Source organism: Uloborus diversus, chromosome 10 (genome assembly GCF_026930045.1).
Source record: "Uloborus diversus isolate 005 chromosome 10, Udiv.v.3.1, whole genome shotgun sequence".
NCBI classification, from domain to species: Eukaryota; Metazoa; Arthropoda; class Arachnida; order Araneae; family Uloboridae; genus Uloborus; species Uloborus diversus.
The window spans coordinates 58,307,691-58,379,779 of NC_072740.1; the positions used below are offsets into that span (position 1 = coordinate 58,307,691).

Consider the following 72,089-nt stretch of genomic DNA (forward strand, 5'->3'; position numbering starts at 1 on the left):
AATTTATCCTTGAAGCCTCCTGAAAAATTCAGAAATCTTCCTATTTAAAGCCAGTCGCGTCTGTGGAACTTTAGAATAAACTTTGGTAAGTAAAATGTAATACCTTAGAACCTTCCTGATTTGTAAAGGAAGTTCTATAATCAGGATTGGAAACATGGCCAAAGCTGACGCAGAATTGCAAGAAAGTATCAAGAATTTCTTTCCTGGAAATTTTTGCAAAACTACGCAGCCACGGAACTTTCCACTCTCTTTAGGAGCTTAATTTAGACTGGTCAGGCAGTAACCAAACTGAAGCTGATACACTTTATAAATACGTTCAGTTAATATTTAAACTGGGAGCTAAAAATATTTTTCACAGCAGTGAGAAGTCCACATTCGTGCAACTTGTAGCAATTCAGGAAACCTCTTTGACAAGGACACTTGATTTTTTCCAGGAAGTAGATAAAAACCATTGAAATCACGAAACGTTTCACGGAAATAATCACTAATGTTTCGGAATTTTTTTACAGTATAATAACAGTTTCAACGTAACTATTTGAGACATTAAAACTTGAAAAAATCTCACTAGTTATATGTTTAGTTTTGTTTACATATAAACGAGTGTGTTTCATAATACGATGTTTAGATAGTTGGTAGATATCTGGCTTCTTCCTAAAAACATTAAGTTTGCTTTCAAGCAGTATTTTATACATCTTTTAAAATCCGTGCTAATGCGTATATATGTAACTTTTCTTTAAACCTAAACGTAACAACGTGAAAATTGTCACCTCCTCCCTGAAAGTTTTCGAACAATCGTGCTGTAACATAGTTTTGCAGTAAAAATATCTTATCCTTTAAAAATAAGTGCTAAAATTTATCCATAATTTGCAATATTTTCTAGTCTTTAGTACACTGGGTGTCCGATAAGTCTTTGACACATTTTAGAAACTCATGGGAAAGCAACACATTTTCGCATGATAATGCGGTTTGGGACATAATGCTTCACAGATTCAAGATTTTTTTTTATGAAATCGATAAAAAAAAGAGATAAGTGTAATTATATGTGTAATTATCGCTGTATCGTTGCAGCAAGAGCAACAAACGTCATGTGAGGTGCTTAATCATTTTATTAAACATAACTTTCACTACCACAGTTCAATACGCGCATTGTATAATGCTCGAACCACGTATAAACGGTGCTCATGTTCACCTCATGTCCTCAAACGTCACACCCATTGAGCTCTGGTAATGAAAGGTATAGCTTTCTGTTTAATAAAATGATTAAACACCTCACGTGACGTTTGGTTTTCTTACTGTAACGATACAGCAATCACTTATAATAATATTTTTTCTTTTTTGTTTTCACGATATCATAAATTCTTGAACGTCAGAAGTATTATGCCGCGAAATTATTATGACAGTATTATGACATAAACCTCATATTCATACTATAATTTGTTTTTCTATGAATTCTTAGTCATTCTAGATCCTTATTGTAAAACACTGGAATTCACTGACGATGTTTTCTTGAATAGTTTTGATTTATTCATGATAAAGTAAACTGAAACTTCTTATTTATTACTTTCGTAGATGAAAACGATGTGTATGACAGGCGTTATAAGTTAAGCTATGCATTTGCAGAATAAATAAAAAAACAACAACCTATAATTATCAAAAGACAATCACTGTTACTTAAAAAGAAATTCCATTCTTGGTGATTTGGCTAGAAAATTGCTATCTGAGCGAAAAAGCACAACAATCTTTTTTTAGTTAAATCAAATAATTCCAGTAACGAAAAACGTGTTTTTTTCCTTTTTTTTATTTCATTAAAAAAAGTTGCTTTCCTATGTAATAATACTTCATATCTGCATTTATTTTAGTTTGAAAATCTAAAATGCAACGGGGAAATAAAAGTTAAAAAGTGTAGAGATTTTAATATTAAATGTCAGTTCATTCAATCTCCCGAATTTACCGTCGATTTCAAAGTCCGAATTGGAGGGAAATCTAGCAAAATACGAGTTTTGAGTAATGATCGAATGGGAGAGTAGATTCTGAAATCTCATGAACTCGCGTAGTGAAATTCCGTACCAAACGATCGCAAAATGATAGTCGCAAAAATTTTTAAGTATCAAAAGTTTACTACGAATTTTAGTAATCGAGAGAAATAAACTAAAGCGAGATATTCAAGAGAATCGCGTAAATGTCTTGAGAAAACCGGGAGTGTAAGGATGGATTTCGTTTCTGATTTCCAAAATTTTAAGATTATTAACTCTTTTTAATCATCCATTCCTTAAAAAGATTATTTTTTATATTTACATTGCAGGTGTTGTTTTTCTGACCAAAAAAATCAAGAAGGTACAAAATAAAAATTAAACACTTTTAATCACTTTTTAGTAAACATTACCAACTTTAAGAGCCCTTGCAAAACAAAAACCAAAGTTAAAGGACCGTATGATCCCTGTTAAAAATATTTGTCTCCTAATATTTTAACTAGTAAAATGCAGTTCAATCAATCAATCAGGATAATCTACGTTCTGTATATTCCAAAATTTATGGTATTCTAGAAGCATCATCTGAATACTTAAATAAATAAATGACAATGCGTAAAGGATTATTTAATTCTGAGTTACAATCAAATTACTCTAAATCCAGCCAATCATAAGATTCGTTTAGTTTTTGGCATGCACATATTAGAGAAAAATTTTCACATAAACTGAAAGCATACATTATCAGTGATTAGTATGACAAAATTCTCATCGATCATAAGTGTGTTCTTCCTTTTAAGTAATACACATAAGTTCAACGTATATTTTAATGCATTGAGACGACTTTATTACGTCTCTTAGTAAACTCATAAATATTCCAGATCATATGCACCGAGAAGGAGAAAAAATAATAGCTTTGAAGTTAAGCTAAGATTTCCCGTCAAGTTGACGGTACCCGGAGAATCTCGCAATCCACACCATAAAAACAAATTTAATTATACTAATTCATCATGGAAAAAGGGGAAGGGTCGCTCAAAAGTCAAAAGTAAGGAATAGAGGGACCACCTGCATTTTTTTTTTCTCTCTCTCTCCCTTTCGGTACTTCTGAGATGGGTGCACGCTTAGAAAATCCATTCTTGTACGGTGACGCAGTGTCCAAACCCCCTCTTCGTAATATCACTTCAAACAAGTAATTGGCTGCAGTGACAAGACTGGACCGCTGATTAGGAATCAAAGACTCCCAAATAACGGGTTTCCTCTGACCCTGAGGCTAAGTTGATGAAGTTGAAGGTCGACTGGTATTATGGAAAATACGAAAGTTGCACCGGGTAACTATTGACTCTCTATCTGCTTGAGGCCATTTTTAACGAGGCATTCGCAATTTGTTTATTTCTGCATATTTACCTTTATTGCTGGCCTAGACCAGGCATAGCTTTCAGAGATATCAAAATCTCCTAATTTAGGACGCTAGAGTTACTACGAAATTGTCAACTTCCCCAGAGAAAGTTTCCCGCTTCAAATTTCCATTAGTATTTCAAATTCCTGTGAATGTTCTGGGCCATTTTTGTTTTAACAATAAACATTTTTGCAAATAGAATGCTAAATTTGAAAATTTGAAATAAAACAATGATAAATAGTTCCGTTGACAAATTTTCTTAATAGTATTGCTAAAATCTAGAAATTTTCACGGATAATATTTACTCTAATACAGTGGTCGCTGCTTATATGAATCACGGTTGTTCTAAATAGTTTTCATTCCATAAAGCGGCTGATTCAATAAAGCTGGATTTTGTTCTGTTTTCAACAATTTGCGACAAGCGGTTGATTCAATTAACCGGTGTCTACTGTATCCGCATTTTTTAGGATTAAAATACTCGTGAAACGCGTTTTTATTAATGAAAATCAAAGTTATGAAAACTATGACAGCAAGAGCCTCCAAAAAATGTTCTCTTTAGCATAAGCGGCGGCATCTGCAACTCATAATAAAAATATCATATGCTTCTAACTGCCCAACTAAAAAAATCTCGGAAAATGTCTTGAAAACAAACCTTGAGAAACCATTTACTGATTTAGAACACCTCTTAAGCCTGTATCAGCAGAATAAAATACATAGATTATTTTTGAGTTTTCTGAAGAAAATATACAGAATTCGTTTTTCATGGATTCACTTGAAATAGTGGGGAAAAGAGTTTCAAATAGCTTGACATTTTCTCAAAACTGCATTTCCGCTGATTTCATGCGAAAATATATTTTTCTTCCTTTGAATATTGGATTTAATATATACACAACAAGTTAAGATTTGCAATGAAGACGTCGTAATGAAATATCATTTTCCCCCAAAACCACTTATTGAATATATTTCTTAAATTAGTTCTGATGACATATGCTTCAGAGTCTTTTTTATGCACGGTGTTCAATTGAAATATATGAAATTTGTGTCAAAAAATCATTTTTTTTTAAATTACAAGATATGACGTTTTATACAGTACTCGATCCTAGCAATTATGTTTTGTTAAACTTTCTTGACACAGTAACATTACAATGTTTTTTAAAAATCACTCTTCTACGACCAAAATAGTTCGAGGTTTTTAAAAATTTCCAGTAAACACTTTTACCTGATGTATTTCCATCTAAAAGCTCACTATTTGCATTGAAAACGAGGTTCGCTGAAACCTCGAAACACGTGGGTGCAATAATTTTGTGCTTCAAAACGTTGTTGATTACCATATACTGTACGTATTGTTGTATAAGTACAATGTGTATCGTTTTGTGTAAAGATTGATGATTTATATATTGGGTTTTTTGACAAAACATTTATGATATTCTAATGCATCTTAAATTGTAATTTAACAAAGATCAAAAGTTCTTAATGTATGAACTGTGGACAAGGATAATGCCTTTAGCTTTCTAAAACTGAATAATGAGCATATCACTTAAATCACCAAATGAAGGAAAATTCGACTGTCATAAGAGTGGATCAATTCGAATATGATTTTTTTCCTCCTTTAATTAGACTTTTCAAATTTATAATATCAGAAGTAAGGCCAATGGTAAAAAAATAAGTTATTAACCTTTCTAATCTGCTTAACGAAATGCCGTCGATAGGATTGAAAACGCAGCCTGTAAATTTGCCTTTAATAAAGGGCGAAGATGCGACATCTGGAGCGTCATCCACCTAATGAATGTAGACCACTTCCTTTTCATAGGCAGTTCGGAGTTTGCGACACTTGAAAGCAATTTAATGTTTGGAAAGGGACGCAGGTCTGAAGTTCAAATCCAATTACTGAATGTCAGTAGCCGGGAAGTTAGTCTTTAATGAACTGGGTTGAAGACTCTAGCAGTTGAAAATCAGTCCTTCTGTTAAAACTTCGGGCTCCACTCTTGCACGTAACTGTGGTTCCCATTCCTATCTTCGTTCGTTCTTTCTTGGAGGGAGTCGGCTTTTCAACTCTGAGCACTCCAGTCCAGTTCAAGTGTAGTTACCGAATCGGCGATGGGAGGTTTTAAGGTTCGGTCTGTTTTGTTTGCCATAGAGGAGGTCTGTTTGCATCAGTAATTCGAAGACTTCAACTCTCTCTTTTCAAAAATGGCAATTTCTCCTTAATGAATTCCATTAGGAGTTATTTTCCTAGTAGCGAAGATTTCAACCAAGGAGTTTTGCACACTATATTTCATCAAGCTCTTTGGAAAATTTTATCTCGCAGAGCCGGAACAAAATTTGCATATTCCGACGAAAGAAGCATATTACGTTTTAATACGAAGAATAATGTAAACTTAGTTTTTGTAAATAACTAGAAATTTCGGTATTCAATGCACTGCAAGCGTATGTATGTTATTAGTTTATTTATTATTATTTTTTATGTAGTATGTGCTTTGCTGTAAGAAATTTATTTTTGAGGTTTGAAGATGTGCATCCTTTAACATTCTGTTTACACGTTCTGTTTCACATTTAGTAAAGTGTCAGTGCAATAAATGAAATTGTTGTAAAAATGCGCAACGGAAAACTACTGCTTTGATGATGTTAGAAAGGTTTAGATTTCAAATTAAATCTTGCAAATTCAGTATGAGGAAAAAAAAAGAAAAAAAAAAAAACAATAGCACGTTGCTAAATGTTGTATTAATACCACGACATCAAAATCCGTCCTTCTCCTTTTTCCTACTAAATTTGAGAATAGTTGAACAAAATTCATGTAATTCAAATTGCACTGCGCCATAGATGTGTACAAAAAATAGATAAAGTAGTAAAATAATAATAAGTATTACTTAAAAGAAATCTTGCTGTTCTTTTTTAATCAACTTTTAAGCAAAATTTTCGCATGAATTTCCTATTTTGAGGACAAACCTTAATCCCAAACTATGATTTTACCTCTCAATTGAAAGGTATAGTTTCTTTCTTGCAAAGAAGAAATTTATTTGAACTTTTTAAGTCTATTAAAACGTTTGTAATTACATTCCAAGAATAGAACAAAGAAAGGCTTATCGGTGTTTTATTATTATGTTTTTTTTTCTTGCTTTTACTTTACAACTATTTATTGGAAAGTGGGGAGGGGGGGGGCAAAATGATTAAATAAATAAATATACGAAATATATTTTAAAAATGCACTCAAGAACTATACATAATTAGCATTGAGATATATTTACAATTAAAAAAAGAAAGAAAAAATAGTCTATCTAATAATAAGAAACGAATGAAATTTTAATAAAATAAATATACAAATATATATATATATATATATATATATGTATAGTAAATATATATATATATATATATATATATATATATATATATATATATATATATATATATATATATATATACAGTGGCGGATCTAGAACTTGGACAAGGGGGGGGGGCTAACTTAGGTCTGTTAAAAAAAAAAAAAAAAAGTCCAGTATAATATCGTTCAGCATCCTTTTCACGAGAATGTTACGACATTTGTTATTTAAAATAAGCATATGTTTATTTTTAACTTGTAAAACATGAAATACACTAAAAAATTGTCAAAAGAGTTTATTTTTTAAAATGATTATGAAACAATTTTTCAAAAACACAGTCGGCACATTAGTTGTAAGAAAATAAAATGATTTAATTTGTTACTCTAGTTTAAAACAAAAAAAAAAAAAACTTTAAACATTATTTGACATGTTCCCAGTTTTCCAAGCACATTCTCCTCTTCTTACTTTTGCAGAAGAGTTCAATTATTTTGTCGACAGATACATCTCTATCTCTTGCCACATTTGCTAGAGCAAGTCCATTTAACCGTACTTCTCCCATTGTGCTTCTTAAATAGGTTTTTATCCTTTTTAAGGTAGAAAAACTACGTTCAGCTGTTGAAGTCGTTACTGGGATTGTTACGAAAATTTGGAGAAGAACAGCAATAGATGGGAAAAACGAAGGGTCTAGCTCTTTCAGTGCCCCGATAGCTGTTGTAGGAGGACCGCATATCGGCAGCCATTTATTCCTCCACATCTTGATTTCTGCTAATAGCAAGCTCAAACTTCCTAGTTCATCTGTAAAATTCCTGTATTTTTCTGCAGCAGTTATAATATTTTTGTCAGTATACCTCGACAAGTTCGATGGAATTAGACCTTCGAGGGGAAGCACTCCAAGAAAATCTCTGCTAAATCTGCAATCAATCTCGGAAATGAAGTGATCTATCAGAGGAAGAAAGACTGTTCGTCTGAAATAAACTTCTGGATTTTCTGGAGGTGTACAGTCTCGAGCACTTTTACGCTTTCCTGATCTGGGTATTTCTAACTCCAGATCCAATTCTTCAGCAATTTCAAGGCAGTTTTTGTAAATAGTTTGAAATTCGAGTTCTGCGTTTTGTCTTACACTCCGAAAAGTGTCCAAAACTTGAGACACATTAGCTAATGCAGAAGACAAATCCTGCTTCGGGCTTTGCAACTGCTGACTTAGCCTCAGTGTCAAACTGAGACAGTACACTGATATTTCGACGCCAACAATAAATTCACTCCTTTTTATTGAAGCATTTAACATATATGCTTTTGTTGACGCTTCGGAAGAGGCAGTTGTATGTAAACTTTCCAGCACAGTCACAACAGGAACAAGTAGTTCCTTAAATGTTATTAGGCTGTCATGCCTTTCTACCCACCGTGTAGGGCAAAGTGCTTTCAATCTCTTTTTTTTTAGTTTCCGAAAAGTCTTGCTTTTCTACAACATCGATTAATGCATTTGTTCTGTGCGCAGAAGCCGAGAGAAACACAGAGACAGTCTCAACTGTTCCCATTACGTTTCTTATAACAGGAATTTGGCAGCTTTTTGTGATGCACAAATTCAGGGAATGGCTGAAACAATGAGTATAAATGGCGAGGGGTTGCTCCTCGGAAATTAGAGCTTGAACGCCCTTAAATGGCCCAGACATGTTGCTTGCTCCATCGTAGCCTTGTCCACAGAGGTATTTGTAAGACAAATTCAGTTTTGTCAGTTCTTCGTCTATTGCGGATTTAATCGATAAACCAGTTGTCGCTTTGAGTTCCACGAATCCAAGGAAATCTTCCCTGGTTGTGAAACTGTCTATGTCGACATATCGCACACAAAACGTAAGCTGCTCCTTCTTACTTTCATCTGTGGTTTCATCACATATTATTGAGAAGTATTTGGCTTTTTGTATACTACTCGTAATCTCCGAACGGATATAATCGCCAATGCATTCGATTATGTCGTTTTGGATTGTTTTGCTGATATGTGTACTGTTTTTTCTGCAAGTGGTAAGGTGCGTTTTCAAATCTTCATCACCAGCATCAATTCTAAAAGCCAATAGACTTTTGAAAACACCCTGGTTTCCTCTTAATGCATTTTCTTGCTCTTCCCTGCTGTTCAAATTGCCGTCATCCCTATGACCTCTCAAAGGCAGATTGTTATGGGCACAAAACAGTACGGTTTTTACTATAGGCTTCAAGCGTTTTAAATTTTGCTCTATTATAGAGGCTTTTCTAGCGTCTATCAGGAGGCCAACATGACTTACTGAACTTCCAGGAATAGGCTCCATGGATTGTTTAAAATGCAGGGCTTTTTCCACAGAAAATTGATGGTATTGGGTAGTTTGGTGATATTTTAGTTCTTCTGTAGCTTTCTTAAACTTAATCAACGGCTCCTTAACGAATGTTTTAAGCACCTGAAAATAAATAAACATCTTATTAAACTGCAATATAAAAAAAATTTGACGCTCAATTAATATCCCAATTTAGGTGTTAAGAACCGGGTGGAACATTAGAAGCAAAAGTCTTTCGAAATAATTCAAACTAATTTATGTTGATATTCGAGGTTTTATCTTTTAACAGTATGCATGAGTTGCTTATTCCTTTGTATTACTTGATTTCGAATTGAGGTAATTTCAATAATTCATTAAAATTACCATTCTTCCTATTTTTATGGACTTTGCTTAGACAATTAAAAAAATAAATTTGTTATGAATAAATACAGCTTATGAATTTACTTGTCTAATATGATAACTTTTAGTTTACAAGCCTTAAACATATGTAAAAAATATGATGTATTGATGCCATCGACGTTAAAACTGTTAACATAGATATTTTGTCATTGATGTTTCAAAAATAATTAAAAATTAATTTAAATGAACTGTTTTAATAATAATTTTTCTATCTACGAGGTTGTTTTGGTCTATTTCTTCCTTTGGCTTGTGAATGATGGAAGCTTGATCGATATTGACATCGTGAAATGTATTCAGTGGGTCATGAGATTTGCGTAAAACCTAAAGCTGAGTTCGCACTAAGGCGCGGGGTTGCGCGATTCCCGTTTTTTAAAAGATCGCGGTCTTTCTTATCTTGAATTTTTCTATTTTTCAAATGTACTTAATAACGACAGTCAGTATAAATGAAATAGCCGAAAAGAACTTTTGACCACCACTTAATGGAAGAATCTAAGAAATAAACCAAAAAAAAAACAGAAAAAAAATATCGAGAAGAGCGCTTAAACTATTATTTTGCCTATAAAGAATATTGACACTATTAAAAAAAAAATTCAATTCAATTCTGAAAAATGCCACTTATGAACTGATGGAATTTCTCACCTGATTTCCAATTCCAGCTCCAGTTGGTGCAAACAGAACGCACATTTTACAAAATCCACCAGACGAAAGCTCACTGTAAGCAAGCCAATTGTACTGCTCCAACCATTCTCGTCTAAATTTACGGTTCTGCTTTCCTTCAGCTCTTGTTGGAAAGCTATAACTCACCGGAGGCTTCCATGTTTCATTTAAATATTTCAGCTTTTTATCGTCATCTAAAATCTTTCCAACAGCTAATCCAATATCATATAATTGATAATTTGTTAAAGATGTTATATCAGTAGGATTCTAAAAAAAAAATACATTTATAAGTTAAGTAATTTAATATATTCCCTACAAATTATAATACATATTCCTATCTTAAAAATACATTCAAATAGAAATAATTTACCTGATACAAAAAATCTTGAATGTTCAAAACGGTTTAAATGCATTTAAAATGCAGTTGACACTCAATTTTACGAAACTCTATTTACGAACACTCACGATTTTAAGAATTATTCTCTAGAAAAAAAATTTAAAAATCTTAAATTTAAGCACTGTAATTTTTCATTATTTTTTATGGTTAAACCAATTTTCTGAAAACGAAACTATCTTTCTCATGCAAAAAGATAGTTATTTAATAATATATGAACAAATAAGATTCCTTTTCAAAGTTTTAGTAAATTTCAAAAAATTTGTCTAATTCATTAGCAAACATTCTAAATTCACACCTTTATTTTTTCAACTTATGAGAGTACCAATGTAGAAGAGAGAAAAAACTATAGTAGTATTGCAAAAAAAAAAAAAAACCCTCAGTATAAAATGCTGAAACTTAACATGTGAAAAATAAATAAATGAATTAAAAATTGAACAAAGGCACCTGATTTTTATCAGATTGCTTTGAAATCACCTCATCTTTTGCCCATGTTTTGGGGTAAAAAAAAAAAAAAAAAAAGATTTTTCAATGCAAAAAAAAAAGTGCAAGCTTATGGATGCAGAAATTCGTTAAACGTCTTAGACTCCATAATCTCACACTTTTTTTTACATTGAAAAAGGGGGTTCCTGCTAACATGACCCCCCCCCCCCCATGTACCAGCAATCATGATTACTATTTTACTTATTTATGCTTTAAACGATAATTTTAATTTTATTTTTGTATATCAATATACAGTTGGTATGTTATAACATATTTAAAATATAGCTGAATTTTAAAGAAAATATATTTACTTGTTCTTTAGAAGTCTCACATCCAGCTGTACAGTTGTTCACATTCTCAACGTTAGATGTAGTCGGCATGCGTTGTAGTAGTCCATTATTAGAACACGGCTGTTTGGAATCTGATGGTATTTTATCGATACTAACTCCATCGTGTCCTTGGAAATCATCAGTTATATGCGTATTGCTTTTACTAAAATAATCTGTAAGTCGACGCTTCATATTCACTCGACAATACTTATATTTAAAATATCAAAACAATTGCGAAATAAATCAAGTCAAACACCAATTTTGCGCCCGCCCTTTAAAGCGCCAGTCCAACAAAATCGCCACATTTGTTTCTTAACAAAACTTCCAAGTGTGAAAAAACCAAGAATCCAAGTATGAATTTTAATACAAGCAATTCGTTAAAACAACAGTTCAATACTGCGACAACCGATGCCGCGTCCCAGAAAAACTTTTCCACAATTTTCCACCTTTTATTATTTTAACTAAATTTTCGCTCTTGGTGTTTCCTTATCAGTAACCTTAGCATATTATGAGCATTACTACTTCGTTGTGCTATTGCTGGTTGTTCAAAAGAGGAGTACTCAATGTTGTCTCTGGGCAGAAACAGCCTATTAAGAGTTCATTTACAATAAACATAAGTCCTAACGAGACACATGGTCAGCAATTCAACATTACAGAAAGGAACTATTGCTTTTTTTCTAGTCCGACTGCATATTCCTAATTCAGTGGGAGGGACTCTATTATCGGTTTCCGCGGAAATAGGGATGCACCATACCTGCTCCTGATGATACCTGTCAGTAGCCATTATGTATCGTCCTCTCCGGCTTGCTTAGTACACTTGCTTAATTTACTGCCTAAACGTTTTGAAAAGGATTAGTGAACGACAGGTTTTCATTCTGGATGTCGCGGGCTTCAAAGAAAGAACAGTGGTGTCCGTTGACAGGAAGAGAATTTAGTAAACATAATCCTAGCTTAAGTTTACAAAAGTGGTGCAGTAATGAAAATCGCTGAAATTTCATTTTCTATGAATGTAATTTTTAACCAAATGGTAAGGGTTGCTATAGTATCCTTAGCACCTCCCCCTCCTCCCCACTGCTCTACAGATCCACCATTGAAGCTGTATAAATTTTATGAAATATTACAAACTTAGTAAAAATATTAAAGTATTAAAAATATCTAAAACTGAAATTTTATCGAGTGTAAGTTCTGACCTCAAGGGGATACTATAGACCCCCTTAGCCCCCCCCCCGCATAGATCTGCCAGTGAAATGTATAAATTTAATTTAATATAATACAAACATAAAATATCCATAAGTAGTGCAGTATTAAAAAATATAAAATTTCAGTTTTATCTAGTATAAGTTTTGACCTCATGGAGGTAGGGGGGGGGCTATACTCCCTTGCCCCCCCCCCTCATAGATTCGCCACTGACGGCGTTAATTGGAAAGTAATAACTTCAGATTAAAAACCTCGATAGCAGAACAAAGTTATTGTCTCGAAGACTTTCCATGAAATTACAAATCGCATTGTAATCTGTTGTAAGTTTTAGCCAAATGGGAGAAGGGGTCACAGTCCCCTTACTACCCCCCCCCACCCCAAACTCGCCATTAATAAACCACCGTATATAGTGTACATATTTAATAAAATATAATGCATGTTTGTAATTCGCAGAAGTATTGACGTATTTAAAATCTTCGAAATTTCGGTTTTATCTAGTGTAAATTTTGACCTTATGGGAGAGGAGGGGGGGGGGGCTATAGCTCCCTTAGCCTTGGAATGATGTAAAATATATTACGGCTAACTTTCAGATTAAAAAATACCTCGATCGCAGAATGAAATTATTCCCTCTGAGCCGTTCCGTGCCATTGCAGATCACAATTTAATCTGTCGTAAGTTTTGACGAAATGAGAGAAGAAGCTACAGTCCCTTATGCCCTCTCCCATCCCCCATGTATACGCCGCTCTATATAGTGCTTCTATATTTATTTAAATATAATACAAACTTAAACATGTTACAATATCGCAGTATTAAAAATCTCTGAAATTTCGATTTTATCTAGTGTAAGTTCAGACCTCATGGGGGGGGGGGACTATAGCCCCTTTAGCCCCCCCCCCCCCGTGGATCCGCCACTGATAGTGCTTCTATATTTATTTAAATATAATACAAACTTAAACATGTAACAATATTGCAGTATTAAAAATCTCTGAAATTTCGATTTTATCTAGTGTAAGTTCAGACCTCATGGGGGGGGCTATAGCCCCCTTAGCCCCCCCCGTGGATCCGCCACTGTATATATATATATATATATATATACACACAAAAAAAATAAACAGTATACAAGTACTATACATAATTGACATTCAGGCATTTTTACAATTTTAAAAAATGAATTCATTGAAAAATAAGAAGTTAATAAATTCCACATTCTAAAGCATCTCAGGATTCATTTTGTTACAATAAAATCGATTCCTGACTCCTGAGCTGCATTAGCTTCTCTTGAGGATCGAAATGCAAGCAGAGGCAGAGGGGGCCACCACTCCTTGCTACTAGGTGCGGGCTTCTTTCAAGCAACAACTCAGAAAGTGACAGAAGCGTTGGACGGGTTGCAGCTTCGCAGTAGGCCTGCTTCTGATTGACGGATGGGAAGGCGTAGCGAAGTGCGGCCTGCAGACGATGACACTTGGGGGGTAACAAGAAAGAAAAAGGAATGCTAGTTTTACACCTCTGCAGCACAGCTTTTGTCTGCTCCACTTGATGGAGTCGGGTGACTTCCCCTGCTGCACTCAGCGATCTGATAACTGAGCCACTAATGAAGAATTTATGAGCAATATGCTCATCATTTGTAACGCAGGGGGATGTGCGGCAAAGTGAAATAGCTGAGATAAATTACATCTTTTTTTTAAATGAACGAATTGGAAATTTCTTTTGAAAATTACGAAATGTAAAGGACGGGCAATGTATTTTATAAAACAAAAATTTGCATTGTTTTTTTATTTATTTATTTATTTATTTTTTTAATTTTTGGCAGCTAATTTGCACTTTAAAAGACAAAGTGGGAAACTTTTCATTTTTTTTTTTTTTGCATGGGGCAAAGCGAAAAATAATAGCTTTCTAATTATTTCTTAAAAGTTTATTATTAAAAATATTTTTCTGCAATTGAATGAATAAATAAACCAATAAAACTAACAAATAATAAAACAATAAATGAACAAATAAGTACTCTAATAATTTAAATATGAGGAAAAAAGACTGAATAAAATATTGAATGAATGAATGAAGTAAGAGCATATTAATATGTAAATGAATTAATTGATGAATGAGAATGTAAGTGATACAACAAAATACATGAAAAAGTAAACGAAGTGAACTGTTTCACTTTGTTCACTTTTATTATATTCAGTAAATTACCGCCCATTAGCCAGGGCTAAAGCAGAAATACGTGAAATACACCTCCAGCTCAGTCATTTCCAGCCGAGGACTGCAGTTTCGTGCTTATTAGCACTCACCAGCCCGGCATAGGAAAGTGACTGAGCTGGAGATGGAAAACCTCTTAAGGAAGCCAAGAGTGCCAAACAAACTGATAGCCAATATAGAATTAGCAGACCAGACGAGTGACCGAAGCAATGGTTCGGTTCAGCTCGAAGATTGAACGCGAGGCAAGGTATATTCAGTAATGGGCGGGTACTAATGGGCGGTAATTTACTGAATATACCTTGCCACGCGTTCAATCTTCGAGTTGAACCGAACCATTGCTTCGGTCACTCGTCTGGTCTGCTAATTCTACATTAGCTACCAGTTTGTTTCGCACTCTTGGCTTCCTTAAGAGGTTTTCCATCTGCAGCTCAGTCACTTTCCTATGCCGGGCTGATGAGTGCTAATAAGCACGAAACTGCAGTCCTCGGCTGGAAATGACTGAGCTGGCGGTGTATTTCACGTATAACTAATATTAACTATATAAGTTACTGTATTGGACATTAGTAGGTTTAAATTTAGACTTAAAATGACAATTACAGAAACTAAATCATTTTACATTGACAAAATTAATTTTTGATTCAATAATTGTTATATTTGAATATTCATTGATGATGCACCTAAACATTAATTATTTATGAACTAACTATTAATGAAGAATACGTTGGAACTTTAGGATTTCTGCATAGTTTTCACTTTGTTGCGGGATCAAAACTATTTCATATACAATCGCAATATTGCTACGAAAGTTCTGTACTATGAATTTTGGTTTTGCACACTAAGGTGGCCAAAATATACGAAATTTGGAATCTTGATTTGGAATACCCGCCAGAAGTTGCGTGTCTGCAAGTAAAGTACAAGCATAAAATATTACCCTGTTTAAAAAAAACTCTTTGAGGTTCGGTTTTTTCCAAAAATAGGAAAAAGGGTCAATTTTCAAATATTTTTATGAAAATAAAAATGTTTAAAACTGTTGTTCTAATAACACTCAAATGCTACCTTCTAACACTCGTTTTTAATATCTTAAAAATTATTTAGATTCTTGTGAGTTTTTAGTTCGTACATAAGGCGTTAAGTTTCACGAAATTAACCGAAAATTAACTTTTTTTTTAATAGCTTTTTTTGCACATTGCAATGTTATCTTCTTTAATAGTCCTAATATTGATTTTTATGGCTGATTTTGTTGTGATCCACAAGACTAAAAATTGTTGACAGATCACTATAAATATGCATTTGAACAATTACCATACACAAAAGGTAACTTAAATATAGTACTTAACTCAGGAGCAATAACACTGTTCAGTTTGCAAGTTTTTAGTAATATTTCCTTACAATCCATTAGGTAAAAATTTTAGGAAGTTCTTGTGCATTAGTATGCTAGTTCCCTAACATGCACTTTATTTGTATATCTACCAAATTTAATGCAAAAAACCGGATAGTAGCTGCTTTTTCAAACCTTAATATTGAAAATTTCTATTATTAGTGGTGTAAATACAACTCCATACTCTGATTTTTTTTCTGTTTAAATGCAATATTTACTCCATTTGTACGTGCTGCAAATAAAATTTAACTATAAGACCATAAAAAATGTACCAACAAAATATATTAAATGTTTAAGCTAAACCGTAAATAATGCATAAATTAAAGAAAAAAAAATGCTTTTAGCTATTTTATTTTCAAAAAAAAAAAAATTAAATGTAAATTATATTGCATACAATGTAACTTTAAAGAGAAATGAGGGCCTAAACCTTGGGGGACCCTGGTCCTTAGCCCAGCGGATCGTCCATTCATTAATCAGGGACTGAAATTACCATATTTTTGTAGCTTTAAACTCTTGCCTTATGCTTCGTTTACCAGCCGTTATTTAGTTATACATGCTCCAAACCTGGATATCTTTGTTGAAAACAATCAATGATATTATTTTCATCATCAGTTTTCTTCACCATCAATCAACAATAAATTTATCTAATTTCGCTAAATTATTAACCTAATGCTCCTCTATGTTTTCAAAATCCACCAATGATCTTTCCGTGTTAAAATGTAATTTGTTTACTAAAGAGAGTAAAAAACGCATCTTACATCACAGAAATAGGTTCTATCTAAAGACTTTTTTAATTGTTTAGGATAAAAACTGAATTATATACATTAAAAAAAATTCTACTAAAAACATATGTAGTGATTTTAATTTACAGGACTCTCGTCGGTACTTAGTAACAGTAAAGAGACAAACACAAATTAAGTAAAACCCCTCCTAATGGACACCCCTCAAAGGCGGAGTCCCCTCTTATGCGGACAATTTTCAATTCCCCAGTTCCAATGCACATAACATTATTCGACCCCTGTCCTGCGGACACCTCTCTATTGCGGACAAAAAAAATTGTCCCGTTAGTGTCCGCATTAGAGAGATTTTACTATATAAAAGGCATGTATACAGTAAAACCTGTCTACAACCATACTGTTAGGACCTAAAAAAAAATCGTAATAGACAGGTTATCGTTTATAGACAGTTCGATCATTCATGCTGACATTTTGCTGGGGCCCAAAAAAATATTGTTACAGACAGGTCATCGTTATAGACACTATCGTTATACACAGATTTCACTGTATTAAGGAAAGATTAAATAAAAGTAAGAAATAAAAGACTCAGTTGACCGCTTAGTTTTGCGAGAGGTGGGAGGGAATTACTCTGAACTTTTCGTATTGATAGTGATACTCTATAGTCTCGAAATGGGGCTGTAATGCAAGTTTGGAACTTTCATTTATGCTTTTGTTTATGCTTTTAATTTAAGCTGTCTCACTTTCTCACTTTGACACTTCGTTTTTGAGTGGTTTCACAATCGTTGAGAGTCTGGTCGCAAGAAGGAACGCCTCGATCTTAAAATTTTTGGGAGGGCTGAAATTCTTAATTTCCAGAATGGAATTCTAAATTTTGCGAAACAAAAGTCCAAATATCGCCGAATGGGGATAATTTTGCCGAATACAACTCCAAATTTCGCCGAGTGATAATAACTTTGCCAAATAGTCAGACAAAATTGTCGAATAACTAAATATTTGGGATATCTTTCACTAATGTAATGGTTCTGGTCGCTAGCAGGGGCGGCCCGAACTTAAATCTTTGGGAGGGCTGAAATTCTCAATTTGCCGTATGGAACTCAAATTTTGCCGAATGATGATGATTTGCCAAATATAATTCCAAATTTCGCCGAAAGATGATAAATTTGCCGAATATAATTCCAAATTTCGCCGAATGACGGTAATTTTGCCGATTATAACTCCAAATGTCGCTAAATGATGATAATTTTGCCGAAAATAACTCCAAATTTCGCCAAATAAGGAAATTTTCTTGAGGACATAGTGACCTCCCATCAGGGCGCCCCTGGTCGCCAGTTTATTTACAACAACGCTTGAATAGAATTCACCCTAATTCTCCAGATGCATAGAACGAAATTGTTTTCCGTTCGAAGGCTCTTCTTTTCCTGTAAAGGAATATTCGCATAGAAACACACTTTTCTTAATATACGTTACTGTTTTCCATACCTTCAGACACATGGATAATATTTTCGCAGATTTATAAAGCGCATCTCTTCTTGCGAGACTCAAACGTCATTCGGTATTTTAAGTTATTAGACGATAAATCCTCAGCGAGTACTATTGATTTTCCATGCTTTAGAAATCCATACCCAGAGGCCGTATTTTCGTCTGCTCTGGCGACGTACTTTATAACGGTGCCTTTCCGTAAGAGAAAAGTAAAAAGAATCTTGCTTTGATTTATGTCTAAAGAAGGCTTTTTCAAATGCTTTATTTGTAATGCTAAATCACACAACTCTTTTTGCTGTCGTAGCTCCGTTTTCCGAGAAGCATTCAAGTGTAAAGAAGGGAATGTATACCTTATTTAAGATCAAACTGGGCAACATATGAATAAACATTTTTTTTTTTTTTTGAGAAATGAAAGTTAGGTTCAATTCATTTTCTGTTGACACGTAAGAGAGCTTTACCCTCTCTCGAACTATTTACTGTTAGGTATTTACTTTTTGCTTTAACATATACCTTATTTGAGACTAAACTGGGCAAGATATGAATGAACATTTGTTTTGCGGGGGGGGGGGGAGGGGGGGGAAGGAAAGTTGGGTTCAATCATTTTCTGTTGACACGTAAGAAAGCTTAAACAATATCTAGAAATATTTGCTGATTGGTATTTAGTTTTTACTTTACAACTTGAAGAAGATAAAATAATATATTATGCAACTAAATTCCATTCAATACTAAGGCATCATTATAAATGCAACAGGGTCATTTCACAGTATTTTGTCCATACCTAGAGTCTGAAACATGAGACTTTTTGTCCATGACTATTTAATTTATTTTTTGATTAGCACACTGTTTTTTGAGTTTGTGTGTTGGTAAAACTAACTCAAAATAAAACTTTGCACTAATCTAACAGTAAATAAAATAGTTATGGAAAAAAAGTGTCATGTTGCGGACTCTACATTTCTGTAGAATACTGTGAAATGGCCCAGCAGCACTTCAAGGAATACGTACTGATTGGAACACATCATGAAGGATTATGCGTATATTTGACTCGTTCCAAAATAAAACTAAATGCATTATACTAATGATATAAATGTTGTTTTATTTTAAGCCGAACACAAATGATGTTCAATAATTGTTCTATTTGAAATACTAACCTTAAGGAAAAATTTTGTTAAGATAAATAGTTGAATAGAAAATGGAAAACAATAAGAATAATTACATTAATTGTTCGAGAAAAATCACCATTTTGAAGGCATCATGATTTGTTCTATAAGTTTTGCTCTAATTTTATTGTTCTTTTTCAACTATGTTTTCAACAACACTGTTAGTGAGTAGTTTAGGGACACTCCATTAGTGGTTATTCATATACATTTTTTGGCTCTCTTTTTCAGATGAAAATTGTTTATTTTCGCCCTCACATACATGATAGGATTTATCAATAAAATGTTAATCGTATAAAACAAAGTTGAGTAAGAGATGAGCTTTAGAGTTAAGGGACCACTTTAAGGCAAAATATATATTTTTTTAATTTTATGGTTAAAAGCATAAACCATCACGTTGATTGCATGTACTGATATTCATTTTTCATCCCTTTGAAGCACAGCGCATAAAGTTAGTGAACGGTGAAATGGTTGCAAAAACTCTTTACTATATCCGAAACGAATTCAATTTATTTATTTGTTGTAAAAGTCTTTCATTTTAAACCAATGTTTAGCTGTCAATGTTAGTCTGTAAACATAGTACAGATTTTTTTGGAAAAAGGAAAGAGCTACGAAAGGTATTGATTTGAGCAAACCCTTCTCTCGTCCCCGTTGTCAAGCTTCCAGCTCAAGAGAATCTTCCAAAATGCGGTTGTGAATCTTGATTGCAATGTTTACTTGATGAGAAACGGATTTAATGTATTTATTTGTTTTAATCGACTTTTATTCTAAACTAATGTTAAGTTGTGTAAAAAACTTTTTTTTTTTTTCAGACAAAAATTGTAATGTTGAGTGCCCGATACTAATTCCACTTAATATTACACCTAAAGTGAATAAAGCTCCGAAATGTATCGGTTCCAGCAATTCCTTCTCCGGTCCCCGTTCGAAGTCACATTTTCTAAACATGGCTGCAATCTTTGATTGCAAAAACGTTAATTCGTCAAAAACAAACAAAGGTCATTAATTTTATTAGTCTGTTATTTTCAAACAGGGTATGGTAGTGTAAAAAAATACATTTTTTCAGAAAAAGGGTGCTGTTGAATGCTTGATAACAACCTAAAACCGCATAATATTGCACCTGAAGAGTAAAGAGCTCCAAAATGTATCTATTTAAGCAATCCCTTCACCGTTCCCGTTGTCCATTATCTTTAACTGGCAGCTCGAAGGTCATTTTTCAAAAACAAACAAAGATCATTTATTTTAATTGTTAATTACTTTCAGACAGTAAAAAAAAGTATGTTGTTGAATGCTTGAAAACAACCTAAAAACGCATAATATTGCACCTGAAGAATAAAGAGCTCCGAAATGTATCGATTTGAGCAATCCCTTCTCCCGTCCCTGTTGTCCAGCTTCTTTAACTGGAAGCTCGAAGGTCATTTTTTAGAAACAAACAAAGATTATTTATCTTTATAGTTTGTAACTTTTTGACAGTAAAAAAAAAGTACATTTTTTTCAGAAAAAAGTGTGTTGTTGAATGCTTGAAAACAACCTAAAAACGCATAATATTGCACCTGAAGAGTGAAGAGCTCAAAATGTGTCGATATGAGCAACCCCTTCTCCCGTCCCCGTTGTCCAACATCTTTAACTGGCAACTCGAAAGTGTCAGAAACAAACAAAGATCATTTATTTTAATTGTTTGTCATTTTTAGACAGTAAAAAAAGTAAATTTTTTTCAGAAAAGGTGTGTCGTTGAATGCTTGAAAACTACCTAAAAACGCATAATATTGCACCTGAAGAGTAAAGAGCTCCGAAATGTATCGATTTGAGCAATCCCTTCTCCCGTCCCCGTTGTCCAGCTTCTTTAACTGGCAGCTCGAGGGCAGGGAGAACCATCCTCACTCAACGCACGATCCGACATTATTCCCCCAATTCCCGACGAGCCCACTGCTGCCGAGCCGTGTCCTGCGGGATGATGTAAGGACACGACATTTATGCGGGGAAGACGTAAATTAAAGTTAACTGTGACTGCGGGCTGCGAGGATATTGCTTTCTCCTGACGTCATGATGCTTGGGGTCCATCGCGAAACGACTTGCACCTCTTCCGTGGATATTGATCCGTGGTCCGCTCTGAATTTATCATCAGATGAGACCGTGTGCGCTTTTACTTTAGCCGACCCAGCCCTCTTTCATTAGTTTTCATTCTCATTAAGCTGCAGGCTTTCCTCTGATAAATAAACCCGAAAATAGATTTATTTATTTCACCGTATGCATGGCAGTTCGTCACATTTCAATTTTGACTCTTAGTTTGAATCAATGTAGGCTTAAATTTACATTATATTATTTTGATCGCAATTCTAGACACTTGAAAAATATTATTTTACAAATGGGCCATTTCACGAAAAAGGCAACCGCTTGTCCCGCACGTGACGGTTCATATATTTCATTTAAAGGTAATGATTTTAAAGGATAATAACGAATTTTTTGCTTAATACCACACGTGACTTTGTAATTTGTTAAGCAGAAAAAAAATGTTCATTAATATTTTAAAGTATTGTTTTTAATAACATTAATGAGGGGGGATACGTGCGGGACAAAATCACCGTTTTCCGTGGAATGACCCAAATGCCGAATATTGGTACCTAAGCCATTACACGCTCTCGATTACTTTGTGACAATGTCCTTATGTTGAGATAACACAATGCAACACTTCCCAATGTACAAAAGTCATATTTTCAAACTATTTTTCATTCAATAAGTTAAATTGTAATTTTTGTATTATTACGTAATCTCTCTGCGGAAGGTTCTTGAATCATATGGCGAATTATTTAAAAAAAAAGTGATCCACTGGATTTTGTTCTTTCTGTAATTAAGGTTCCCATACTAACCATTTCTAAGTTTGTCACATTTTCTTCCAAAATGAATTCTAAAGCCCTCGAAAAATGTGAGGACTACGCGTCATTAAATACGATCTGTGCTGAATTTTAATTTATGTTGTTGGGTGTCTCTCTTTAATGAATATTCTCCCCTCTTACAGCAAATATTGAGTTGTGTGATCTTCTGGATTTTATTATGTCCCAAATTTATTGGTATTTATTTAACACAGTAATTCCAAGATATTTTTTAGCTATACGTATTTTCTTTGATTGAATAAGACCTATTTTGAAGTTAAATGCGTATGTTGTTAATGTTAAGATGCGTAAAACATGTGTAAATTTTGATGTTGGGTATTGCTGCATGTTTGTCTCTTCGGATTATTCTTAAATTCTTGAATCACACAGCGAATTAAAAGTAGTGTGGTCCTCCTCCTCAAACCTGCGCAGAAAATCTGCTCTCTAGTGTCTTCTCTTCAGAATTAAAAAAAAAAAAAAAATCTTGGCGATTAACAACGGAGTGAAAGGATATTTTTACATTTTAATGGACCTTTTAATATTTCATACTGGATCTTTTCAATTTATTTGGTGGATTATTTTAAATTCTACTGTGTCCTTTTTTTGTGTCCTCATCTATTTATTTGGCGGAACTATTGTACAATCAGTCACAAAAAATAAATGCAAATGCTTTAAATTTCCTCACCAGTGAAACAAGTTGAAGCGCTTATGCGCATACGAGGTGCACAGCTAGGGATGATTGATAGCGTGATTGCTCGTGAAGTAGGGCTATTCAAACGAAGCTGTCGACTCGTATGGACGCTATTGTGACTGAGTTGAACTTCGAGAGATAACCAGTGTCAATACGAGCAGTTGTTGAACTTTGAGAAGGGGTGTACAGTAGATCTCAGGGAAGTAGATTAGTTGTACAGACGTATCGACCCACCTCAATCGGAGCGATATATTATGAGGTATTAGCTTAATATTGGTGACAATGGATCCCACAAAGGGTATCCCATCATTGCAGAGGTCTTTGAGTCCCAGGACCACAAATAATCGCGGGGATTGCTGAAATCTCAGAACGTCCATTCCGTATCAACAACGTGGCTGACATTGGTCCGACGACATTTAACACTATCCAGGCATCTTGTGGTATCATGAAAAATAATTCGGGGACGACTGAAAGACGCTGGTATCACGAGCCGGGATACGTTATGATGCAAACCACGGACCCCACATCATAGGTAGCAACGATTGGATATTTGCCACACTTGGCATGTAGAATTGGTACTGACAAGAGTCGCGTAATCTTCAACAATGAATCTCGATTCAGTCTCAATGCTCAAGAGCTACTCACACGCCTGTGGAGGCGGCCAGGTCAACGGTCCCATTCAGCGTTTGTTATCGAGTTGCATACGGTGGTTACACAAGTTGTGACAGTGTGGGGAACGATTTTTTGGGTCACATATATAGTCCTCTAGTCGTTCTTTTAAGTACTATGACAACTCGCAGTTACGTAAACGACATTTTAATGCCGATTGAACTGCCTATGCTATCAAGTCGCTCAAACGCCGTTTATCAACAAGACAACGCTCATCCACATATTGCGAAATTCTCCTAATAATGTCTTTACAGAAATAAAGTACTTCCACTGCCTTCTATTGCCATTCGACAATAAGTATTGAGCTCGAATCATGTGCCACATATGTTAGAGAAATTCATGCATAAATTACGACTTAGAACATCACAAAAACTCTCGAAAACAAGCAGTGAAGTTTAGTAGCTTGTGTCAAACGTTCATGGAACATTTACTTTGACCATAAAATAAATCTTGTTTATACTCTGCTAACTATTATAACCTTGCAGAAAGATCAGTTTATGAGTTAATTCAAGCGATGCAGAATCCTTAAGATGGTTCTTTTTTTTTCAGTACGGCTCAACTAAGATCCGCTGCTCAGATATAGTTTATTTCTTGTTATTGCATGCACATTTTCCAATTAAATATCAGACATTCATGAAGCATTGACTTTTATCATGAAAGAAATCTTGCTCAATTTCTACTAACTATTTAAACGAAGCAAAATGACTAATCCACAAATTAATTCAGATATTGCAGAATCCTCACACCGAGGAGGTTTCTTTCAGTTGGTCGACTAAGATCAGTTGCTCTGATGTTGTTCATTTCTTGTTATTGCGTATTCATTTTCATGGTAAATGTCAAACATTCATGGAACATTAAACTTTCACCATAAAATAATTATCGCCTGAATTTTACTAAGCGTTATAGCCATTGCAGACTCCTTAGACCGAGATGTTTTTCTTTTAGTATGACTCCACTAAGATGAGTTGTTCTGATGTAGTTCATTTATCTTTATTATCATTTCTGTAGCAAGTGTCAAACATTCATGAAATATTTTGCACTTTAATCGAAAGTAAATCGTGTCCAAATTCTACTTACTATTATAACGATGAAAACATGCAAGCTAATTCAAATATTACTAAAAGAAAATATAAGAACGTTAAATCGCACAAATTTTCAGATTACTCTGGATACGTGCTTCGAGATTACAAAAAAAAAAAAAAAAAAAAGTTGTAATGCAAAAAAGTGAGCTTTTGGATAAAAAGTAATCCGATTAAAACCTTTTAACTAACCTTATTCATCCAAAACTCAATTTTTTGAAAAACGGGGTTCTTTGAAACCCGAAACACGTGTCTGCAGTTATATGTAAATATTTGGGATTTAATGTTGTTAAATTTTCTTTTACTTCACAGCAAAATAATGTTTATCTATTTCTTAATTCAAATATGGCAGAATCTTGCCACTGCGATATGTTTTTTTCAGTACGACATAACTAAGATCAGCCGCTCTGATGTTCATTTCTCGTTATTTCGTAAACGTTTTAACATCAAGTGTCAAACACTCAAGGAATATTTATAATTACCATGAAAAATTATATACCATATCTATATTCTACTAATTATTACAGCCATGCAGAACGATCACTCATAAATAATATTGCATAATAGGGTTGCCAACTACTACGCATCTTGCGGAGTTGCTCCTCAAAAATAGCGAAACTCCGCAGCTCCGCAAAAAAGTTATTTTGTTCCACATCTCCCAGCAAAACGTTTTTAAGCATGACATAGGGTATAAAGCTGTTTTGTTTATTAAAAAATATTTTTTTTGTATTCTAGTGCTTAAAATGATTATCAAAGTTCAAGAATAGTTTTGATCAAAAACAACAAACAACAAATTTCAAAATGCTCCTCAAAATCACCACAGATGCTCCACAAATTGTTAATTCAAGGATGGCGATCCTGGATTCTTTTCTTTTAATATGGCTCCACTCTTTTTATTGTGAATACATTTTCGTAGCAAAGTGTCAAATATTCATGAAACAGTTTCATTTAACCATAAAATAGGCTAAATTCAAACTATTATAACAATACAGAAACGCCAATCTGTAAATTCATTCAGGTATTGCCGAATCTTCAAACCAACATCATTTCTTTTAGTACAAGTCGACTAAGATCAGGTGCTCTGATGTAGTTTATTTCTCGTTATTGCGTATACATTTGCGTGATGATTATTGCCTTCTTTTTTATCTTGTTCCCAGCGAGAGCTACCGATTGCGCCATCATGAAACATAATTACAACCTTTCGACAGGAATTCCAACGTAAAAATATGACTGCCATTGATTTTAACGAAACTGATGCGACGGCAGGCGTTTATATTGTCTCACTGAACTACATAAATCAAGGAATAGCTTTACGTTGAAAGTGCTTGTGTGTTCATGGATATCGTAAGGAAGTTATCTTCTCTTGTTTACTACTTTCCTTTGTTGCTTTCGGGCATTTTTCAGTGTGGCACATAACTGCAAGCCTATTGTAGACACGCAGGGAAGTATGTAGCTCTGTGAGAATGGTTGAATTGGGGAAAGCAAATAAACGTTAAAACAATGGTTTAGGAAATGGAGAATTTGAATATGTCATCACAATGTTAGCGATGAAGACGCTATACATTTTAGATAAAGATTAAAAACAGACACTGTAAACAAAAGTAAAAACAAAATCAATAAAAGGAGATGAACAAATAGCATCGTTTTGCTCTGATGAAGAGGCTTGTTCTGATATCCTTGAAAAAGCTGTTTGCTTAGTTTAGAGATAATGACCTTAATATTTTGCAAAACATACGGTAAAGCTAACAGTTTAAACTTCGATTACATTTTTCTCGAAACTAGTTTTTATGAAACGTAGCAGAGTTGGTTTCTATACTCGTTGACGGGGGAGTGAGGGGGAGCTTAAAGGGATATGCCAGAATATTAATCATAAAGGTAGTGTTTTATTGTCTGCTCTCAAAATATCAATGCGGTAAATTCGTCAAAAAAAGAAAAAGTGGCTTAATTGAGCTCTAAAAATTATTTTTAACTTATCCTCAAAACTTTTGGTAGATTCACGAGTTGGAGCAAGCCTAACCAGGTAGCGCTGAATTACCGTGATTAGGATCTGCATAATCCTCCCAATACTACGATGTTAGGTTTGCTCCAACTACAGGTGATAGTTCATAAATTCATAAATAACGTTGGTTCCATAAGCTCAAAAAAAAAAAAAAAAAAAAAAAAAAAAAAAACATTCTTATCATTTTTAAAGTTTTCAAAAATTGTCTTATAAATTCCACTCATAATCACTGAAACAATATCAAAAAAAAAAAGTAACTTAAATCTAGTTTACCAAAACATCTGCACCGAACGCGTTCGGATACCTCAAAAAAAAAAAAAAAATAATGTACTGAAAAAATATTATTTTTCCAGTTGTATTTAAGTAGTTTTGTCGCAACTAATTTATGCTTTTTATACTTAAAAATGAAAATTAAAGGAAAATACTCGAGAAGAAAACGACGAAGAAAAGACAAGAATACTACGGTAAATGTATGTGAAATTCTCTGAAGTGCCGTTTTGAATATTTCAAGCTGTTGGATCAAGTGACAAATATTGAAATAAAACTCCTTCTAGCTTTACGTTCAGAGTATTTTCAAGCAAGCGAATTCTAAAAGGTTTCACATAATCAAACTTCTGATCCGGGAAATGGTACCGTTTTTGCTTTTTTTCTTCCTTTTTTATTTTAGAAAATCAAGTAAGCTAAATCTATGATATAAAAATAATTTAAGTCTTTTTGGAGAACTGTTTTAAATGCGTAGTATTTATTAAAAAAATACAAGTATGAAACACTTTTGAGCATAATTAAATAGAAATACATTAATAAAAAAAAACACGAATAAATAAATTAACTAATTAAATTAATGAAATAGAAACTTCGTGACGGTAACTCACAAAAGGTTTCAAAAGGTAACCCATAGTCAGAGTAATGCATATATAGACGCTAAAGTATTTGAAAAAAAAAGAGAAGGTATTAAAGTATAATTTTTGTTAATACTGCATAAAAAATATATTTTTCATATTTTATAAAATTATTTTTAGTTACTAGTTTTTCCAATTCAAATGTTTATTTATTTATTTATTTATTTTTTGAAATTGTAAACGAGACAGGTACTTTTACAATATATAAAAAAAATTCTAAAAAAATAATAAAAACCTCTAAAAAAAAACAACTTCTGAATCTTCATGATAAAAATGAAAAAAAAAAAATGTATTGCTTCATTAAGGAGCTGTAATAAGTTGCAAAAAGTTCAGTCTTTGCTCTATAATTTTCTGTTTGGTGAACAAATCAAAAATGAAACTAAGAAAAAAAGAAAACTTAGCGGTTTTCATTTTTGGTACGAATTTTCATTTTTTTACTGGCATTAGACGATAATGATTATTGCTAGGAAAGTGTTATTAGAGGATTTTTGTCACTAGACATTATGTAGCACACTTTTCGTAAATTATGTCACCATTTGTTTACTAAACCTTCACACCAAGCTTTGTTTTAAGATCTTGATTGATAATTCTAGTCTCTTAACAGCACTTATAATTGAAATTCTTAAGATTTTATAACCGTTGATGTTTGAGAGTTATTTAAACTATTATGCAATTGAAGATTCGTGTGCAAGAAGGGGACAGTTTCACTTTTGTCGGTTTTGTATTTTACGTTGAAAGTTACGAAGAGAAATTTTGTCTTTCATTATGAATGAGAACAAGACGTATCCAGGGGAGAATATCCTATTCGATTTTGTTGTATTAATTTGCAACTGAAGTAATTCTTATCACAAGACTTGCATTGTGTTTTGTTTTGAGAACCAAATAGGGTAACGGCACCAGTAACAGACATGCTTAAGATACCGCTCTCAGGTTAACTTAATTTTCTCAGCCTTTTACTGAATTTAGAATTTTAAAGCAATTTTTCTCTCGTGCAACTACATCGTATCTAACATTTGGCTGCTTCTGAATCCTCTGAATTAGTTAATTCAATGTTTATTTGCTTAATTTAGAGAAAAAAAAAATCCGACTCCCAGTAAAAGACATCGAAAAATCTGATGATACCCAGTAACAGATAGGATGAGGAAAGGATGAATAATGGACAAAATTCTATTTTTCTCTTCAAAATGTGCCTGAGTTCTTCATTTTTAGAACTAAAGCTTTATTTAATACAAATGACTTGAAACACCGGCTGCCCTCGTGATGTTTGTTCATAACCTTCCACCACTGCCTTGTAAATACCAACTGGCCCACTCTGATAAAACTAGATGATTCATGGGCCACAGCAACATCAGTTTTTCCAGCCCTGAAATTCTTATTATTTAAATCCAAACTTATGACCGTCTGTTACTGGACCCTTGTCTGTTACTGGTGACGTTACCTTCTATTGTTTGAACTAAAAACTTGTTTGGATTTTATTCTACGTAATCTTTCTATTTGTACTAAGAATGGGACAGCTGAATACGTAATAATTAATTACTTTTCGGTAATTAATTTTTAAAATTTGTTTATTTATTCATTTATTTATTTATTTATTTTTTATTGTTGCACGTTTTCATAGAGTGGATCTGTATGATTTTGTTTCTATAACGTTCAAAGTTATTTATTAACTTCATCCACAATGTCATAAATATGTTGTCATTAATTAATGAAACGATTTGGCATTGATATATTTTTTGCTACTCTAAGCCTCAAATAATTATTTATTTTTAGTTTTAAACAATGCAATTAAGATAAAATAAGTAAAAAATAAGAATTTTAAACTATAAAAATACCGAATTTTTCCATATTTCTTTTTCTTATATATTTCAATAATTGAAACCAGTCACCAAATATTTGAACTTTTTTATCACTGAGCCACCAAGTTTGGTCGTTTTAAGGTACATTCTACTCCTCAATTTATACAAAATCAGTTTAAAGGGCAGAAAGGCGGGCCAGAGAAATACGCTCGAAGGTACCATTTCAAATTTTCTTCGCCAAACTTCTTTTCTTTTCTTATTTAATGCGAAAGTTTACCTCCGTTGCGAATAATCTTCTAACTTATGTCGATGTACGTAAAAAAAACATGAATATTGTATTAAGTCTAAAATGAATAAATGAAAAATGCATGAAGTAGTGCCGGGTATTAACCAAGGGGATACCAGAGAAATATAAACATGCCCTTGCTACCCTCCCATCCTTGATTCAAGTACTGCGTCTGATTACATTTCCTCATAGCTGCAGATGATCGAGAATAGCAGGAGAGATAACTTCTTTCTTTCGCTTGCTGCCTTTCGTTTAAAAAAGATAGGGGAAAAAGATTTCTGTAGCGCAAATGAGACCTAAACTCACAGAAAATACTTTAAATGGAAACTGTCACGTTCATGCCTAATTTGACGTAAGTAGACTATCGGTAGCGCGTGTACAACACGTGCTTTTACTATTTGTAATGGAAGGGGGAGGGGCGCCTCACAAATGTGTCGGAAAGGCTTTCCTTATACCTTGGATTAGGATAAAAACTAAATTATATGGAGCGATGTGAAATGGTAAAAAAAAAAAAAAATCCGTTTGGGGCGCCATCTATCTAGCAATATTTTCATAATTTCATGAAACATGTTGTTGGTTCCATTCAGAAAAAGTGTTAAATCTTAAGATCAAGGTGGATGATAATATGGACCATTTTCAAAATTGATACTGACATTGGAACACTTGTGATGTATCCAAAATATTTTTATAATAAAGTACTGGAAATTTTAAAATGCATTTCATACATTAAGACTTACTGATGATCAGTGCATTATTTATCTATAAATCATTAGGCATGTTTTGTTTTTATACATATAGTACACTTTGTTAAGTACGTGAGGGGCAAAGTGAAATAGTTTATGTTATTTATTTATGCATTACTACATCACCTCATTTACATATTTTTTCCAAGCACATTCATTATTTTTTTTCATTCATTTATGCATTATTTATTAATTTTCTCATATATTTAATCATTTATTAATTAATGTATTTATTTTTATTTAATTCATTTATTTATTTTTTGTTTGTTTGTCCATTACTATTTTAATTCATTCAAAGCAAAAATTTTTAATAACTAAAATGAAATTATTTCATTAGAAAAATAATTTAAATTATCATCTTTAGCTGAAAGTAACATTTTCTATCAAAACGGAAAAAAAAAAAGTTTCACTGAACTTTTATTATAAACTGCTTTGCTATTTACGTACTGTAAACTTAAAAAAAAAAATCCCCTTTGTTCCTTGTGAAAAATGAAATTTATCTTAACGATTTCGTCTTTCCTCACATTTCCATAAACTAGCAACGGCATTTGGTTTTAAATCATTTCATTTGTTATTGTTTATCTGTTTAAATAATAACTTAAAATGCAGCAGTTCCTTTACGTAAAGACAAAAACATGAATTATCGCTGAAAGATTGTAAATTCGTGCCTGTAAACTGATAGACGTGATGTTTTTGATAATTTTTTAAAGTCAATACCTTAAAGAGGTATTTTATAATATTTTTACACTAATTTTCAGTGTACAATCTAAAACCGAATGCTTTTAACCAGATGATTCCACTTATCAAAGGTGTGGTACTACACACCCAAAAGATTAATAACTTTCATGAAACATGCGTTTGCATTCTGCTCAGAAAGGCAGAAGAAGACAAAATAAAAATTCCAACCGCAACTTTCAAAATATTTGAATTGATACTATATTTTGGAGAAAAGCTACTTAAATCGTAAGTTGCTGTATGCTTAAAAAATGCGTAATCCAAGAGCAGATATGATCGGAAAATGACCTTTAATATTACGTATAATAAATGCCTATGTCGAGTATTTGCAGCAGTGATTGAAGTTAACAAGAATTCTTCCCTTGTTTTTATTTGCTTTCATTTGGTTCGGAGATGAAGTTTCCTTCCTTTAAAATATTTTTTTCTCTTACGAATGCGAGCATTACGGATTCAAGATTTAATTTCGGACGTAAACGAAGCGGAAGCCTTTCTCATAAAATGTCTTAAATAATTCGGTTCTATGCAGATATAAAATTTACTTACTACAAAAGAAAAGGAATAAACATTTTCTACAAATTTGAATATTTCCTAAATAAAATACCGTTTTACTGGCGGATTGGAAATTAAATTTATCTGATCCAAACTTGAAAGTTTAAAGGGAAAATGCATTTTCAAATGTATTATTCAGTTTCTCGATAAAAAAAAAATCGATAAGAAATGGTTTAGCAACATGATTTATGTTTATGCATTTTTAATTTGTACATTGCATTTATTACAGAACAAAAATAATCAAACCTTGTGGCATTAGCGTGAGATTATTTGCTATCTTAAAAACAGTTTGAGTTAAACTATTCAGGTAAAGACTAAAATTCGTAAATAGTTCTTGTTTAATTTGAAATTTAGTTTTAGCACCGAAACAGGCATCTTTCAATTCGGAAATAATTATTGCATCGTCTCGGTTTTAGTTTCATAGAAAGTGCGGAAAAAAATTCTCCCTTGGACTATTTTCTACCTACGGTCCAAAGGAATAGAGTGCCTTAAATAACAAGAAAAATAGTTTAAAGCATTTTAAGTAAAGGGGAATCAATTTTAAGTTCGACATTTGAAGTGTAGCCATTTTTGCTTAAATGTGGACAGATAAAATTCTTCGTCTGTTTTTATGATTATCCGATAATGGGGGACTTATACAGTTTTTCCCTTTTTACTTTTTTTTTTTGTTATATATCGCCTATTCTTTGCTTGTGCAGCCAAGAGACGATCGCTAAAAAATACATTTTTAATTTATTATTGATATTTTCATTACTGCTGTATTCAATCCAATCGGAACTGAAAATTTATCGTTTTAACGTTATTTAAAAATAGTATAAGCTGATGTAGATTTTGACGAACTGGTCCCCTTTTTCCAGTGGGGAGTTTTGGAGAATATTGTCCTTATTATAAAACGATTTTATTTCAATCTTGAAGTTTTTTTTCTTCTTTTAAGATATACTGTTGATGCTAGTTCGGAATTTTTCTGTATTTTCAATGTCGCATTTGGGATTATTTTCCCTAATCAGGTAGAGATTTTTTTAAGCGACGGTTGACGTTATTGGAAAACTGGCACCCTTACTTTATCAGGGTTTTACACAGACCAAATTTCGTAATCCAATGGGGACTTTAAGGAAAATCATAGCAGAATTCTATTTTTTACTTAGTAAAATATGCTTGTTTTTTAGATAAAATTATGTGTGCACATTTTGAGTAACGAATTTTTTTTAAATTTTTTTTTCTATATAGGAGCTTAGATAACTTTTTTCATACCTTAAAGCACTAGATCAGAAGTTCGGGTGTAGCTAATAAAAATAGTGCTTTAACTCTGATATTTTCCTCGATATTTCTTAAAATATTTAAATACATCAAATTTCTTTATTATGCAAAATAAAAATGAAACCAATTTTTTATAGTCGTTCCGCAATGGACTCTAACTTTTTGTAATTTAACTAGTAGCGACTCATCTTGCAATTCGCATGATATTTGGGTCAGTAATTTTTTATACATGAGTAATAATAAAATTTTAACAATAAATGTAGTGAAATGCCATGCAGTTTACGCACACAATCCATCTTCCGCAAGATAATGTTTATATCCGAAGAGCATTCCACTAACTACATACTCCTCACTACCAATCGGATCGTCCTGTTAAAATAATTAGAATAATACAATGAACACTGTCCATGAATCCGAGATGCCGCTTCGAGGATTCCCTTTATTGCAGTTAATATAGCAATTGCACATATTGATCATTTTATGCGGAGTGTTTGCTCTCCACCTTTGACGGATTGCTGTTTAAACTTCAGATTTCCAATTAATTGCCAAACAACATATTCCCTATTATAATCAGCAATGGGGTGAATGATTTCGGTAATTTCCCTATGAAACATTTTATAACAAAGGTATTAAGTAAGAGAATTGAAATGTAAATGGCATCAAATCCGTGAGATTGAATGAGTATGAATGTTTACTTGTCAGTGCTTTTAAGAAAGATATGTACGAATTTTTCTACGAGATATAAACTGCTCATGAAGTACATTTACTAGTTTTGCTACAAATATATATATATATATATATATAGTATTATATATAAGTATAGTTTTATATATAAGTATTTTTATTGTAAAAAAAATCTGGTCAAAACAGGATTTCAACTTTGCATAGACATTATTTCATGTTTATTAATGTTTCCCTTTTATCAATACTTTCCTAAAGTATTGGGTCAAATATTATTCTTTGTTTAAATTTCTGCAAAATTTTAACCAAAAAACGTTCAGATAGTTTATGTAGTGAAGCACATACAACAAGACCTACTTTCAGTAGAAACGAGTCATTCTTAGGCTTGCCAGAGTTCTAAAATGTTGAACCAGAACACTAGAATGCCCCTCCTCCCTCCCTCAGCGTCACTAGAACTCTAAAGAGTACACACCTTTGGTTGGCTTTTATCGTGATTAAGAGGGCAGTTCATTCTGAATGCAAGGAATAAATATATACGAAACATGAACCTAAACCAGGGGTAATAATAAATGACTCAAGCATATAAATTTATGCATGTCAATATTTAGAAGTAACTTAAGTAAGAAAAAACACCTTCGACTTACGAATAAAAGTTAAACAATATATCGTCGCCTTTGAGCAACAGTAAGATATCTTAATGTTATTTCAGGGATTAGATATCTTACTGTTGCTCTGAAGAAACGATATGCACTTTTCATTGGTTAGAACTTCTTTTAGAAAGTCTTTTTTGATTTGAACCTTCTTGTAAAAATCCTTACGAGCTAATCAGAAAGTAATTTTACAAGTCAATGTTAAAAATGACAAATTAATTATCATAAACAATGCAACACAGTATTTTATTGGTAGACTTTTTTTGCCGTCTGTAATCAAACTTATCTTTTACCGGGACGGGAGGTAAACCGGGCGGGACATCGGGATTTTGCCTAAAACCTGGACGTCTGGCAAGCCTATCATTCTCATCCATCATACGTTTGCGCTTATTTTATCATGTGACTCGATTTCTGTGCCTCCTGAATAAAGAGTTCCCTTTAACTTCGGAAAGCTTGTGCACAATTTTTGACGGAGGTATTACCACACTACATATGAAGCAGTGAGAAGCAAAGGAATGTAAGTGGACATTTCAAGTTTTGAGTAAAACGCATTTAAAGATGACTTCCTAGGTAGACTTTCAATATTTTTTTTCTAAATCATGATGTACAGCAGTACCTACCAAGGCTACTAGTATTATATCTTGCTCCAAGACAGAGGAGAGGTTCACCTACCATTTATATAGGCTCTCTCCAATTCTTTTATATTTTGCCACTTACATCCCTTTGCTTTTCACTGCCTCATTTGTTGAAATTTATCATCGATTAGCTGTTTCTGGAATCGCTGCCTTTTCACAACTTTAGTTCATATTTTAGCATATTAATTTTTGAGTGAAAGTAACATGCAAATGTTTGAGAAAAATTAGCTTTAGCTTTTTGAAGTGAGAAACATCATCGACTTTTGCTCTCATGATGTAATTCCCAAGCGAAACCCGCTACTAAAATCAATAAAAGCATCATTTGAAGAAATTGCTCTTCCTATTTGATTTTATTTATGCTTTTCATGTAAAGTTCCTTGAGTTGTGCAGTAAAAGCAGTAATCTGTTAAAAAGAGAACGTTATCTTCCAACGAAAGGAAGAAAAATCTAAATTGACTTACGTTCCAATACATGATCATATTTTTTGAGGATCAAAAAGAGGATAAAATAGAGTGCGTGTATCTTTTTTCATCAAAAGCATTTCCTTTCCGAAAATCAAATTTTCCACCGTTTTGCAATTCCTTCCACAAGAAAAGAATATTTTCGTTTCAAAAGCAATTCTTCATATAACATTCCGTGATACACGAATCTAGGAAGAGTACAGTAAATGTTATACTCGGCATTGTATTTTATTTCAAAACAGTGTATTTCCTTTTGCTCCTTCCACTTTCATAGCAGCAAAGAAAGTCAAAAGACTTCGCTAAAAGGTGGTGTTGTTTCATTTTCAGCAAAACACACTTTGTGATCAATCGTCATTTCAGCTTTATGCTGTTTAGAAATTTTCCTCGCTCTAAACTCATTTCCAAAAAAATATTTTCTTTTTTAGACTTTGGCTCATTTAAAATATGCAAACAAAACTATTTTCAAATGTTTTATGTCATATTAAAATAAATTCTGCTTGTTACCCTTTAATGCCCTACGATTTGAACCCGCTTTTACTGGGAAAATTCCTTGCTTTAAACAACAAATCACCGCAGCATTAAAAACTTTTGAAAATAAACCTCGTCTACCGACAGATTCGTTTTCAGAAAGATCAAGAAAAAAAAAAGTTTATTTTTTATTTTTTAAAGCATGCTATTTATGCTCTGAAACTCAAAATTGTGTTAAAGCGATACATGTGACATGTTTTTCCTACTTTGAAAGAAAAAACTTCCTATCAGTTTAATGTCTTAACTCATTATTTTCTTTGATTCTGAAAAAAAAAACTTATAAATTATAGTAAACTCTGACAGATATAATGTGATGCACGGACAGGGCCGCAGAGAGTGAGTTGTTTTACTTAATCTTTACGTTTTCTCTTATTCGGTGTATCCGCTCCCTTTTCTTTTCTTTTTTTTATTGCGTCAGTGTACCCTCCCCCCCCCCCCCCCCGCAGGACCGGGCCCATAGTTTCGAACTAGGCTGGCATGGCCTCTCGTCGGGACTGGCTCAGTTCGAGGAAAAGTAATAAATGTTATGCTTAGCACTTTTTTTTGTCAAAAGTGCGTTTTGCTTTTGCTTCTTTCATGGCAGCAAAAAGTGATTGGAATTCAAAGTAATCAGAATTCACTAAAAGGTGGTATTGTTTCATTTTCAGCAAAACACATTTTGGGATCAACCGTCATTTTAATTTTATATTGTTTAGAAGTTTTCTTAGCTTTTAACTCATTTTTGAAGTTCTCCTTTTCGACTGACATTACTTCAGTCAAAATAGACGAGAGAAACTGCTTTCAAATGCTGCAAGTCATATAAAAAAAGGTCAGGCATGTCACTCTTTAATGTAATAATTTTTATACTCGTAATAACAGCATACATTTCTTCTCTTTAGCTTTCAGTTTTTAATACAAAATTAGAACAGCATTAAATATCTTTAAAAATGAATTTTGCCTACAGAAATTTTGCCTACAGACATATGAGAACGCCCGTATCAAAAACATCTTGTTAAAAAATAAACATGTGCTATTTTAGGCTCTGAAATTCTTCATGTAACATTACAAGATAGACCATTCTAGAAAGTGTACAGTAAAAGGCAGACTCGGTATTGTATTTTATTTCAGAACAGTGCATTCGAGTTTTCTCCTTCCCCTTTATAACAGCAAAGAAAGTCAAAAACTTCACAAAAGGGTGATATTGTTTCATTGTTTGCAAAACTCCTATTAATTATTTTATTTGAACTGTAGCTAACAACAAACTTCAAAATCAACGTATAGTATGTTGTACATTAAAAATGCATGATTAAGAAAAAATAAATAAATTGAGAAATAAAATTAGACAGCATATTATTTCAGAAAATAAAATGCCGTTCAGTTAGCCCCATTTCGAATTTAAGTCAAATATGTTAACTTTCTTTCTTACTTCAGCATACTTAAGTTTTCTTTTCATAATTAAAGTATAGTTAAAGGCAAAACCATCTTCAAGCAAGTTTCAAAGAAATTTATCTAAAAGCATCAGTGCTACTAGAAATTGAAATTTTACGTAAAAATAGAAAGTTTTTAATGTTAGCGAACTCATCTTTCTTATTTAGCTGATTACTACGAAATTTAAAAACTACATTGTGAAACGGCTGCGACTACACTATCAATTAAATCTAAGTGTATATAGATTCATCTCATAAAGTTGAAATATTTTAAGCTATCATCTAATGGAAAATTTCTGAAATACTTTGTATTTATATTTTGAAAAATTAGAGATATACTTGTATTCTACATCAAATTGAATATTATTGTTAATTTGTAAGCAAATATAACTTGTGGTTTTAACAAAATCTTATTTTTTATTGACGTAATAATAGATAATTTGTGATACGAAAACCTACGATTTAAGAATTTATCTGTAGTGTAATATCTAAGGAAAATGTATCTAATACGTAATAAAATGGCCAAACTATTTGGAAGAAAATAAAGAAAACGAGAACCCGTTTTAAAAATTCTTATTTAAGTTTCTTGAAACTTATTACTTAATCCCATATTAAAAGTGTCAAGAAAAATATAAAAAAAGTTTAGAATTAATAACAACATTGTGTTCGGACAAACCTCATTCTTAAATTTTCTCCTTAGAATATTAACTGTTAGAGTTATTGATTGTGTCGTGATGAATGAGTCGCTAATTCAAATTTGGTGACTCAATATATTGAAACTTTGTAACAATGATGTAAGATAATGCACTAATTTAAACTTGAGAATTATATGATTGAACTTCAGTACTCACTCAATTTTCATAAACTTAGTTTAATTTTTCATTAAAAATATATGGTGCAAATAATTTTTTCTCATTGAGTAGAATGAAATAAAAAAGTATTTAACCGCTGGGTAAGCCTTCCTCAGATACAAAGAAAAATATTTTTTACGATTAAATGAAAACTTTCATATTAGTCAATTTACATAAAAAACTAATGGAAACTTTTGAGTGAGATCTAAACCTTTTATTTTAAGAAACGTATATATTTCATGCGTTATACTTGAGTGCACGAAATTGTGAATACAGTAAACTCCCGATTTTCCGTGGAATAGGGTGGCACGGTAACCGCGGATAATCCAAAAAGTAGATAAGAAATGATACTAGTGTTTATAATAGCTAGAAAAAATATGAATAACAATCACATATACATTTAAATTACAGATAAAACGATAACGTTGAATGTAAAAAATATATGTAAAAGCTAAAAACGAACAATAACACAATTATAAGTTTAAAAACATTTAAAGACTATAATATTAGTACCTATCTTAATTTTTACAAAAATAGTCGATTAGTTGTAAGTCATCTGCGTTAAATAAAAATGTGAAAAGACCCGTGGATAATCCGAACCGTGGATAATCGGGTGTTTGCTGTACATTGAAATCCCAAGTGCATCTCTATTCAATTATTCATAAGTTACTAATTACAAATTGTTTCTTGTCCCCAATATCTTGTACTCAATTATTAAAATTGGAAAAAAGAAAAAAAAAAATAAAATTAATTTGAATTTTGACATCTGGAATTCAAATTATGTTTTTCGCAATCACGAGTGTGTATGTGTGTATGTAGGCGTGTGTGTTTGTGTCTGTGTGCAGGTAAGAGTGTGTGGGTAGTTGTGTGTATGAGTGTTTGTGGTAGGGGGGAATGTGTATGTGTGTGTAAGCATGTGTGTTTGTGTCTGTGTGCAGGCATGAGTGTGTGGGGAGTTGTGTGTAGGTGTGTGTGTACGTGTAGGTAGGTGTCTGCATGTATGCGTGTGTGTGTGTACGTGCGTGTATGTATGCATGTAAGTGTAGGATATTGACGCAACCTGGAGATGGTTTCTGCTAGAGGAGCAGCATCGTAGGGAGCCGGTCGTCGGTGATGCTGCAGAGGGTACTGGTGGGAAAATAAAATGATAGCACATCAAAACAGTCAAATAAAAGCAATAAGCAATCGTGATTGCTCAAAAAAAAAAAAAAAGTGTCGCCATTTTATTAGCTGCTTTATTTTTCTTGTTACAAACCTAAACTGAGAAATACAGCTCACCATTTAACCGAAAATATTTCCAATATCCTTAGCAACAAATTGACATTTAATTTTGCTGGAACTCGCTATAAGAATTTCTTGCGTAGAACGCGACAAATTCTTACTTTAATTTGTGGAAATCTAGATAATTAAAAATCCGATTACGCCTTTTTCCAGCAGACGAGGCGTTTCGAAATCAGTCGAAGCATCGAGTTTCGGGAAACGTCGATGAATAAGAAACTGAGCAGAAATTTTTACTGACGTGTAATTTTCATTTCCACGTTGAGGCTTTCTGCTTAATTTGGTTAACGTAACCCATTGTTTAGGAGCAAAAGTTCTCAGACTTAGTTAACAATACGAGGACAGAGTTGAAGTGGAAATTTTCACACATTGAAGCGGTCGGGTAGAATCATTCGTTCTCTTTAATTTGAATAAGCTTTCACGATTAACTATTACAACTTTTTTTTTTTTGTTGTAAGTTTTGAATATTTAAATAGATTACACTCACTAAGTTATTTGAACAGCTTCAATGTGTCAGACGAAAACTGTGCAGAGTAATAACTTTTCTAGGATATCAGTATTTACTTTAAATACTTTGAATTAAAGCTCTTTGAGCTATAACTTGAGAACAGTATACAAGTTTATTTTCTCAGTTTGTTAAATTGATATCGATTTTGAAATGTGATTTTGATGCAGAGTAAGAGCATTTCACTTCACTTTTAAACGGAACTGAGAATGTATATTTTAACTGCCATTTTTAAAACGTTTAATTTAAAATGAATTTGAAGGAAAAATATGTAGTATATTCCAAGAGTTTTATAATGACATTGAGTGCAATGTTGAAAGGAAAACATTATGTGGCGGACAAAAAAAAAAAAAGACTGCGTAACTTTCAAAAATTCATATTTTAAAGAAATTCCTGAGGAATAAGAGAATAGTTTTGAGTAAAAGGTGTTTGAAGTTCCTGTCGCAAGTAGGTTTTCATTGAAAAGATTTTCTAAATCATGCTGTAGGGTCATTCCATAGTGACTAACGTAACATTCGCAGCTGATTTTCAAACTCTTTTTACTTACACCGGGAGTAAAAATAAATGTGTTTTGGTTTAATATGCAAATCTAAAGTGTACAATATGACTATTTTTTATTTCTACCAAGAATTTGATGCAAAATAACGCTGGCAGGTGTTTTTTCACCAAAAAAGGCATCGTGACTAACGTAACATTTTTGCAACCATGAGAAACAATGCTTATGCTACGAGCTAAATTTTTCTGAAACTTATGCAGACATTTAAAACTGGCCGATATATTTGTAAGAGGTAAACAATCTATTTTTAAAATCGTACTACAGATTTGTTACAGACGAATCTTTTTTGGCCCTAAATGGTACTTTTCTGAAAAACTGTGTGTGACTAACGTAACGTGACTAACGTAACCATCGAATAACAAGCAATGAATGCATATAAAAAACTTTTTATAATTAATTTCTTGCTCTTATATTACTTTTACACTTTTTAGGAACCTTCTTTGTGTTGTATTATGGTTCTTTCTTTACGTTTTTTTGTATATTAGTGTAAGAAATTGAATGGAAGGATTCAGCTCAATAAACTAAATTTGAATGCGCGAAAAAAAATAAACAAATAAAAAAAACTGCTTTTACAAACTGAATAACATCATTCTTGGTCTAATTAAATCCTAAATATCTCTCTTTTAAAAAATTAACTTTTTGCAAGTTGGTAGTTTCACTGAATTCTAGTATTCTGCTGATATACTAGTTATCGTTATAAGAAACTCCGTAGTACTTTTCAATGGCATATTATTTTTTAAGGTTTACTGATTCATCGAATGAATAGTGTTGTACATCCTTTTGAATTAAAATGTAATGTTGAAAAAAATATTCGAACGTTTTATCAGAATGTTTTTTAGTTCCAGATATCACCGCAAATGTTTGAATTTCTAAATGATCATTCTTGCATTTTCTGAGATACATGACAGCAGCGCTTATTGTCACTGTATCATGTAACATCTTCAAATGTTTTCCAACAAGCAGCCGTTACTTCATTTTAATAATAGGTGAAAATGTATTTACTAAAAAAAAAGACGTTCTTCTTTGTTAGGACTGTATTTCTATTATCTTAACTCTTAAGCTTGGATTCTTGTGCTGAATGCACATTCAGCAGAGTACTCATTTTGCTTTACTCACTTTTTTTTATTTTTTAATAATTCTTTAAATTGGAAGTATCTTCATAAAGACCTTAAAAAAAGTATTTTTCTAAGTAAACAGAAGGTCTACAATGTAATATTACTGATATTTTTCACCCTTTATTTTTTTAATCAATATGGAATGCCTACATATTCAAAATTGGTCATGAAAATGTACATTAAATTAAATAAGTTTTAAATATTAGCAGTTATTTTTAAAATGTTACGTTAGTCACATGCAAATTGTTACGTTAGTCACACTAATTATTTTATATCTACTGATACTAAAATAAATATTTTGCACTTTTTAAGTAGATATGACACAGATGTAAGAAAATAAAAAGTACTGTTTGGTTCAATCATCTGATTTAGTTTTTAAGCAGAAAATAGTACATTTTCGTGACTAACGTAACGTAAATATTTTCAGTGAAATAACCAAACTAATTAAAAGACTTATCTTATAATGTATGCAAAAAGAACAGTCAATTTTATTGGGCCAACATCTATTCATTTAGAATAAACATAGTTGTTTTAGAAATTTGCAAAAATTTTTACATTACACAAGAAAACGTAGACGCATGTTTTTTGCACATCTTAAGCCTTTTCTACAACCTCGCACGTTTAGAGTCAGTAGAAAAACACCGAATGAAAATTTTGCAAACTGTTATTGGATTTATGTACTAGAAAGTATGCTGAATGAAATGATAGGTCACAATTAAGGCTTTGTGGGAAAAAAAATTCTGAGGTGGAGGTTGACATTTCTATGGAATGACCCTGTATAACAATAAGGTGAAACAATAAGAGTAGAAATGTAGATATACATATTTTAAACTTGTATTTCTTTATATCATTTTGGACCACTTTGTCATATATTTGGAGTATCCCAATGAATATGCTCCAAAACGTGTTTTTTCTGGCTGATTCTGTTTTCACGCATCAGTACAATCTATTTGCACCGTTAATAGAAAAACACTTACCAGGGCTAATAGTACAATCTCTTGCACCGAAACAGAGTAGAGTTTCACCTACCATTTGTACTAGTTGTTATCTCCATTTTTTAAATTTTGGCACCTACATCCCTTTGCTTCTCACTGCCTCAAATAATCTGCTTTTTTTGTGAATCACACTGAACTATTGCAAGCTAGTGTTGCAAATTTACGAACACTCCAATTCATCCAAATTTTGGTTTTGTATTTTACATTGCATAGTGAAACAATAAGGGTAGAAATGTAGATATACATATTTTAAACTTTTATTTCTTTATATCATTTTGGACCACTTTGTCATATATTTGGAGTATCCCAATGAATATGCTTCAAAATGTGTTTTTTCTGGCTGATTCTGTTTTCACGCATCAGTACAATCTATTTGCACCGTTAATAGAAAAAACAAAACTGAATTCAGTTTGTGCACGTGCCCCGCAAACTCCATTCAATTCTTAGCGGTCCGAATTGTTTTCGGGAATCATGTCGTATGAACTCTTCTTCGATTCTTTGGAATATCTTACAGAATCGATTACACCCGGAAATTTATCGGAGAGAGCCATGTTGATATAATCGGAAGTAAAAGCTGGTAAAATGCCGCAACACACTGAGCCGAGTGAGCCTCGACTGCTGAATAATTCATACCGCTAGAAATTCAAATAATGGCGAGGCTCCCTTTTTTGTAACACGTGAACGTTTTATAGATCTGAATGGGAAGAGTGAACGCCCATTCCACCGCTACCCCTCGATAAAAAAGTAACGAACTGCGTCTACAGTTGTGCCGATTTGTTTCACATCTTGCGAGGCCTTCCTGAATATCAATGCATCTTAATTTGCCCTTACGACGAAACTTGCGCTTTTCTGCATTGATCTATTGGTTGCGATATGCAACGCTGTATCGTCGAAAATTAAAACACACAATAAAAATTCACTTTCATATAGTCCCCCTTTTTTTTCATTCTTTCGCAATAAACATTTGCAGGGATGTGAAATTAAACTCGAGCATTGATGCAGTGGTTTCGTTAATAAAACATTGAGTCGTTTTTTATTTATTCTTGTATTTCTAGTTGACGATATGCATCGATATATTTTGGTAAACTACGGAATTGATTTTTTAAACAAAAATAACTCTTTCGTGACAGGAATACGTAATTGAACATATAATAGCTTTCTTAATTCATTGCACATTTTTCATTAGTTGATTTTGACTAAATATTTTGAAGTACACCAGGCTCACCTCCCACCGTTACAACGCTGAAAAATGTGGCACTCGTGAGATCGACCATTCAGCAATCTCTAAAGGATTTAACACTTAAAAATACAGTTCGACGGCAATTTTCAGACAGGAATGTAAGAAAATTCCTGGAGGATGAGGTTTACAACGTGAAGTTTTTCTAGCCGCACAAAATCATGTTGACCAAGTTGGAACCAAAAATGAAAATCTTGCTGTGTAATAATCAAAAAATCCCGATTTCGAATACGCTCCTCAAGAACACATAAAGATTCTTACTGCGCCATACTATTGCTATACGTCAATACCACTTCCACCGCCATACCTACGTTACAATTCACACAGCGCTCTCTCCAAATACGAGAGGTCAATATGCCAAACCCTGTTATAGTATTTTTGCAGTTTAAATTAGGAGGTCCAAAATAACAATTTAAAAACCCTTCAAGACTACTAGAAATATGTCACTGTTCGTCGGTATTCAGCTCGCTGTAAGGATATCTCAAAAATTTTGTTTTCATTTTCTTGCCATTTTCAAAATTTGCTAGCCACTTAAGCAGAGATTTTTTTTAACCTTCTATCCTTATTAATTAAATTTTAAAGGCAAAGTAACTCAAATTTTATTGGATGTATTAAAACACGTAGCCTTATATCGATAAAAAAATCTGTATAAAAACAAAAAATTTTGCGAAACCACGATTTTTTTAAATAATCTTTCTAACCCCGTTTAAACGTCTCATGGACGTTTTAGAACGGTTGTCACAACGTTAACAACCATTTAAAAACGTTCATGAAAGAAAGTGGTTTAGAGGTTTCCACAGCAATTTTTTAAACAATTCCAGTACAGTAAAGAAGTTGACCACCCTTGTAAGTTGACCACCTGTCTAAGTTGATCACTAAACTAGTGCACCGCAAGTTATCAACTTACACAGGTTTCACTGCATTTGAAAATTAACAGAAAATAAATATTAAGTAACTAGCATACATGCATGAACGATGTTTTTCTATAAAAAAAATAATCTGCGTAGTATTTCACACAATGCATGTACAAGGTTCTGATATTGTTAACAGCGGGAAATTTCCAAGCCCACTATTCCTCAAAATATCTGCCGTGAATCATTCTAAGCGTAAGTATACAATAAATGGAAATTGCTGAAATTCAACCGATCAGCCTGCCCCCTCCATCTTGGAAGGCGATCAGTTCGGGCAAAGGATGTGAAGCCTAAAGGCAAGCTGGATTCTGTGATAAACTATCGTCGATTTTGTCCAGTGGGCTAAGCTCTGCGTCACAGCATCCCCATCCGTTTTCAACAAGCTCCGAGCCTCCCGTTAATGCTCCGTCCTACGTCCCAGAGGTGTCTCCCTACAGTAATTAGGCGGAAGGCCGTAACGATGGCGAGTGATTGGGAATAAATCTGGAATAAATTTGAACTCGAAATGAATGTGGTCGATTTGGTACATGAAAGCTGAGAGCTTTTAAATAGTGCGTGTTTAATCTGGACAGCCAACCATCGATTTCTCGGTCTCGCAATTCACATCAATAAACTGCAAAATTTATCTCTACCTAACTGTTGATATCCGACCTCGACGAAAAAGTTAGATTTTTTTTTCTTTTCTTAAGCTTTGTATAGTTATTGTTTTCTTTTTACTCCTGTAATGCTTGATTGGTTAATTAAAATCGATATAAGTAACTAAATATAAAAGTGCCGTGTGCTATCGTTTTGAGAAAATCAGCAAAAAAAAAAAAAAAAAAACACACAAAGAGACTATTCTTGGAACAAACATGATGATCATGGCAGCAGAAATAGCACTTCATGACATTTTTCAATTTTGAATCTGATTTTCAGGCATTACTTGGTTATGATTTTTAATGGATATTGTGACGAATCTAGTGCTAGTTAAAATTGCGGACTATTTTTATATTTTCGATTTGCGTCGTAGATTGCTGAAATAAAATCTGCTACAGGGGTAATGCCTACCATGTAACAGAAATTTAAATTATTTCACTCTCTGAATGCTTTACAGTACATAATTAAAAAGTATTTTTCTTGGTTCAATTCCCAGTTTTTTCAAAGTGTTCTGATAACGTTACATTTCTAAACGTTTTTCTTCGAAAAAAAAGTAAAATCTTCGACATGAACTGTTTTTATTAGAGATAAAAATTGAAAAAAAAAAAGGAAAAATGAAGTAACTGATTTATTTTCATTTTATTTTAATTCTGTCATACGCTGGTAAATTTTCCGCTTTTCTTGTACCGCACCTTTTTTGTTTCCTTGGTTAGTGGTCAAAAAAGAAAGTTTCAAGAGGCTTCAAATTTCTAGAAGAAACGAATTATATTTTAAGAATGCATTAAGTCATACGTCTAGGATATAGATGATGTTGTTTACCCAAATATTTTCCCCACCCAATAGTTTCACGCATACACATTATCTGAGTAAGTGATATTTTATCTAACGTAACACAAACTGACTAGTTGTCTTACTTAACTGCTAATGTTAAAGTTTACAGATACGTTTTCTACTATGCATCCTTCGCTGCAGATGCGTTAATGTATGAAGTTTTTACTTTAAGTTATTAAAATAGTTTAAGTTCCATTAAGAGTGTATGGAATTTTTCCCTTAGCGTTCTGAAACTTTTCAGCGGATCAATCAAAATCGCTGATGTCGCAGGAAAAAAGATGCAGTTAAAACTAAAGTTACATTTTGGATAAAAACGGAACTCCCCCTCCCCCCTTCCCTAGAAACATATACAGGGTGTGGTGTATTAACCTCCTGTATTTTTGGAGAGAGTGTGTGTAATTTGTGTTCGGGATACGGTGGTGGAAGTGGTATCGATAGATAGTAGTAAACGTGCCATTTGCAATAGTAAACAATGGAATGGCACATTGAGCACCTTCATGTGTTGTGGAGAAGTCTATTTGTAATGGTGGTGTTTTCATTAATGCTCAGCAATAATTTTGCACTCGGTTCCAACTTGTCCGACATGAGCCTGCTACCAGATTTATTATTATTTTTTTAAAACATTCATTTCACTTTTCGTAAACTTGACGTGCTTACTGAAAAAAATCATGAAAAACACAATTTTATGTTTTAATCACATTTTTTTTTTCTTTTTCTTTTCTTTTTTTTTTTTTTTTTGCAAAAACTAGCAATTCCTTTATACTTCTTTAATTTTATCAGACATACTACATTGAAGTAGATAAAAATTCATCTAAAAACGGGATTTTTTTAGAGCTTAAGTATTTCACTCATCGCTATTTTAAAAAAAAGGGAGGCCGGCCCAAAGCGGGTAGCTTGTTCCCCCCCCCCCCCCCACGGTGCGTTAGCGGCGATAAATACGTATGTGGTATTTACCCGAACACCCCCGAGTTATTATCAGTCCCAGCGAAGCAGCAGTGAAGTTTTTTTTAACTATTAATTTAAGGTGATAATTATTGAAATAAAAAACGTACCTTTGGGCAAAACGGGTCGGGCAAAGCTGATATAGGATTTAATCAGATACTTATTTAAAATTTCTTGACTCGTGTGCTGACTTGGATCTTCTAATTCAATAGAATAAGTATAACTTTAAAAAGTTATTTTTAGGATGGCAATTAATCAGTCTATTAGTTAAATCAGTTATTTCTTTATGTTTTATAAACAAATGTGCTGATTTTAAACTGGATAAGTACAACTGTTTTATATTTTTTTATATAATGGCAGGCAGCTAGTCAACTATTTTATTCATTTATAACTATTTGATTGGAAAATGTACCAAACCACAATTAGTTAAGCTTACCCGCTTTGGGCTCAATGGTAGGACGGTATATATGTATAAAGCGGGTTTTTCACATGTTTGTTAAGTTTAATAATAAATAAATATTGGGTTTGAACTAATACAAAAATCACTTTTTATTTTGATATTCAAGAATTCTGCTAGGAAATAAAACCGAAATTGTTGCGATTGAAATCCAAAAACTACAATGTTCGAGCTTTCTTCGAAAACCTACCCACTTTGGACCACCCTCTCCTATCGCATGCACATAAGATTTTAGAGGAACACTAATCTTTACTATTTTTGTAATGTAACTTACTATTTTTGCAAAGTTTAAATGCGTACAGTTCATGTTTTTTTTTTTTTTTTTTTTTTTTTTTTTTTTAACTACTGCTGTTGTAGATAATGGAAGAATATTCAAGATTTTTTTTTTTTTTTTTTGTTAAACAGTGGATTTAATTTATTAAATATATTTCAGTTTTCTGTAAAATTCATCGAATGAAAATATTTTTGTGCATTCAGAAATAAAAATATTCGTACTATTTAAATTTCTCAAATTCTCCAAAACATTTTTCTTTCCAAAATTAGTGTTTTCACTTCCTTAACTAAAGGTAATGTTCAGTAAATTACCGCCCATTAGCCAGGGCTAAAGCAGAAATACATGAAATGCACCGCCAGCTCAGTCATTTCCAGCCGAGGACTGCAGTTTCGTGCTTATTAGCACTCATCAGCTCGGCATAGGAAAGTGACTGGGCTGGAAATGGAAAACCTCTTAAGGAAGCCAAGAGTGCCAAACAAACTGGTGGCGGTAATTTACTGAATATACCATGCTTGCCATCAATCTTCGAGTTGAACCGAACCATTGCTTCGGTCACTCGTCTGGTCTGCGCTAATTCCATATTAGCTACCAGTTTGTTTGGCACTCTTGGCTGCCTTAAGAGGTTTTCCATCTCCAGTCACTTTCCTATGCCGGGCTGATGAGTGCTAATAAGCACGAAACTGCAGTCCTCGGCTGGAAATGACTGAGCTGGCTGTGTATTTCATGTAAAGGTAATGTTGTTTGTTATTTCTTGCTTTCCATATTTAAATTGTACATTAACTTGACTTGTCTAAATAAACCTTAAAATATAGCCACGCATTGCTACCTTTTAAAAATTTTCGTGTAATTGATGTTTTCTGTGCAAGCGAAATTGGACTATAAATTCTTTTTAGATTTATTTGAAATAAATATGTTTTCTACGATAAGTATTGCAGCGATGGATTCGCATTTGTCTGGGAAACTTTATCAGCAGATTTTTAACAAATGGATACTTAAATAAACATGTAAAAAAAAAAAAGTGTTTATTTTAATAGTACACAATAGTTTTTGATGGATGGTGTTTGGTGTTTTATTTGCAACATAAGAATATTCTGACTTTGCTTTAACGTTACCTAAGAGTGCTCGGTGTTAACTTTTGAAATTAATCTGGAATCAAATACATTACTTAAGTTACATATCAATCAATCAGATTAAAGCTTCAGACAGTTAATCGTGCTGTGATTGATTTATGCATAAAACTATCATGTTCTGTAAGATTATCTGCTAATTGCGGTTTTAAAGTTCATCAAGGAAACATACTTACTAGTCACTGTAAAAAGAAATATTAAACGAAGCTTGAAATTTAATGTGAAATATATTTGCAACAGATAAACTCTCCAAGCAGTTATTACAGTTCAATTTGAATTTTATTATAAGAATAGCCGTGCTGTATCTGGAAGGGTTGCTTTTCAAGCGGAAGATTCCAAATATTACTTTGGGAGCTATGAAAAAAAATCGTACTGGCATTAAAATACCAAAACAATTATGAACCGTTAATTTGAGCTGACAAATATAAGGCAGCTAACCGATAAAATTGGAGCAAACAACTGTCATTTGAGCATTCCCTCTTGTGGTATTTCGGAATAGATCTGCCCCAAGAATTGTCGGTTTATTAAGCAGGTGACGTCCACACTCCGTGTGCACTGTAATTACGAATGACAAACAAGTAACCTCGTAATTAGTCCAGTTCTGTGAAAAGTTACTTCCGTCGAGTCGCTCCCCCTCCCCCAGAAAGCGATGTCTTTGCCGGAGTCGAGGGGTTTTGGAATTGCCTTCGTAGAATAATAATTTAGTTACGCCCGGATCCGTAATTGGTACGAAAACGTGGAAACCGAGTCTACGCCAACCACTCCAGGGAAATCGTATAATTATCACGACAGAGCGAACAAAAATTGAATGCTGTCGGGAGTTTGAGTGGGGGTGGATGGTCCCTTTGATCGGTCGCGCAGAATGGACTACTGACAGCACGTGCATAAAATATTCCTCCGAGATAATTACTTTCGAGAAATATCTTTACTCGAGTTACTTTTGATTAGGCTGGAATTAACTATGAGCTGCATCGAAAGTGAAAAGTTTGCTTTTGAAAGTTTTTTTTTTTTTTTTTTTTTTTGTATCTTTTGATATTTTAATAGCACATTTTTGTCTCATATCTGGCGTTCCAGACGAATAGTCAAACATATTTAGAGTAATAAACTTTAAAAAACTGCATACGATTAGCAAACTTTATCGGAGTTTCATATTTATCCTTATTAAATGACAAAAGATGATGTTCGTAATAAAGTAATCAAGCTTCACCAATGAACTTTTAATTTTTTTTTCTTTTTTATAACTACATTAAAAAAAAATCGAAACATCACTGATTATTTCCGTGGAACGTCTCGGGATTTCCCAGGTTTTTCTTTATTTTCCTATAAAATCACATATCTTTGCAAAAAAGTTTCCTGAATTGCTACAAGTAGAACAAATGCAGGCCTTTCAGCATTGGAAAAATATTTTTAGCTACCAGTTTAAAGATTGACTGAGCACGTTTTTAGTGTATCGGTTTTAACTTGAGTACTGCCCGTCCAGATTGACTAAGCTCCCAATGTGGAGCGAATACGTCTCTGGATATAAGCAGCTTTGCAAGTCAAGAATTGCAGACAAAGGAGAGCCTCTGTTCCTACTTGCAAATCTGTCTTAGCTTTGGCCTTCCTCTCCCCAGACGCTACGTTACGAAAAACATTTGCGCTCAAACCATTCATGTGATATGTTCAAGTTTAAGTCAAGAAAGAAATTCCTCGCGCAAAATGACACAAAACAGTTTAAGAATACCTACAAGCATTTGCTTTTCGATAGAAGTTGGTTAAAAAAAGCTATGCAAGTATATCCCCCGCATGATAGGAAAAAAGGTGTCTGCCGCGGACTTCTAATTGGCTGATGGAGAAAGATGAAGGCTAACTAAAGTGGACGTGGATAATTAGCAAATAATAAAGTACTTTCATTTTCAATAAACTTATCTATTTGACACAAGAGTACTTTTGCAAGATTTATTTCCCGCGAAACAACCCTGCAAAACATTTTTGCCATTTATTTTCTTTACAATATTCAGAATTTGTTTGAAAGGGAACCTATAAATGTGCGTAAAATATGCATAAAGTACTACCAGGTGTATAAATTATCCTCTTTATGCCATTAAAATTCGACCAATGCATCGTTCATACGTGACTAAACAGAACATTAAGCGTAAAAAATATTCATGGAAATTTTGGTTAAAAAGTTTTGCCGTTAAATATTTATTCATTGTTGGCTTGAGCACGCACTCTAGTTGAGCAAAACATTAGAATCCACTAGCTGTCGTGCGAGTCCTATCTCTTTTTATTCTGGAAAGCATTTCACTCAAATTGTTTATAACAAAAGAAGGCACGTTATTCCATCTGGTTTGTCGTTAAGAATGACAAATAGCTCTCACATTTGGTTTACAAATTCTTAAGAAATGATTATATTTTTTGTTTGATTCCGGAGATAATTTTTGAATCACGTACCATATACTCATCTGAAAAAACACAAGAGGTTCTGGCACAAATAAGAAGTATTTAGTATTTATGTTTTGTGCAGCATAATATCTATGTGATGGTTTTAATTCATGAGTTTTTTTTTTCTTTCTTTTTTTACTTCCTTTTACAAAAAAGGAAGTATTGTATTTGCGAAAAAATTTTCACTCAAAAATCGGCCTCAATTTCCAGTTTTCTCACCCCCGAATAAATGTTAAGTTTTTTTTTCGACCCGAAAACACGTGGATATATGCCTAGGAACGTACAGATACCCGAAATATCCATTTTGACGACCCTCGAGTAAATTACAACGAATTTTTTCGTGACGTTCGTATGTACGTATGTATGTGTGTATGCATCTCGCATAACTCAAAAAGGGTATTTCCTAGAAAGTTGAAATTCGGTACGTAGACTCCTAGTGGGGTCTACTTGTGCACCTTCCTTTTTGGTTGCATTCGGATGTTCCTAAGGGGGTCTTTTGCCCCTTTTTGGGGGGAAAATCATTGTTAACTTCGATGTAAACTCAAGTTGTGTGATAATTTGTCGGACACTTGGCGATAAATAGCCAGTCTTTTGGTCGCCAAGTTTTGTCGCCAACTTGGCGACAAATTTGGCGTTTTTTTAAAAATTTGGTTTTAATTTGGCCACTGTTGGTGATATTCAGGGAGTAAACAATTGAATTACATTAAAATTGCCAGTAATGGGGGAAATGACATTAAATTGGAGTAAAAGGAAGTCATGCGATGCGCACATCAGCTCGTTTTTTTTAGCAGTAGCTTTTGAAGTCGAAAAATTCACTTACTAGAGTGTGCACCATTGAGAAGAAATAAAATGGAGGGAGTGAAGACTTTCATTCGTGAATTAAAGAACCAATGTTACGTGATAGATTTTAAAGAAAAGCATTGGTGTGGAAGAAATCAGGTTTCTTTCGTTAGTTTCCCCGCATAACGTGTCAACTATTCGTCGCTGTTGAGTCACGTGACTTGATGTCATAGCGTAGTTTCTAAAAAAAAGATAAGTAATCTAAATGAAGTATCCTAGAGAAAATATTGTTATGCTATTAATGAATTTTTCGGAAAAGTAGAATTACGTGTAACATTGTGAGTGAAAGTGAAAGTACTCAAAAGTCTGTCATACTATGTAATAATACAAACTATACAAAAGCATTTAGTACCGCTTATTATGAAGTATTGCAAGGGTAACTTCAATGCTGCTTGCTTTATTGACCTCGTTTACTGTGAAGTTTAGGTCCACCATTTCTAGCTTTTCTGGTAGGGGGGGGGGTCCGTTTTCGTTGAATTGTCGTATGTCAGCTGACGAATAGTGTTGACTTACACCCTTTTAACAAAAAGTGATTCAATTAACAAAATGAGAGACAGAGTTCTAGAAAAAGACAGGAGCTACAATATACAAAGAGCTTATATGTATTACTGATACCTTTCACACATAATCATATTTAACCCGTTATTAGTGTCATTATTATTCGAAAAATGAAAAGAGATTGAGATATAGATGCATAAATTGAAGCGGAAAAAAAGAGATAGGTTACTAACACATTGCTGCCACGTCAGTCACCAATGACTGACACGGGACTTCCAGTTCAGGCAGCGTCAGTTCTCGATGACTTACACTAAACTTTCCAGTCAGACCGAGGATTTGATCGGTGACTGACAGTATAAAATGTGATGGAAAACTAAAATATTAGATTGCTGTGAATTTCAGGATAACAACACCTATGTACCTGATTAGTATTTATCAAAAAAATTGCAGGGATTTGTTGAAATAATTAGGGAAGAAACCCTCAGTTTTTGGTTTATCTTCTCACTGCGTGCGCGGCCAGACCGAGGTTTCTTAATAAACACGCTTGACAGCTCTGCCGTTTGCAGTTAAAGGGCAGCAACTGCAAATTTTTCACTTTTTCTTTTTCTTTCTTTTTTTTTTTTTTTTTTTGCATTTTTGTCATCTATTGTACGTTATCTTTATTGTATTTCGCTCGCTTATTTGGTTTTCGCTAAAAAAAAAAGGCGATAAAAAAAAAACGTCTAATTCCAACATTTGCCAATTGTTAGTATTGAATCCATCACACATTTCTTCAAATATCTCGAAAACTCATTTCTGCAGATACTGCCGTTTACCTGTACACGGCAGAGCTAACGTGTGGATAGATTACCGGGTTTTTATTTTTCTTGGACGGCAATTGACAATTTAAGACCAACATACTTAAGCAAGCAATGCGTATCTCAATATTTCTTGAAGCATCAATTTTTCATGTATGGATCATTACTTTACTTGAAATACAGTTATGACATAGTTAGATAAGGCTAAAAGGAAGAATAAGCTACATAAATATAAACTGACAAGATCAGAAAAGTTAAATTATCAAATTCATGCGATACAAATTTTCAAAAAAAAGCTCATAACCCAGGTTATCTTTTTAAGATCCAGCTTTTCTTGTGTAGGAGCAAAGCTTTGGGAAAATAACTTTCAGTATGGTTCTTCCTGACCGACGCGACATCCAGCTAAAAAGTGTCTCGCTTTTAAATGGGTGCAAGAACTGTAAAAGTAGGCTGCAGTGATTTGGAAAAAAGTGGTATTATATGAAAAATCGGAATTCTTCCATACAACTTTTGCACTGTTTGCGTCCCGAAACAAAATAAAACTTCAATGCTTATCACGATAAAGGATCTGTATAGCCTTTATTTCATTTAATGACCTCAGAATAACATGGATCTTTCACACAGATGTAGATTGGAATTAAGGAATAGCTGGTTGAAATACTGTAAAGAAATTGTGTTGATTTTCAAATTATTAAGACAAAAATAAGATCATACATGATGAATCTTCTCATGTTATTAAACTCTGAACATTTTCACCCTTATAATCGCTTTATACTACAAAAACAATACAAAAATAATATTGTATATTTTAAAACTACAAGTATGTATATTAAGTTTCTGATTGTCTGTCATTAATAATATTATACATGTGTCGTCCGAAAAAACTATTTGTTGTGTGTTATTTCTGCACGTGAAAGCTGGTAGACTGTTTATTCCCAAGAGATATAATAAGTATTTAACAGCAGTGATTTGCTAGAAAACATGTAAGAAAAATTGCTTTTTTTTTTTTTTTGGTTATGGTCAATGCTTTTAAAGGTTTCTTGGAAATTCTTTTATGATGAATGCATGATTTTTACTGCTTTCTTAAATCTTGCAAAATTGTGTGTTATCTATTTATCGATTTTATTTATTTGTAATGTTTATTCTTTCATTTATTTGTTTCTTTCATTAAAGTTACGGTTCTTATTTTTCGAAACATTTTCAATGATTTGGTTTAACATTTTTAAACGAAGCATGTCTGCCTGAAACGTGCGGCGCCTAATTACGTATTATAGAGTAAGAGAAAAAAGTAAGCTAAAAAAATTGAAAAAAGAGTAAAAAGAAGATGATTATGCTGTCCTTCATCAAATAAAAGTAAAATCACGTTCCTTTTTTCTTTTTCTTTTTTTAATGAAACTCTAACGTTTAATAACTAATTTCATACTAATCCTCAGTTGAATATCAATGGCGAAAAATATCCTTACACTAATAGGCGCTATTTTTCTGGTTCAAAGTAATTGATAATGTTTCCCGATCGATTATAACTTTCACATACAAAAGTTATGGATTAGATCCGCAATTCTAAACTTCTGATTGCTTACTGGACAATCAATTTAACTTATAGATATACATAACGCCAATTGAATCTTGAGTCGTAATCCATTTATTGTGAAGGGTAATTTTTTTTTCTAGAAAAGCAGCATCAGAACTGCGTTACGACTCCACATAATTATATCCATTTCCATCAAAGATTTAGGCCTAACATTATTTTGCTTGAATCATACATTTCACTTAGTACACTGACCCCATAACGTTTTCGTGTAGTTTTCGTCAAAAAAATAAATAAATAAATAAATAAATAAATAAAATAAATAAATAAATAAATAAAATAAAATGAAATTAAGGAAAATTAATGTACTTTTTGAAAGGCTTTACTTAGAAAATCTGGGCATCCGCCAGAAAAGGTTAAAAGCTGAATTTGAGAGGTTGGAAAACATAACGTTTACCTTTTTGATATTTGCTTTGTGAACGCTATTTGATTCAACGCATATACAATTCAGTCATCCAGTAAGCTCGGCTTAACTGCGGAATCCTAGAATTACGGCGTTGCATCATTATCTCAAAACCCTAGCGAGAGCACGAATCCCCGGCTTCAGTAATGTTACCGTAGTCGAGCAAACATAATCTCACTACGGTCTACTCCTGATGCCGTAATCATAGTTGAAATCAACCTTGGAGGTAATTAGTTGCCTTCAAATATTTAGACTGCATGCTCCTGTGGAGATCAAAATAGTTTCCGCAGAGCAATATGATAGTCGACGGACGGACCATGTCAGATGCATTCTGTCCAATGACAATGCGTTTAGGGGCCGAAGGCTATCTTCGGTTTCTAAACGCATTGTCTTTCCTTCGAATCATTTAGCTCTGCCGAAGTAGCTATTCATTTCTATCCAATCAGATGTTACTGTGAGGGGGCGCAGTACCTGCACGATAATTACAATCAGGGAAATGTGTTAACAGAGCGCAAACCATTTCATTTGTATTCATGATTAAGAAATTGTCAATGCCGTTCTCATCTACCTTGCTGGTGTGTCGTTTGTCAAAAACAATCACTCGCTAAGTAATGGTTGAAGGGGAGACATTTGCTTTAAATGCAAAATAGAGCATTAATAATTGAATATCTACTAATATTTGAGCGTAAACAAAGCTGTCTTGCTTCATGTTCAGCAATCTCTGCAGTACAGCTCTGCATTAAGTACAGTTGTTATCGCAGTAAGAAAGATGATCATTCTGACACGACATGTAATATATATATGTTACATAACTGTGTAGCCTTTTCTGAATAAACAGCAGGATGCTCTACTTTACGAATTCTCTCTGCATTCAATTTTTATTGCGATTAAAATTGCAGTTACGAATATTATTTGCAATTTCTAAACACACTACTCTCAAGCCCGTTTTATGTGAGCGTTATCTTTTTCTTTCTTTCTTTTTTTTTTTTTTTTTGCAATCTTTCAGACTTTTTTTTTTTTTTTACTAAGATGCTGTGAGCACTTTTCTTTGACCTAGGAAAATATCTTGTTAAGAATAAGCAGATGCATATCATTTATGCTTTAAAACTGATTTTTTTTTTCTTTTTTGAAAATGGCTAGGAAATTTGATGTCTATTTCTCAGTCAGGATAAGCTCAAACACAACAAGCCCTTTTTTTTCTGGGACAACGCTACCGGTATTCTCTAGCAATGGAAAACTTCTTTCAAAATAGGAGCAAGAGAAGCGTATCAGATTTTTTTCAGACACCACGATTTGAAATTTTCCAGGAGGCATTATGACCCAATCCCCAGCTTAAGGCTCTCCGTTCCCTTGGAAACTGCATCCGGAAGCGAAAAATTGAACATGCACCACGACTAGGAGGGCAAGCAGAATGTATCTTGAATGAGAAATAAAGTCAGTCGAGAACATATTTTCTCCGCTATGGATCCTCGTACCAAACAGCGAATGTACTTTTGACAGAAGCAAACAGTAAATTACGTTTTCCTTGCACCAAAAGGCGAGGTATGATACTACAGATCCCGAAAGCTCTTAATAAATCCCAGATGTGAACCTGCAAGTTTGGTAAAGGTTTGAACCATCTGTTCTCCGCCTGTGTGTTGTATATTTAATGATTATATCTTGCTTTTCTCTGCCATCTCAAACGTGTTCCAATTTGGGAAGTATCTTCGAGGGAGAAGAAACTTCTTTAATCCAGCGACACTGAACTCGGTGGGATTATTGGAACTCGAGAAATATTATTCGATTCAGTGACTAATATTTTGATGAAACTCTGCTTCTTATTTGGCTGACTCTAATTCCTGCTTCAGAAGAAGATTTGAGGCGCACAATGCGTGATTGTTTTAAATCCATTCTTTACAGATTTCTGGTTTAATATTCCCTGCTTAAGACAGATACATTTTGGAAACTAATCTGAAGGGAACCAGTAAAATATTCAATACTCTGTCACTTTGGATTTAGTTTTTAATGTGCAGATTGCTTAATTTTGATGCGTATGAAATTTACTCATTTTCAAAAATGAAGCGATGTTGTTTTCATAAATGAATTGCAATGTTTTGAAGAACGTAATAAACAGCTGACACCCTTAATATAATAAATAAAAAAAATTCTTGTATCAAAAGCCCAGTACAATGTATATGCGAGTCTAAATACAAATAAATTGAAGGTAATAATAAACTAAACTAAAACAATTTGATTGAAAATGGTTTCAATGTTAATAAATCCTAATTTAATAAATGTACATGCCACTATATGCCCGGTTTTATTTAAATTTTTATCGGGTAAAAAATTAAGAAATGCCATACTTTTTCAAAATTCTTTCTTATGCTAAAAAGAAATATACATGAGGAATTCATTAAATTAACATTACGTTTAAACACACTTAAATTAAACTACATTATTTTATGCATCACAAGTTTAAAAATATTAACTTAAAAATAATAAGTAATTTTTACATAAAAAATGCACACACTCACATGTATGTATTCAATTATTATAGATCAAAATAATGACTAATAACTATCTTTTACCTGTAATTTATTGCTTTCATTATTATTATTAAGTCCTCACAAACCAACATGTATTAGTATGTATACACAAGCTTTAAAATTTATTTATTAGTACACTATATTTAACCATCATAAGGGCAAACAATAGGTCGTTGTTTTTTTATAAAGACACATTGCAATTAGTTTCTTTTCCTTTCATCTATAATGCCTTTCTGTTATATATATAAACATGTTTGTAGAATCCTTATAATTCCAAAAAAAATAATTTTTGTTATCACTAAATCACGAAGTTCTTGTTATTAACGTTTTAAATATTACTTGAGACCTGCCAATATTCGGTGCAGTAAATATTTGTTTAATATTAAGCTTATTTGTATTTTAAATGCTCTGAACAGTTACTCAAGTGCAGAAAAGAATAGTTCATTTCATTAAATTATTCAACCCTTTATCAAAACACTTACGTATTCATTTATTTATTATTCCATTTAAATTACTTCACTTAATAGTTCCCTTATTCATTCTTTTATTCACTTTTTTTCTTATTCATTCACTATTTTATTAACATTTTTATTCACTCATTTATTATTATTATTTTATTGATAAACGAATAGAAAATATTTCATCAGAAAAACAATTTCTTTTTTCACTGTCCCATGGAAAAAAAAGTGAAGTTTTTCTCATTATTATTATTTTTTTTTTCTTTTTTTTTTCTTTTTTTGAGGTAAAAATTACTACCGAAGAAAAAGAAATAAATAATAAGGATAAGAATAACAAAAATGATTGTAATAATATTTTAATGCAAACGATATTATAAAATGTATTTTCTTTATGTATCCCGTAATTCGCAGAACAAATTTCTAATTTGTAAATTTTGAAAAAAAGTAAGTTATCTTAACTATTTTACTTTGCTTCACTTTTCCCTATAAAGCACAATAAGAATTGAACAATCGTGCTTAAGTTTCAAACAGTTTTTTTTTTCTGTGCAACCATGAGAAAAAAAAAAAAGACTATATTTGGCTAGTATATTTACACTGAGTTTTGGTTGTACAATGCTTGTCTAAAACTTTACCACGCATTCATTATTTAATAAAATGTTCCCAACAAAACCAATAGATAAATACGCTCACATTTTTCTACGACAATTTCCAGTTTAATTTGATTATATAGAATTAAATATTGATAAAATATAAATTATACTGCCACCGTACAATTGATGTCATTTTCTGCGAAAGAAGCATAATTTCCCGTGCACGAAAATCCGAAAACAAATGGAGAGTTCAGCTGAAATTCCCCATTTTGGTAACCGGTCCTATTATCACGCCTCTGCGCGCTGTCCGGCTGGAAATTGCACCTTCTGTCAGCTTCTTTTCCCTTGTGGTAATTGCAGGGAATGATCAAGCTTCATGCAATTTCTTTTCCGCTTTGGTCTTTAGTTCCTGTTAAATAAAAAAGGGTTAGCAAAAATTTACGTTGCCGCTGCAACTTCAGGGGCGGTCTTTGCCTAGCCGAAAGAAGTTTATTATCGGGGTTGAAGGAGAATTTGGTTGACCGGTAAAAGGAAAAGAAAGATGAAAGCAAGCGGATGGGGGAGGAAAAGCAACAACAAGAAACCACATTCCATTCCTAAAAATTGTGAATGGGTCGGACTGGCCGCTCATAACATTTAGGCAAGTAAAAAAAGTCAAAGTGAGTTATATTTTCAAAAAGTCAGTTTTGAAATGTGTGCATTGAATTTCTGGAAAAAAGGGAAAGCTTTCGTTTAATTAGACGTTTCTGACCCGGATTTTGTCCGCCTGTTTTTGAAATTGAAGCATTGATAAGCAAAGGAATGTTCGAGGGCGTTTCAAAGTTTTGAGTAAAATGCGAGTTGTACAGACCTTAGGAAGGCTTTCATTGATTTTTTTTTCTAAACCATGCTGTAGAGCAGTACCTACCAGAGTTACTAACACTATTTCTTGCCACGAGACAGAGAAGTTCCCATATCATTTGTACTGGTTATCTGCATATTTTTAATTTTGTCACTAGCATCTCTTTGCTTACTGCCGCAATGAAATTAAAGAGAGAGATAGAGAGAAAGAGAAGAGGAGGGGAGTGAGAGAGAAAATGCTCCTTTTGCCTTCATAAAATTAGTTGCACCTAACATCCACTGTGCCTTTTTCGTTCGCTCATACATAGTTCATACTCTAAAAACAACAATTTCAAAAACAACGAAAAAGTACTTCAGCAAATCGCCGAGTTGATACGGCTCCGATGATGTGATATTCAGATTTGAGGCAATCAAATACTCATTTTTGAAACATTGCACTTACTCAGGAATGAATCAGTGTGTGCTCATTTTTGAGGCATTTGTGTTCATTTCTAAGTATGAAATAATTTCAAAATTTAGTGTTATCCTAGTTATGAAATTTGAAAGCATGAATGTACCCATTTTTGAAAACTTAATTTTTCTCAGTGTCTGTTCAACCATAAATAGGTTCTCCAAACCTAGCACTAAGGTAAAAAGTCATATTATAATCAATAAATAATGATACCTCTTCACTACTAGCAACATTAAATGTTCGAAAGATTTTCATTTTTTATGTTTCCATTTTGCATTTGTTTAGTTTCGTAAAAAAGAGGGAATTGTCACCTTTTTCTCTAATCCAGCTGATTCGTGGGACATGATATTGACCTATTCCCGCTAGTGAGTCGTGGTTCCTCCTGGATCCACAGTTTTCGTCGATGATACATGCGTAGCTTTCCTTGAAGAATTTAAAAAAAAAAAAAGGGTTAACTGTTAAGTAACCATCTTCTTATATGATGAGGAATCTTCCCAAGAAATATCTATTTTGACATATACTTTAAATAAATTATCTATACTGCACTATGCTTTTTGCACATATACAAGAACGATGTATATCTCCTTTAACAAACTTTTAATCTAAATACAAGCGGTCAATATCACAAGCATGGTGATTTAAGATTCGAAATTAGAGCGTCGATTATCTTGTTCATAAAAATCAGGAAAGTAACCTGCTTTAATAAAAACTGAAAATATTTACGATTGATTTTAAACATCAACATAATTCGCCCATAAAAATAAAAAAAAAAAAAAAAAAAAAAATATATATATATATATATATATATATATATATATATAATAAAATAATCAAATACTAACATAAAATAAAATAAAACTGCAAAAAAAAATAATATTAATAATTTCTTCAAGTTCTACTTATTTGTGTAATATGAGATTCAGTAGCTTTTGAGTGGAACAATAAAATATACAGTAAAAGCTAAAACATTATACCTCGGGAAAGGGGGGGGGGAGACGTAGTTAGAGATCAAGTTTACAGAGAAAACCAGTTTTCAGTAAAAACTGGGCAATTACAAGAATAAGGGAATCCCATACATCATAATTCTCTTTTTGGTAGCGCAATTATTGTCATGATATTCCGACATCGCAATTTCGAGAAGTAATTCACAGAAGTCACAATGACCATTTCTATTCGGCAGTGAACTAGCCTACGTAAGAGTGGCAGCATCGCTCATCCTACACAAAGCACTTCCAAAATAAATGCCCGAGGCCAGCTGCAAGAATTCCAGTTGCGATTTTGATGCCGTCAAATCACCGATGCAATAAATCTTGCCCCATGTTAGCAACCTGGTGTAATTATCTTTCACTTTTTTGCAGTTTACGCTGAGGAGAAAAGAAAAAGAGACGAAAATGGCACTGGTGACATATTGAAGTCTCTTTGATGAATGCTTTCGGATTCCTGTCACATGACCTTGATGGTCTGGGAAGCAGCGGAAGAAAAACGCAGTTAAGGAGATGCATTTGATTTTAATGAAGGGAAATTACACGTTGTATCTAAATAATAAACTTCTCTATCGAATTAGCTGTAGTCAGCGAGATATTTTACGCGTATCAAGGGTATATCGGTCCTAAAGCACTTATCTCGATAAGTTCTGGGAAATTCACAGTGGGCCAAAGCACTCATTTGATCGCTTAGTAAATGCCATCCCGAAAGTAATGGCACTAATTTTGTACTTTTAGTATGCTTTTAGAATAATGATGGTAATCAAGTATGTGAACATTATTATTCGCCGAAAATTCAAGAGGGTTTTTTTCATTAAAAAAAATGGTGCGATTAATTCTCCCCGGTAGGACGAAAGACTGAACTTGAGAAAAATAAAGAAAAAAAAACTTAATGAGCATTTTTTGTTAGTAAAAGAAACTTATCTTATAAGCCTTTATAAAATCTTCATAGCAAGTAGATTGCAAAAGTTCATAAATGGCGTATAAATCAGTTTATTTAAAAAAAGAAAAAAAAAACAATATATATGTATATATATGTATATATATATATATATATATATATCCATTTATTTATTTATTAATTGTGTATATGGTTGTGTCCTTACTTTAAGAGAGATATAGAAAGAAAAATCATAAAGGTAAAAAGGTAAAATTATGTTAGTTAAAAAAGCATTTAAATAATTAAAGAGAAAAATTTAGAGGAAATTGTTTCTACGAATGGACGTATAATGCATACTCGCCTTTTCTGAATAATAACAAAATAATATCTTGTGGCAATAATTCTTCAAAATCAAAGTTGGTTTCGTTTCGAAAAAAACATTAAATGATTTTCACTGTTTCATCAGCAGTACATTTCTACTTATTTTTTCGAAGCCCTATGCAGTTTGAAAAAAGAATGTTCTGCAACAGTTGCTGGCAGAACAGTTTCCTGTTTTAGAAGCTCAAGCATTTGCTTCTTTTTAATGTAATAGATGAGATGTTAATGCATCTATCGTCATTTTGAACCAAGGATCAGATTTAATTTTAAGCTTGCTGTAGCAAAAACAGAACCAAATAACACTACTAAATAAATATTAAGCTCGTCGGTATTTTTTGAAATTTTTATATTAATAAATTTTTTCATCTTTAAGAGATGTGCCTGCTTCTGCAACTTCATTGATTCTTGTGAATTTAGTAACCATCCTAAATCAGTGCTTCTGTTTCTTAAACTTGCGTAATGCTTTTTCTTGAATGAATGGTTTTACGTAAACACTCTGGTTTGAAAAAAAAGAAGGAGATAGAAAAAAAAACATCAATGAGAGTAGTGTTTTTTTTTTTTTTTTTTTTTTTTTTTTATCGTGGTATGGAATTCGGAACGCTCCCAACTGCCCCCTTCCCCCCTCCTGTTTAAGTGCTAGTACTGTGTCTGAAAGTTTGTTTTGACATTATCTATTCCTAACGTGGCGGCAGGTAGATCGCAAGATGTTCGGGGCAATTTGTTTTCGTCTCTTGCTTCTACAATTAGGGCCTATCGCAGCGATATCTCCAAATTTTTGAGCCGTTTTGTAAAAGATTTTCTTACCACTGTAGAATATAGAGTTTTTGTGTCAATTCTAGTAAAAGTAATGAATAGAAAACACCCTTGATTCGTGTTGTTTTGAAAAGTCTGCTTTTAAAAAGCGTGCAAGGAATGTTCGATATCATATCCATACTAATTTATAATAGTTTTAATTTGTGTGCTGGGTTTAATCATAACTGATATCAAAATTCATCGATTTCAAAATAATGAATATGTATGTATAAAGTAGAGAAATTGTAAAGTTATCAATTTCAGTACTGAAAACATTTCGCAATTTTAAGTATCAATAGATATCCCAAACACGCAATAAGAAGTATTAAATGTATTATTCAATTATAAAATTTTACGCTTACTAATGACGGTTAATTTACTTCTTATTGTTATTTTAGTATTCAGTATTGTTTAACGCGTGTTCAAGGAAGAAGACAAAAATATGAAAAAGGAAGGAAACGTAGGGCTTTAGAAGAAGTCATAAAAATTTAAAAAATATGACCAATAAATAGTTCTAACGTAATTGAGAAAGCAGAAGACCTCATGTTATAAATCGGTTTAAACCATAGACTAATAATATGAATAGACCGAGCTATGGCAACCCTTTTGTTGCTCATAAACCAAACCATGTGACTGGTGGATATCCTAGCAACAGCGGGCGTTGATCGTAACAGACGATCAACGCCCGCGAGAAATAAAATAGATTTGATGGAACACGGAAGAATGATCTTTTATGGAGTCCGATTTGTAAATTTGTTATTCAAAGTTGTAAATATTTTGTTAATATACTGAGTTTTTCGTTTAGATAGTATATTGTGCATTTTCTTTATTCAATTTCAATAACTCTCTAAGCAATTAAAGATGCAAGCGCCCAAAAAGAATCGGCAAACGGTAAGATTTTTACCTACAATTTCAATTCAAGATACCGATTGGTACATTTTTGCGTTAACGCAAAACGTTTACGCCATTACGTTTACGCCAACGCTGACGTAGCAGTTCCGAATGAAATAAAAGTTACTGAAAACTGTGATCAAAAACTGATTACTAATGTCAAAATAATGCATAACTAAAAGAAAAACAGTTCAATCCCTGCACCTGGAAAAAAAATTATAATAAAAACACATTACATCTTAAAATACATGTCGAGTGCCAAAATATAGATAATGTTGCCATCTAGCAACCATGCTGCCAAAATTTTCGTCAAGCCTCCCACCAGTCACATGATGTATCCATGAACCAATTTTTTCATCAGCAAGTCTGGGACAGCTCGGTCTACTCTTATTATTAGTCTATGGTTTAAACAAGAGATTGACATTATTGCTTGTCGAAGGTTACATAAGCAAATTAATTGTTGTCGTAAATTTGAGAGAACACGAAAAATGAAATTCTTCAATATGGGAAGAAGGTTTTCAATTAGTTATAGTAAAGTGTTCTTTAAAAAGTTAGCTCAAATCATCTCAGTTTTAAAGTGCCTGAACTACTAAAGTATTCTTTAAGAGTTCAAGAAATGGTGCAGCGAGAATCTAAAGGGGGGTTAGTGGTAATATGCCTATTTTCCGTAAAACGACTGTATATTTCAAATCATATATAAGCTATATTATTTATATATTATTATTTCTAAGTCGCTTTATATAGCAGTGCCTGTCAGTGCTGTCGCAAACATCTTTTTCCACAAAACAGATGGGTGTTTCTCCTGTCATTTGCATTAGTTATATTGAAACTTCAATTTTTGTCATGTTCACAACCTTTTACTTCTAGATGCCCCAGTTATGTGTTGCAGTTTAACTGGGAACATTTTGAGTTAGGCTTTTTTGAAACCCCTTTTTCTGCAAACAAGTGGCTAAACAAGGTGGTTAAACACTATATTACTGCCTTATTTGGCTTTAATTACAAAGTATGTTTCATAAATAATATCATCATTGTTTGAATAGTTAGCGTTAATTGGTTCGTGAAACTGTTTAATGAACTCAGATGTCATTTATGTCTTAAATTACTTGTTCCTTCAATTCTACAACTTGATTTAGCTGACAATACAAAAACAGTAAGATTATGATCCATTATAATCATGCTATTTAAAACTGAAATGAATCTACTTCGCGAAATATTTCATTAAGCAGAAATATTAAGCATTCCAAACATTAATATAAGAAAATTTTAAAATAACAAAAATGCTGCTTGTAATTTAAAATTAGTTTATTTTGCCATTTTTTGAGCCCAAAAAATATTTGCAAAGTAGGTAATTGTATTCTACGAATTTCTTCTAAAAGCAAATGAGACTAATGATTTTTCGGCGTGTGACAATTTCCCATAAAAATAAAGCCAAACTAATTTCAGATATTTCAATTTATTGGGTGTTTCTTTGTAGTATTCAACACTACATAAAATAGTCGCACTATTTTAAAACCTTTATAAAAATGTTATTTGTAAATTAAGGACTATGCAAAATATGTAATCCTCGAAAAAAAAAAAGTTGCAGCTACCATTAAATTAAAAACGCAACTCTGGTCCTTTATACCTATTACGTTTCTGAATATGAAATAACCAAATGGTTCACCATAAGGAATAACGTAAGGAGTCTACCATGAAAATATGAAAATGAATGTACTATGTTTATTTGAAATGGTTTCGGAAAAGATATAAAAATTTATCACCTAAAAAACCACATTAAATTTTCATGTGGGTGGAATTTTTTCTTTTCATTTTCGTTTAAATTATACAGAGTTACGGCTATCACTCACGCAAAAAGTTTTATTTATATCTTTTCGAGATATTCAAGCCCCATCTCATTTAAAACAGTTCTCGCATTAAAAAGGCGTTGTAAAAACATTCCAGTTTTTTTTTTATTATTCCAGTATTTAATGTAAAAAGAAGGGGGGAAATTTTGCTATGTACAACATATAACACGTGCTTTTATTTTATTCTCCTGACAGTTATTTTTTTAAATTTTCCAAAAGCATTTAACAGTTATGAGCACTGTTGTGGAGATAAAGCTAACTTAAATTTTCAACTCTTGATGCAAAAAATGCAGATGTGCAGATCCTACGAAAAGTGACGCGTCATCACCCCTAAATGCTTCGAAACATTCCCTCCAAGAACGGATCCTCCCTCCACTCCCCCCCCCCCAAAAAAAACTTTCCTTAACATTCAAGTAGCACAGTCTGCTCGTACACCCCCTTAATAAATGGTTAAAAAATGAGATGAAGGCTTTGTCGAAAAAGGCATAGCAAAATCCTTTACAAGGAGAAAACCACTTTTAATCTCTCTCTCTCTCTCTCTCTCTCTCTCTCTCTATATATATATATATATATATATATATATATATATATATATATATATATATATATATATATTCAAGAAAAAACAGGTAATAGAAGATGCAAAATGCAAAAATATAAAAAGCTATACCAATTAAGGAGAAAAAAAGAAAAACATGAACAAGGGATTGATACTTCATCAGGGGGAAGACCAATCCCTAAAATCACAAGGGAAAATCCCAAAAACATATTCCTACACTTTTGCGTTTATTCTTTCAATTTCATTTGAAATGTATCTCATGTTATATTTATTTATTTAAATAAATATTTAGTTGTTTATGTGTACAAGCATCATTTAACCTTAGTCAATAAGTCTGATTTCCACGCTACTCTACTTAGGTAAAATTTCATCCAACAAAGATACTTTCTCTTATCTCTCAAAGATATTTTGTTCTTTTTCGGAAGACTGACTTTATTTTGTCGATACACTTGAAGAAAATGCAATGTGAACTTGTACCTATCTTATTAATCGCACCCTGGGGGTACAGAACTGTAAAGATAAGCTACACCGAAACAAAACGTCTTTTAAGACGAGAGAATGCAAAACGTAAGAGGCCTTATAAAGGTGGGTTGAGAACTTAGGGGCCTCTTTTGATGTGAATGTCGGAATTCTTTTGCGTTCCACTCTAGGCAGTAGTTGACATCAGTGTAGATGCATCGTCATGTATATTTAAGAAGTGTGTCTTTTGCTTGTAAAACTGTCACATTTTTCCCAGTTACGTGCAACTGTAGAAAGAAGCTGGCTGATTTTTTTTCTGAGTTGTACTAAAACTACTTCTGAGCTGTGTCGAATCTCATTTAAGTCATTTTTTCTCTTTTCCAATATATTGAACAATAAGATATTTATTTTGCCTAACTCATCAAGTAAACCTTTTCAAATTCTTCATTGGAATAAAATTTGTTCAGTGTCAACTGTGAAAAATGTGTCGTAAAAACCGAAACCTTCATTTATTCCCTCTTGGTCAACTGCACTGATGTAATACTGCCTTGGACTAATCTGATATTTTATCATTTCATTCTTGTAAATAGTACAGAAAATGTTTTTAAATTGCGCATGATATCCAAATATAATTTATATCCTATCTCTGTACATTCATTAGAAAGTTGAAAAATCAAAAAATTATAAACCTCTGACGGGGGAAATGATGTTTTAACTGCCGTTTTCCATTAGAATAAAATTATCGACATTACGAATCCGTAAATCGCTCTAAATGATCCAAACTAGCAAATGTTAAAAATAATAACAATGATGAAAGGTAACACTGTCATTAAATGTTTTGTCTTTTAAAAAAGGGCGGATCCATTCACAGGGATAAAAAATCAAGGCATTGCTGATTTCAAAGACCAGTAATAACGTTGCTTAATTGAATATCTTCTGTATTATGCCTTTAACCTGTCAGAACTCGCTTGCACGGTAGAAACATATAATCTGCGATTCCTTTAAGATCATTATCATTTCTGTTTTTCTTCGATTGATAACATTTATTCATCGTGTCAATATTTTTTTGATGTTTTTCTGCTCTTCAATTTGAAAAAAAAAACCCCCTTATTTTGTAGCTCATTCACATTTTAAGTAGGACGTTTTCCGTGACGTACGAACACTTGACATTAATATCTTATTGATTTAAAAAAGCGAAATCCAAAACGTGTATTTCGTAAAACCAATATGCCATGAATTTGATGTCAAACAACACAAATTGAAATCTCAAGTAATAACAAATGTCAGATCACATGAACTGAAATTATACTGATAAATTTCAGGAAAATGCTTATTCAAAAATTCTGTAAAAAGAAGTGATTTCAATACGGGAGGCTTTACGTTTTACAGCAAACTTGACCAGTATTTTACCAAAAATTTCAGCACCTATTGGTTTACTTTGTGGCGTACGGCTAAAATATATACTCCCTTTGGCTTTAATGTTTCAAGTTCTGTAGTTATAGCTCCGAACTACGTACAAGGAGAACAATGGATTGATCAATGCTAGCCACAACTTTGCGTTTTACAGTACACTGTAAATAAATTGTGTAAGCATACTTCATAAAAGCAGTGGCAGCTTACAGTGCTGACCAAATTATTAGACTAAAGAGTGTGTTTTTGTACACTATTTGTACTAAAATGCTATTTATTTTACTGTTATAGTACAGTACATACTGTACACTGATTCTTACGTTATTTTAGCATAATTTAATGTTTGCAGGTGGTCAGATTTGTTTATGTTCTTTGTTTATCTACCTACCAGGAGCATAACCTCAATCAGCTTAAACAGTTCACTAGTTCTTTTTATTAGTGTGTTCTGTTATATTTAAAGTTAGTTTTAGGTAATTAGTGAGAATGTGTATGTGAGTTTATATAATAGTGAGTATAGACAATTTTTTACCTCCTTTTTTAAAAAGTTAAGAAATGGTGTGAACCTTGTTAGTAGAGGGGCTATGGTAGAAAATATAGCCGAAAACTGCATTTTGTGATAAAATCATGAAACTTGGCATTCATGTAGACAATGTACTAACAAACATTTTTGGAAGGGGAGGCAATTCAAAATCCCCCCCCCCCCCCCCCAAATCCCCCTGGCAGCCATTTTTGGTCAAAAATCCAAAATTACTTTTCTTTTTTATTTTTTGAAAAATACCCCCTGTAACTTCTTTTGGGAGTTCTATTATGCTCACTAAAGCGTAAAAAAGCATCAAAATATCTCTAAACCTCCTAATTTTAAAATTAATTTTAAAAACTTGATTTTTTTAAACAAAACATTAACTAATCCTAGTCTTTAATATTTCTTGAGGGGTCGTTTGAGAAATGGTTTTTATGCATTTTAAAGCACTGTGTTAAGGAAAATCGATTCATTTACAGTCAAACCCAATAATCCGAACCCCAGAAATCCGAAACATCAGAAAATCCGAACCTATGTTTTAAAGTTTACTATTAAAAATTGATTACAAAACTAAGAATAAAACTAGAAATTAAAAACCATAAACAAAGATAGTAATTTTTCAAAACTTGAAACAAACATTTGAATTGTTGTTTAAGAATAAATACAGCACTTTGATTAGTTAAAACGAAATCAATTTTCATTATCGGTGAAAAAAAAAAAAAAAAACCTTCTAACACTTGGTAAGGAAGTACGCAATTGTTTGGAAGTTTCACTCACATTCTGCAGTTTTATCAGTCATATGTGCACTTGAAATAAGGGGGAGGGGACACGGACGTTGTTTTTACAGAACTCCAATCTTTATTATTATTAAACGTTTTAAAACAAGTTTCAAGTTTTTTTTCTCATTAGACGATTTGAGGCGTTCGTTCTATGTTTTAAACGATGTAAGAGGAAGAAATATTTAATTACTACAATAAGAAGTTTAGTGCTATGTTAATAAAGCTAGCAATATTTTTACTATTAATAAAATTGTTATTTATTGAAATATAATTCACTGTTACAAAAACTACAACTAAATTGCAATACAAATCTGATTAAGTGATGCATACAACGATTATATAGAAGGCAATTTAAAACGTTTGAATTTACAAGTAATTTATACAAGTGCATAACATTTTCCATTGCAGTATTTACACATAGGTGTTTAGATAAGTCCATTTTTGAATCACCCACAAGTTATTTGAGAGCAGTTTACTTTTACACTTGCATAACGTAAATTCGCTTTTAGCAAGAACTTGAAACTTCAAGCAAACTCAAACAAATAAGAATGTGCTTTTCATCAGTTACTGTAAAACCCCAATCATAAATTGAAGTTAAGGCTAAATTTCTGGACATACTGCCCAACTGATGTCCACCTTGATAAGCACTAAATAACTTGCCTTAGGGCTACAGCTGTGGGTGGTAAGTTGTTCATTGATCATTGTTCGCTGGTGAAAAAACAGTTTCCAGCTTCATTTACGGACGGCAAGTTGCATGCAGACGAGTAGTAGCAAAGATTAATGAATCGCTAAGATATTTGAAATTTTTAATTAGGTGTGCATTTTTTTACGTTAGGATATATATATATATATATATATATATATATATATATATATATATATATATGAAAATACACCAATAACATCAGGATAGTCTTTTCATCATTTCCACATCGTCGCTTTTTTCCGACCTGCAATAAAAGAGGTAACCATGAGAGTTCCGCTGAGAATGAGTGGAATTATCTTAGAACAACTGATTTTTGCTGACCGAATTTGTACATTAAGTCTTGGACTAGTATAATTCGAATGTGTTTTCCAGCTCCAAAATCTTCTTTATCCCCTTTTTGTACAGTTGATGGAAGCATCGTTGTCAACCGTTCCAACGAATATGCTCATGTGTCCTCTTATTGCAGTATGCAAAACATGAACGAAGGTCCAGAAATTAGCTTCCTCGTGATTTTATGGCACTAGAGATGTCTTATTTGATGAAAATCACCGTCACATCGTTAAGAGCAAACATAAGATCATATAGCTAGTGCAATCATGGAAAACAATTCTGTCTTATCTGCGTTTCATAGAAACTGAACCAGTTCTTAGAAAGCAAACCATTTTCTCTAAAATGATATCTTTTTCTTATTCCTCTTATATGTCTTACTTGTTTTATCTTGAAAAGAATGCAGATACTCCACCGAAAAATTTTCTGTCCTAGGTCGTTTTATGTGAACGATGAAAAAATCATCACATAGACAATGGCGTCACAATGTATCTTCATTGCACTTATTTTAAAATTAGCATTCATCATTTGCATCTTCATCATACCATCTTAACTCGTTTTCTTCTTCTCTCGAGCTGTTTTCATGAGTAGGAATACTATAATTTAACTCATTAAGCAGGAATGTTATTGACCAGACTTATTTCCCGTTCAAAGAGCTCCATTTATTGAAATCGATGGAGGGTGAGGTTGATTTTCATAGAGGAGAAATTCAACTAGGTTGAAATTTACGGTATTGCAAATAATGAAAAGCTTTGAAAACTAATCTGTATCGGATTTTAATCTTTTCAGTAAAACAGCAGACTTACTGATTTTTGTGGAAAAACGAAATGCTGAAAAGTTATTGTTTTTCTACCCGTGAACATAAAGTGACTTTTGAGTCTTTTCTCTATAAATTTGTTGCACTGTTTTTTTTCCCCCTTAACTTGCCCAATCTTCATCAGTTGCTCCACATATTCTTCGTCTACTGCTACATTCGTCTCCAATGAGAACAATTCCTTCGAGGACTCTAAAAATGGATTCTCATGTTTAGCTATTTCTCTTTAAGACCTTTCTTTAAAACATGCTTTGGAAACTTAACATTTCTTCATTGCGCATATACAGCGTTTCTTTAAATCAGC

General features: G+C 32.7%; 2 protein-coding genes across 2 annotated transcripts; both read right to left on the minus strand.

Moving 5' to 3' along the window:
• Positions 1–7,098: 7,098 nt before the first annotated feature.
• On the minus strand, positions 7,099–7,965 carry LOC129231012 (52 kDa repressor of the inhibitor of the protein kinase-like). Its single transcript, XM_054865257.1, has one exon. It carries the CDS (start codon positions 7,963–7,965, stop codon positions 7,099–7,101), a length of 867 nt encoding a protein of 288 aa, XP_054721232.1.
• A 97-nt stretch (positions 7,966–8,062) lies between these two features.
• LOC129231013 (zinc finger MYM-type protein 1-like) lies at positions 8,063–8,977 on the minus strand. Its single transcript, XM_054865258.1, has one exon. It carries the CDS (start codon positions 8,975–8,977, stop codon positions 8,063–8,065), a length of 915 nt encoding a protein of 304 aa, XP_054721233.1.
• Between the last annotated feature and the right edge of the window lie 63,112 nt (positions 8,978–72,089).

Bases quoted from the DNA above. Each gene is read 5' to 3' on its own strand.
- LOC129231013 (XM_054865258.1), bottom strand. From the start codon at position 8,977: ATGGAGCCTATTCCTGGAAGTTCAGTAAGTCATGTTGGCCTCCTGATA.
- LOC129231012 (XM_054865257.1), bottom strand. From the start codon at position 7,965: ATGTTAAATGCTTCAATAAAAAGGAGTGAATTTATTGTTGGCGTCGAA.